This window comes from Mauremys reevesii, linkage group 6, assembly GCF_016161935.1.
Source record: "Mauremys reevesii isolate NIE-2019 linkage group 6, ASM1616193v1, whole genome shotgun sequence".
In the NCBI taxonomy this organism is placed as follows: domain Eukaryota; kingdom Metazoa; phylum Chordata; order Testudines; family Geoemydidae; genus Mauremys; species Mauremys reevesii.
This window is the reverse complement of record NC_052628.1, coordinates 32,348,122-32,420,210: the sequence shown is the minus strand read 5'-3', so window position 1 is coordinate 32,420,210 and position 72,089 is coordinate 32,348,122. Positions and strand designations below refer to the sequence as shown.

General features: G+C 42.5%; 1 protein-coding gene and 1 long non-coding RNA gene across 2 annotated transcripts; one reads left to right on the top strand and one right to left on the bottom strand.

Moving 5' to 3' along the window:
- The first annotated feature begins 34,850 nt into the window (after positions 1-34,850).
- Positions 34,851-49,091, top strand: LOC120407669. The gene is made up of 4 exons (XR_005600172.1): positions 34,851-34,963; positions 35,387-35,564; positions 47,792-47,847; positions 48,966-49,091. It is a non-coding gene; the product is annotated as an uncharacterized LOC120407669 (long non-coding RNA).
- SNX18 (sorting nexin 18) lies at positions 47,277-66,663 on the bottom strand. Its single transcript, XM_039543477.1, has 2 exons — positions 65,000-66,663; positions 47,277-49,362 (listed from the first exon to the last, which is right to left on the bottom strand). The coding sequence occupies exons 1-2, from the start codon at positions 66,561-66,563 to the stop codon at positions 49,109-49,111; spliced, it is 1,818 nt and encodes a 605-aa protein (XP_039399411.1). The 5' UTR covers positions 66,564-66,663; the 3' UTR covers positions 47,277-49,108.
- Between the last annotated feature and the right edge of the window lie 5,426 nt (positions 66,664-72,089).

Sequence of the window (72,089 nt, the reverse complement as noted above, 5' to 3'; positions counted from 1 at the left end):
CCCACCACACACACACACCACCATCACCACCATTCCTCAGCTTCCAGCAGCTACCTGTGGCCAACGTCTAGATGGACAATCCCAGAATACCAGATAAAAGTACTGCAGTTTTTACCTACTGTAAGGAATGAGTCAAGGTTCCCTCCCATGCAACAGAAAGTTCTTTCTCTGCAGACAAACAACTGAAAAAAGCAGCTAACTGTGTTCAACAAACTGGAGGGGATTCAGAGAGGAGCAATAAAACATTAAGGCTCTGAAAAGATTGCTATATGGGGAAAGAATAAAAGAGCTGAATACTTAGCTTTGGCATTGAACAACTCAGAGAGATACTACCGTCTGTCTCCATGTATCTGAATGGCATAAATTGGAGACTTGGTTAGGGTGAAATACAGTTAGAAGTAATGGGTTAAAATTAATAATAGGAAGATGTCAGATCTAGAAAGAAGTTCTGAAATAAACAATGACGTTCAAGAAAGCAATAAACATTGTAAAAGTTAGGGCAGATAAAAGAGGACTAAAGACAGCAGATAAAAGGGAAAGAGTAGGGATAGAAAACCTTAAGGTCAATAACGTGTTTTTGCTGAGTTTTCCCAAGAGTTGTGAAGGGGAGTATTTGTATAAATCTATGACTGATTTTTGAATCCTACTGGGGACTTCAATCCAACTCTACAATTAGCCACACTTTTTTGCATTTCTTATAATGGTACTGTATATATGCTCTCAGCAAAGCCCACCACACACTCATGCCTGGCTGCTTTTTCACAGTCTGTTGCTCATGAAAGGTTAATAAATCTGGTGGGGGTGGGGGAGGAAAGGTAATATTTCTTGTCTGAATGAAAATGATCATATACCTGTTATGATGAATCAAAGGCCACACTGGCTCCAAGAGAGAAATGTATGTTCTTACAAGCAAAATTTATATCTTTAAATCTTACAGACACAGTTTTGTTTCCATATAAATTCTGCCTTATGTCAAGGGTGGTGGAACAGTTTGTATATTGGGGGGTGCTGAGAGCCATTGAACCAAATGACAAACCTGTATATGATGAAAACCACTTCAAGCCAGGAAGTGCAGCAGCACCCCTTTAGTTCCGGCATCTATGCCTCATGTAGGCGAGGAAATAGCTTTTATTTCTATGAAGCTGAGGCTTTTCTTTGTGTAATTAACTTGTAAAGATAGCAGTGAGTCTGATACTAAATGGGAGCTATCCAGCTCACTGGTACCTCAATTTGACTGAGTTTGAATGTATTTTAAATGCTATTAATATTTTTCCTAATAATTATTCTAGCAATAAATTAGCAGTATGACTGACTTTAATTAAGTTTGATCTGATTTTAAATTCGGTATTTTAACCTTTTGCTATGCTATTTTGTAAAAGCCTGGAATTGTTATATTTACTGTTATGAATGTGTCCTTCTTCTGGTTTTCAGATCTCTGACATCTTTAGATTGTCTTCATTTTAATGCCACAGTTTCTTTTGAAGCCTTTCAAATGTATTCAAGGTTTTGAGCATATCTTTTTTCCAAGTTGAATCTTAACTGAAATGTGAGTCTTGATTTTAGTTATTGAATGATGTATCTTAAAATGGTAAATCAACTTTTTAAAAACAAATGAAAATTTAGCTTGATTAAGGGGGAAACCTTTAATAAAAATGAGACAGACACTTTAGGCTGCAGAATAGTCTTTCTGGGTAATCAGTGGAATCTCCACTGCTGAGACATTTAAAATCATTATTGGACAAAGCAATAAAACTATACTATCGGGATCATTCATCTGGGGATTGGTCCTGCTTTGAGCAGGGGGTTGGACTAGATGATCTCCTGAGGTCCCTTCCAACCCTGATATTCTATGATTCTATGATTCTTTCATGCACAAGAAGATGAAAGAGATGACCTAATAGGTTTAAGCTAGCTCTAAACTCAGTAATTTCAAGGCCCTTGGGTCCCTACTCACACTTCTTTTTGGAAATACAGCCCTAGCCACCATTAGGCAGAAAGGGCTGTTACAAGAATGGTCTGTTCCCAAATCAAAGTCTTCTGAGCCACCAATCTGTTTTCTTTTATAAAAAACATTTTGCTTGAATATATGTAGAATTTGGGTTTCAAACCCACAGTATTTCTCTAATTCATATTCATGTACATCCCTTCTATGGTCCAGTAAATGTCTTGCTAAAACTCTTAGTGTGGCGGTTATATTCAGAAATGCCACCAGAGAAGTAGAGCACATCATGGAATTGGCCACCTTACTTCCCTGAGAGAACCTGCTTCAATATATGGAAAAAACCCTGATGGATCACATATCCCCAGTTGTCACCTACCACCCCATACAGGATATCATCAAGCAATTACAGCCCATACTTGACGGGGCTGTGATGGGTTGGATCACAGAAACCCTCTTGGAAGCTGCCACCTAATGTGCCAAGACTACTTCTACCCCTGCCTTCCCTGCCAGCTCAGGACCCCAGCACCCTGTCTTGCTGAGCCAGACACTCCTGTCTGCAGACAATTGTCCTGGTTAATGGGAGTCATCGAGATTCCAAACCACCATTAATGGCCCACACTTTGCATAATTACAATAGGCCCTCAGAGTTATATTTCATATTTCTAGTTTCAGATACAAGAGTGGTACATTTATACAGATAGGATGATCACACTCAGTAGATTATAAGCTTTATAATGATACCTTACCAGAGACCTTTTGCATGAAGCATATTCCAGTTACATTGTATTCACTCATTAGCATATTTTTATAAAATTATATAGACTGCAACGTCACAGGGACCACATCCTGAAATAAATCTTTCCCCAACCTCTTCTTTGGGCCAAGCTCATCATCAAAAGCAAGCTCCACACAGACCAGGACAAACCAACTCAAAGCAGCACCAGACTCTGCCATAACAACAGATGCATAACCTGTAGCCATATCTCCATTGTTACAATGATCAATACCCCCACATGGCTATCACATCATGTGGTATACCTCATCCAGAGCATCAGATGCCCCCACAACAACCATGTAGGTGAAAGCAGACACTCTCAAATGAACTCACACAGGAAAATGAGAAAAGACAAAAACATCATGTCACTTGTGGGCAAACACTCACAAAATGATCATTCCATATCTGACCTCTCAGTCCTCAGCCTCAAAGAAACCTGAACAACACCTTCAAAAAATGATCCTGGAAGCTTAAATTCATTTACTCCTTTACACACGAAAAATCTTGGACTCAGTAGAGAGACTGGTTTATATCTCATTACAACAATCTCTAACCCACTGATTCTCCTTTGTCCTGATTGCAGACATCTCAATTGCCCACTTTACTTTGAATGGTTTCTTGCAACACGTGTTAACTCCTTATGCTTAACAATCTGTTCCACCTCATAGCACCTTGCCCAGACCTGAAGAAGAGCTTTGTGTAGCTTGAAAGCTTGTCTCTTTCACTAACAGAGTTGGTCCAATATAAGATATTACCTCATCCACCTTGACCTCCATTGGCTATTTAATTTGTTCATGTTGCACAAGAAAATGCCTGTGTATGGGTTTCTCTGTGTGTGCATGCAACAGATATTTGCACTCACATTGCACATGCAGAGTAAATTACCAGGTTTGAAAATTTGGGCCACACATTCAAACCCATCAGACTGGAACAAGTCCTCTGAGCTAAATTCAAACTATCACACCTCCATACATACAACATAAACAAGAGGAGGCAATGAGATTTGAACTGAAGACTTTTGACTCTCCAACATAGAAAACATTTTATATGAAGGAAAAGTGCCCATGGGTTGGTTGGCAGAGGGAACTGCCCCATATAACAAGTCCATTATACAGGAGGTGCTGGTACATTGTATAGGTGCAAATAAAATACAATAGAAGTCTCACATTAGAAAAGTTTTGGTTTTCACTATGTTTCCAAACCAAGACAGCTGTTTTGTTCACACAATCACACCGAACCTCTATTTATTTATTCATGGTAGTGCCCAGAGGCACCAGCTCCATTGTGCTAGGCACTGTGCAAACTTAACAAAAATGTGATCCATGTCCCATAATACTTACAGTCCAAGCCATCTCTGGGCATGTCTTCACAGTGTTCTCAAATGAGCAGGGGTGAGCCTCCCAGCCTGGATCAACAGACTTGGGACAGCAGGGTTCATGTTAGGGCACTAAAAATAACTGTATAGATAGCGCTTTGAAGTTGTGCCTCAGGCTGGCACTCAGGATCTGAAGCTTAGCGAGGGGGGTGAGCTTCAGAGCCCAAGCTGCAATTTCAAAGTGCTATGTCTATACAGCCATTTTTAAGAGCGCTGGTGTGAGCCTCACTAGCCCAAGTCTGTTGATTTCGGTTGGGAGACTTGCTCCCACTCACTCCAAAATGCTGTCATGCTCTATGAGACCACATACAACAGGTAAATAAAATAAACATATGGTGAAGGCACAAGGAAACAATGAAACTATACTCATTGGTATGAAAAGCAGTGGACTCAGCTCACCAGCTGCCTTACAATTGTCAAGGTTTTCATTGGCATCACTGCAGAAAAGAGGAAATTGAAGGAGGACATACGATGGTGTCATAATTATAAAGGGAAGGGAACAGTCCTCCTGTGTACAATACTGTAAAATCCCTCCTGGCCAGAGACACCAAAATCCTTTTACCTGTAAAGGGTTAAGAAGCTCAGGTAACCTGGCTGACACCTGACCCAAAGGACCAATAAGGGGACAAGATACTTTCAAATCTTGGTGGGGGGAAGGCTTTTGTTTGTGCTCTTTGTTTTGGGGGTGGTTCACTCTTGGGACTAAGAGGGACAGGACATCAACCCAAGCTCTCCAAATCTTTCTGAACCAGTCTCTCATATTTCAAACCTGTAAGTAACAGCCAGGCAAGGCGTGTTAGGTTTAACTTTGTTTTCTCAACTTGTAAATGTTCCTTTTTGCTGAGAGGATTTTACCTCTGTTTGCTGTAACTTTGAACCTAAGGCTAGAGGGGGTTCCTCTGGGCTCTATGAATCTGATTACCCTGTAAAGTTATTTTCCATCCTGATTTTACAGAGATGATTTTTACCTTTCTTTTTTTAATTAAAAGCCTTCTTTTTAAGAACCGGATTGATTTTTCCTTGTTTTAAGATCCAAGGGGATTGGATCTGGACTCACCAGGAATTGGTGGGGGAAAAGAAGGGGGATGGTTAAATTCTCCTTGTATTAAGATCCAAGGGGTTGGATCGGTGTTCACCAGGAACTTGGTGAAGAAGTCTCTCAAGACTATCCAGAGAAGGGAGTTAGTATTTGGGAGTGGTGGCAGCAAAACCAGATCTAAGCTGGTAGATAAGCTTAGAGATGTTCATGCAGGTTCCCACATATGTACCCTAAAGTTCAGAGTGGGGAAGGAACCTTGACAGATGGCCTTAAAGATTTCTCTAACTGAAACTTCCCTTCAGAGAGTGCAGCTTGTTGTACTCCTTGAATTCCTTTAAGAAAAGGGAATCAGTTTATTTCTCTGTGTTTCCCTGGGGTAGTTCCTCAATCATTGTAAACTTGTGAGCTACACCAATTTACACTAACTGAGGTTGTGGCCTTCTAAGTTTTATCTGTAAAATATCTAATAGAGTTAATTCTTATGTGGTTAAACACAAACTTTGTCTTAGAACGGGTGTTTCCTACCACTGAAAAATAACAGGAAGTTTCTGTAAATCATTAAAATAGCTAAAGAAACTAGACTAATGGTTTTGGCAGAGAGTGGACAGAAAGAGGGAGAGAAAGAGATTCTCTGGATTAAAATAGTGCATTTATATAAACGTTATTTTAAAAGCTAGCATCTTATTTTTAAAAAGTCCCATGTTTTATTGGATGTTTAATTCAAAGAAGGTCAGTCTAAAGGTGAAAATGTGACCTCATTTATACCGAATCCAACCCACTGAAATCAACTGGGTTGCATGAGATACTCATCAAAGCATAATTTGGCCTTAAGCCTTTTCATTTTACAGCAAACATTTTCCTGTCATGGGTTTTTGTGTGGATTCTGTGGAGATAACATGAATGTAAAGTTGATAAAAACTAACCATGAAACTTAATTTTCATTGCACCTTTAAAAAAGAAACGAAGATTATGGATCAAATCCATAATAACAAGACTATACATTGACAGATCATTATAAAAATCACATTGTGCTTGAAGACTCTTAGGTCTGGTCTACACTACGGGGGGGGGGGGTCGAACTAAGGTACGCGACTTCAGCTACGCGAATAGCGTAGCTGAAGTTGAACTACCTTAGTTTGACTGACTTACCTGTCCAGACGCGGCGGGGTTGAACTCTGCGGCTCCAAGGTCGACTCCGCCACCACTGTTCGCGGTGGTGGAGTTCCGGAGTCGACCGGAGCGCGTGGGGAGTTCGAACTATCGCGTCTTGATTAGACGCGATAGTTCGAACTCCGAAAAGTCGAACTCACCGCGTCGACCCACGCGGTAAGTATGGACCTACTCTTAGTTGTGTGATTGGTAAATCAGATACAAGCCCTACTCTCTTCAGAGTCAAATTGGCTTGTTATAGAACTTTCCAGCATCTCAGCTGGCCAAGCTGATCAATACCTCCCCCCTGCCCTTAACTGCAACAATTTGGAATGGAGACTTGACGGCATGACCTTCAAAATATCCACATGGGTTACAAAAAATTACTTCCATTTACATGGAGGTCCCGAAGGCCAAATCCTGAAATTCTTACCTCAAGGACTTTACACACCCCTTCATTCCTTACACACACAGGCGGATTAAGGTTTCATGGGGCCCTTGGCCAGAGCAAGTGGGAAGGGGAGGCTTCCCCACCTCTTCTATTTGCAGTCCCACCCCTGTTCACCCCTTCTGCCTGCGGCCCCATCCTCAGACTCACCCTGTTCTGCCCCTTCCCTCACAGTCCCATCCCTATTCCACCCACAGCCCCACCCCATTCTGCCACTTCCCTCGCTGCCCTGTCCCAGTTTCACCCACAGTCCTGCCCCATTCTCCACCCCACACACACCCACTATGGCCCTGCAACCCATTTGCTGCTTTCTGTCTCCCTCGCCAGGGCCCTGGGGCTGCAGCGGGGAATGAGAGCTCCCCCAGCCCTGAGGTCGCGGCAGAGAGCCAGAGCTCCACCAGTCCCGGGGCTGCAGCTGGGGTTGGGTGCTGGGGCTTCCCCCGGTGCTTGGTGCTTCTGCCGGGAAGTGGGATCAGGGTGGGGACTTCCCCTGCCCTGTCCCACCTGCTGCTTGTTTGTCAGGGGCAGGGTGCCAATTTTTCTAGGGCCTCCCAGTTGGCTGGGGCTCCATGGACCCAATGGCTAATCCGCCATTGCTTACACACCCAAAATTTCCACTGACTTCAGTGACCATGTTGGGTGTGCTAGGAATAAAGAATCAGCACCCTCCTCCCCTCTCAACTCAAGGAAAATGTTGCCTGAGTAAGGATTGCAGGGCCTGACCCCAGATGTGTATCATTATGCTTATGGCACAGTTATGGTTGTTATGACTTAGGGATTGTCCCAGTCAAACTGTGACAACTAGCCCAAATGTTCATAATTGGGTTGTAATACTGGGGAATGGTTTAGTTTATAATTAAATATTTAAATAACTTTTTTTAAAATAACCAATTAAATATATTAGCCGGATGTATACATTATTCCACATCTGATATAATATATATACACACGGTTACATTTGTATATAATAAACATCCTTTGTCTTGTAAATTTAGATTGTAAGCTCTTTGGGGGCAGGGACTGTCTCACAGTAAGTCTTTGTACCATGAGCCCTAATTTCAGTTGGGGTCTCTAAGTGCTACTGTAATACAAAAAAATAATAATCAGTGATAAACTGAAAATCTGAATAATGGAAAAGCAGCAGCATTGTCCATCAGTTGGAAAGAATGGTCAAGGATATTACTCCAGAATATTTAACTTGAATTGAGATGTCCAATGTTTAGCAGGACTTCTGTTTTCATAAAACACCACAATACAGTAAAAAAGTTAGCCTCACCATTAAGCCTGAAATCCTGTCTGGTCCTTCTGCCACAAGTGGACAAAATACAGAGGAAATGCCAAGTTTCTGCTGTTCCAGAAGGCTAGGCCATGAAGAGCAGCACAAAGAGATTATGCTACCTACTGTGCACCACCAAGCAGTGGTCCACAGTGACTCTCCATGCCAGTGTGCAGTGGGGCATTGTGGGTCGGGTGGAGAATGACAAGGACATGGTTTGTGGGTCTACACATGGCACTACAAACAAATACAGAGGGGAAGGTTACAATGGCTGTGGGGGCTGTTGTAGCCAGCACAGGGTGCCTAAGTGGGTAACCCATGCACTATCTCTGGGCTAGGCATGATTCTGTTCCCAGAACCTCTGTGTTGTGTCTCCACATAATCAATATTTTTTCAACCTTAAGTATAATTTAGTTTGGCTTAACACTCAAATTGAATACATATATAAGTAAGTTGTCTTTAGATATATATTAATGCTTAATTCCTACCTCATGCAAATGCAAGGTAAATAGAAGTGGGAGCTGCTTCTTCTAAATGGTGATTAGTCATTCTGCCTATGTAACCACACAGTATTTATACTAGGAGTTACTACACTAGCCCATCCTCAGGCTTGTGAAATATGTTTTACTGGTATATCCATATACATCTTGCTCACCTACTGGAATTTTTGCCACAGGCTTGTGCACAATTGTCATTGTACAACACTCAGCACAAAGCTGTTGCTTTCTCACCAAGGCTAGTGCCACAAAGCCATTGTTGCTTTTTCTTCTTCACAGCAAATTTATCAATACATTTTAAACAGGAGATGACAATAAAAATAGACAGATCTTTAACTGCAATAAAATGAGGGCAATTGTTCAGGATTTTTTTAAAGTGTTAGTCAGTATTTTTCATAATTGAGTGGATGGAAGTGATCAGAAGACTATTTGCCTTCAACAGCAGCAACATGTCCTAACTAAACACAGAAAGAAAACTAGTCCTTAACTAGGTTCAGAAGTCAGTAGATCTCTGCACTGAAGTTCAGACCCTTGCTTTATATTTTGCAAGCCTAACATGGTTCTTATTACAGGACAACAAATAATTAATGAAGAGGAATCATTCATCATTTGAAAAATACGGTGGAATTTGCCAAGGAAATTATTCAAGACCAAACTGTAGTCCAGCAGTGCAAAAGGCAAAAGTAGATTTAGCAGAGCTAGTGAGTAGGAGGGAGTGCAATGGGGTGTGAACTGGATGGAGCCATGGCTTGCCCCATCCCACAATGTGTCAGTCAATGAAGCTGAGCCGGTGCACTGGGGAACATACACTGCACTGACTATAGGCTTGATTCTGTTTACTTCCTCCCTGGGGTGGGGAAATAGGGAGAAACACTGTGACACAGGCACAATCACTCTCTCCTGGGCTGCTCTTGTGGCAAGGGTAAAATGCATTGTCCCTTAGTCTGGGCACATGGCAAAACCATGATTGAGCCCTCAAGTCAATATATTCACTAACAATTTGATTAGTTCTATAAGGAGGGCAAGTGATGAAAACAAAATGTATCAAATACATTCAAAACATGTTGTGAAATTAATCAAATGAATTATTTAACAAATAGTATTTAAACAACTGTAGTTTTGCTAATAATTTCTCTTACCTTTTCTAGCATTATCTGCACCTTGCCTTGTCCATTTTCCATGGTAATAGAGGTTTAAATTCAGATTTAGTTGAGATGGTTAGAAGAGCAGAGTCTGAGCCAGTCTGGATTCCATTCAGATTGGCTTACTTCACTGATACATGCAGTCCATCAGACTGACTAAAGTCAACATTTGTTGGGGCCTGGGCCTGGTACAACTCAACCCATTTAAATGATATAAGATCATTGAACCCTCTAAATAAAATACGTGCTTACCCTGGTAATATATGGAAATGTTTTAGCAAAAACAAAGGTTAACATTCAGCAGCTGGCAGTATTTGCCTCAATCAGCAGTTATGCTGGAAGTGGGCAGAAAGCCTATTCCTAGCATTTGGATAGAAAACAAAATACTGTATGGTATAAGCATTTAAAATACTCCAAATCTAAACACAATGCACACTTTAAATAGGGGTGTTCCTATTTTTATGTTATTGGCATATATTTTATTATATTGAAATACTTAAAGGGATCATTCCATTTCCTCTTCTCCCACCTACACAAAGAAACTCCCAAAGGATACCCCCTCTTACTGTATGTGGTGGAGTATCTGTGAATTCAACACTGGTGCTACATGGGACACAACCACACCCCTACAGATAGAATTGTCAACACTTACTTGTTAGTAAACAAAACTATGATCATAGGACTTATCATCCTTCCGACACCTACACACTCATTTATCTCTGCTCAAGTCAGTAATCCCACCAAAGTCAATGGAACTACTCACCAGGTCTTATTTTGCATTGCGTGCTTCTAATCCTAAACTCCAACCTCCACTCCCTTGGGATGACAGCCATCTCATTGCAACCCTGCTGCACTAAAGACTGACAATGAAGTTGTGATTCATTAATTTGCTAAATTGTCCATAGATAAGTCATATCTATGTACATTGCTAAACACACATGAGTATCTGTAGAGCTACTGTATATTGTCATGTGAATAAGGCTTGAAATCCACTGAACATATCATACATTAGTGCAGTGCTTTTCTAGCCCAAAGAAGGGAGTTGTTGCATTGTTTCCAGCTAAGTAAAAAAGATACTGAAATTGAACTGGGAAAATTAGCTGCAGCCATGAGTCTGATTTTCCTGCCTCTGCTGCTTCCAAGATTACATTTTTTCAAATGGCAGCAATATTGTTTGAGTATTATGTTTTTCAAAATATCAAAAATAAGGGTGGGAAAAGGGCTAATTTGGATTTTTTTTCCATATTGATATATAGTGAGAAAGGTTATTTGTATTATACATCCAAATCATGGGGAGAGCTGGCACTCATTTCATTTTCTCCTGTTGTAGAAAGCTAACAGTTTTTTGGAATAAGTAGCAATGAAAGGGAGAGAGAGAAATGTGAAGTTATATTTAGAGCTGGTCAAAGAACCATAATGTGTCAGAATATGTGGTTCAGTTGAAATGGAAATGCTTTGACAAATCAAATTGATTTTACCAGATTTTTTTTGGGGGGGGAGGGAGTGCAGGGGAGTCAAAACATCTTATTTCTATTGTCTAGGCATAAGCAAGAAATACCCAGTGCTTAGCCCTAAAGATCATACAGAACTTGTTTATTATAGAAGTGTCTATTACTTTTGAAAGTTGATTGTAACTTGTTTATGTATATGTGCCTTAACCTTGTAAATAACCCTTTTGTTTTCTTTTCCTATTTAATGTAGTTTATAATTTAGTTTATTATAGGATTGGCTACAAGCCTTGTCTTTGGTGTGAGATCTAAGGTGCACTTGATCTGGGGTAAGTGACTGGTCTTTTGGGGCTGAGAGTAACCTGAATATTGCTGTGATCTTTGGTGTAAAGGACCATCTATCACAAAGGTGGTGAGACAGATCAGAGTACCCAGGGGGATTGATCTGTGATGCCATGTTTAGGTTGTTGTAGAGCCCGAGGAGTTTATACTTGATAATTGGTTGGTGAAATCTAAGGAACTCACAACCAATTTGGAGTTTGTGCCCTGGTTCTTAGCAGCCTGCCCTGAGGTTAGTACTCATGCTCTTGAGTCATAGAATCATAGAATATTAGGGTTGGAAGAGACCTCAGGAGGCCATCTAGTCCAAACCCCTGCTCAAAGCAGGACCAACACTAACCTAATCATCCCAAACCTCTTAGAAACCAGCCGTAGAGGTTTCTAAGGCTGGGTCTTAGAAACTTCTAAGGATAGAGATTCCACCACCTCCCTAGGTAACCCATTTCAGTGTTTCACCACCCTCCTAGTGAAATAGTGTTTCCTATATCCAACCTAGACCTCTCCCACTGCTACTTGAGACCATTGCTCCTTGTTCTGTCATCTGCCAACACTGAGAACAGCTGAGTGCCATCCTCTTTGGAACCCCGTGCTGGTAGTTGAAGGCTGCTATCAAATCCCCCCTCACTCTTCTCTTCCGCAGACTAAATAAACACAGTTCCCTCAGCCTCTCCTCATAAGACATGTGCCCCAACCCCCTGATCATTTCCGTTGCCCTCCTGTCTCCAATTTGTCCACATCCTTTCTGTAGTGGGGGGCCTAAAACTGGATGCAGTACTGCAGATGTGGCTTCACCAGTGCCAAATAGAGGGGAATAATCACTTCCCTTGATCTGCTGGCAATGCTCCTACTAATGCAGCCCAATATGCCATTAGCCTTCTTGGCAACAAGGGCACACTGCTGACTCATATCCAGCTTTTCATTCACTGTAATCCCCAGGCCCTTTTCTGCAGAACTACTGTTTAGCCAGTTGGTCCCCAGTCTGTAGCAGTGCATGGGATTCTTTTGTCCTAAGTGCAGGACTCTGCACTTGTCCTTGTTGAACCTCATCAGATTTCTTTTGGCCCAATCCTCTAATTTGTCTAGGTCACTCTGGACCCTATCTCTACCCTCCAACGTATCTACCTCTCCCCTCAGCTTAGTGTCATCTGCGAACTTGCTGAGGGTGCAATCCATCCCATCATCCAGATCATTAATAAAGATGTTGAACAAAACTGGCCCGAGGACTGACCCCTGGGGTACTTCACTTGATACTGGCGGCAAACTAGACATTGAGCTGTTGATCACTATCCATTGAGTCCGACAATCTAGCCAGCTTTCTATCCACCTTATAGTCCATTCATCCAATCAATACTTTTTTAACTTGCTGGCAAGAATACTGTGGGAGGCCGTATCAAAAGCTTTGCTAAAGTCAAAATATATCATGTCCACTGCTTTCCCCATATCCACAGAGACAGTTATCTCAGCATAGAAGGCAGTCAGGTTGGTCAGGTATGACTTACCCTTGGTGAATCCATGTTGACTGTTCCTGATCACCTTCCTCTCCTCCAAGTGCTTCAAAATGGTTTACTTGAGGACCCGCTCCATGAATTTTCCAGGGACTGAAGTGAGGCTGACGGGTCTGTAGTTCCCCGGATTCTCCTTCTCCCCTTTTTTAAAAATGGGCACTATATGTGCCTTTTATCAACCGTCTGGGACCTCCTCCAATCACCGTGAGTTTTCCAAGATAATGGCCAATGGCTCTGCAATCACATCAGCCAATTCCCTCAGCACCCGTGGATGCATTACATCTGGACCCATGGACTTGTGCATGTCCAGCTTTTCTAAATTGTCCTTAACTCGTTCTTTCTCCACTGAGGGCTGTTCACCTCCTCCCCATACTGTGTTGCCCAGGACAGCAGTGTGGGAGCTGACCTTGTCTGTGAAGACTGAGGCAAAAAAAAAAAAAAAAGCATTGAGTACTTCAGCTTTTTCCACATCCTCTGTCACTAGGTTGCCTCCCCCTCTAGGGTCCTACACTTTCCCTGACATTTTTCTTGTTGTTAACATACCTGTAGAAACCCTTCTTTGTTACCCTTCACATCCCTTGCTAGCAGCAACTCCAGTTGTATTTTGGCCTTCCTGATTACACCCCTGCATGCTTGAGCAATATTTTTATACTCCTCCCTAGTCATCTGTCTAAGTTTCCACTTCTTGTAAGCTTCCTTTTTGTGTTTAAGCTCACCAAAGATTTCACCGTTCATTTGAGCAGATCACCTGTCATATTTGCTATTCTTTCTGCACATCAGGATGGTTTGTTACTACGCCCTCAATAAGGCTTCTTTAAAATACAGCCAGCTCTCCTGGACTCCTTTCCCCCTCATATTAGCCTCCCGGGGATCCTGCCCATCAGTTCCCTATGGGAGTTAATGTCTGCTTTTCTGAAATCCATGGTCCGTATATTGCTACTCTCCTTTCTTCTTTTTGTCAGGATCCTGAACTCAACCATCTCATGGTCACAGCTCCTCAGGTTGCCACCTATTTCTACTTCCCCTACCAATTCTTCCCTGTTTGTAAACAGCAGGTCAAGAGCAGGACCCGCCGCCGAAGTGCCCCGAAGACCCGCGGCGGGAGCCCCCCGCCGCTGAATTACAGCCAAAGCGGGACCCGCCGCCGAAGTGCAGCCCGGTCTTCGGCGGTACTTCTGCGGTGGGGGGCTCCCGCCGCGGGTCTGCGGGGCACTTCGGCGGCGGGTCCCGGAACGGAAGGGCCCCCCTGCCGCCGAATTACTGCCGAAGACCGAGCTGAAATTCGGCGGCGGGTCCCGCTCCGTCTTCGGCGGTAATTCACCAGCGGGGGGGTCCTTCTGCCCCGGAGAGGAAGGATCCCCCGCCGGCGAAGACCGGGAGCGAAGAAGCTCCTGCGCCCGGTCCCGCAAGAGTTTTCCGGGCCCCCCCGGAGGGAGTGAAGGACCCCACTCCAGGGGCCCCGAAAAACTCTGGTTGGGGCCCCTGTGGGGCTCGGGGCCGGGGCAAATTGCCCCTCTTGCCCACCCCTCTGGGCGGCCCTGGTCAAGAGGAGAACAGCCCCTGGTTGGTTCCTCCAGCACTTGTACCAGGAAGTTGTCCCGAACACTCTCCAAAAACTTCCTGGATTGTCTGTGCATTGCTGTATTGCTCTCCCAGCAGATATCAGGGTGATTGAAGTTCCCCATTAGAACCAGGGCCTGTGTTCTGGAAACTTCAGTTAATTGTCCGAAGAAAGCCTCATCTACCTCATCCTCCTGGTCCAGAGTCACTGCAAGACAGCTTGACACAAATGACCCCACCATGTTATTTATTTATTTACTTTTCTTTCACAGGGAATTTCAAATTTTCCAGTGTTCACTCCAATTTGGAATGTAGCCACCACATTTTTAAATCTTGAAATCTTCATGAATGGGAACTTCCATCCTTCACACAGTTTTAGTTATATTGCCCATGTTCACTGCTTGAGATGGAAATAGGAAGCAATCATAGACGAGATGAAATGCTCTCTGGTGCCACAGTCAGATCCCAAATGAATTTATTTTTCTATCTTTGCAAATGTTCTGAAGCCCTCTTTTTTAAAATCAGCTGCTGAGGAATTTTCTACATTTGTCTTGTTGGCAGGGAAATTCCTCTTTAAAATGCTGGAAAGAGAAAAGCAATATTGGAAACCCAATGTCTGAGTGAGAAAGATCATTGATGTGCTGCCAGCCCCATGGATTGTGGAGAAGATGTAGAATTCTTATAAAAAGCAGCCTGGCGAGACACCATGTCTCAAGCTTTTCCTTTAGGATTACACATATTCATAATGGTTATTCCTCTATGATTGGCCTGGGATGGCGAACTGCAGCCAGTGGGCGCCACGATTGGCCGAACCTGTGGATGCAGCAGGTAAACAAATTGGCCCAGCTCACTAGGGTGCTTACCCTGGTGAGCCACGTGCCAAAGGTTGCTGATCCCTGCTATAGTTAAAGAGTTATAAACCATTAAATCACAAATGGTCAACAACACATGTCAAAATATACAAAATAAATATCCTTAAATCAAACCTGTTTTTACCATTCATTCGCTAGTCCATTTGTAACAGGACTAATTTAAAAGGCAAAAACACTAGATTTTGACTCTAATAGATTCTCAAGCAACATTTTTCTTACTTTGCCTATCTGTAAATTTTGATTATTATTGATGGAAATATTTTTTCATCGGTTTCTTTGTGTATGGTGAAATCAATTTTTACCGACATTTACTGATAAAAATCTCACCCTTCCATGCCTAAATTTACAACAGCCTTGAGGATGCAAATTATGTAGAACTAAACCTTCTCACTGATTATCTATAAATAATATATTGTAAACTAGATAACTTCTGATGATTATGCATTGACTATCTGGAGTATTTAGGACCACGTTACTTTCTGAAATTTATATCCTGCATATTGGAGAACGACCATGCCATTGTTAATATTATTTCCTGTGAATTACATAACCTCCCATAATAACTACTGTATATTTCCATTTTTTTTCAGACTTTATGGACCAGGCAAAATTGGTGTACATTAATATAGGACCAACTTAGGATCTGGCCCCAGATTTTCAAATTTCAGTGTTTGCCATCATGCATATATGAGTGAGGGTGCCTAATTTATAAGTATTAATATAGGTGCATTGATGCTAATCAGGTTGTTATGAATACATATGGCCAGATGGGTGTCCAACTGGCCCATTTGAATGCTATATCCAAGTTGTTTACAGACATTTGGTATTTGCTTGTGTATATTAGTGTGTGCAGCTGCAGGCATGTAATTGTTCTTGTCTATGTTTAAAAATATGGCCATAAATGCCTTTCAAGTTACACACAATATCATTTTCCAGGTATTAAATTCCATACCCCATGTTCCAAAAAGCAAATGAGATGGATGCAAATATGTTCAAATTTTTATAACTTTTAGAGACAAATAAAGCATGACTAAAACAGATGCACCACAGCTATTAATTCATAGCTACAGAACTGTCTTTCCCTGATGAGTTTCAATCAATGAAAGCTTTCCTGTGTTATTGTGAATTAGTTTATTGCAGTTGTGATGCACTGAAAGATAATAACATTAGCTCCTAACATTTCAGGAAAATAAAGAATGAACTATTACTTTTATTTCCTTGGGGTATATAACAGAATACATAATGAGAATTTGTACTCTGTAGCTCTATCGACACTGAAAGTGAAAGGCTTCTATTACTTAAAGGTTGATTGATTCTGAGTTGGAAAACCTTGACCTAACTTATGCAGAGGTTCTATTTCCTATGTAGATCTTTATGTCACTGTCACAGAAATTCTTAGATAAAGAATTTGCACGTGCACTTCACTTTAATTACAAACCTACCCTGGAGAAATAGTCTCAACAGTTGGCTTTTTTTGTGTTTGTGACCCTAAGAGGACCCCAATGCCAGATGGCTGGGGGGTCCCTCATGTGCAACAGTAAAACTCAGCCGGCCTGACCAGCTCAATATACTTCACACACTGTTGTCATTATTTTTATTTAAAAGGTGTCTTGTAATGTATCATTTGAAAACATGTAATGTATCATTTGAAAACTGCTGGTCATTAATATCACTGTGAAATGTATGTAACGAGGCTGTATGAAAATTATGGATACTCTCTGATATTAGGTTTTGGAGTCTGTAAACAAACCAAGGAGGCAAAACAGGTTGTTACCAGGCAAAGGAGAATAGTGGACACCCCTTTGGCTCAATGGCAAATCATACCAGGTGTGGCCAAGAACAATGGGCTATTCATTTGCATCGGTGATCACAGGAAGATCATTTGCATGGTAAAATCACAGGAGACTGCAAAAGTTAATATTGCATCAGCTCCCTGTGGACACAGAGACCTGAGCACCAGGACTTTGAAAACAAAGATAAACGCTGAGGCTATAAGGAATTGCTGAAAGACTTATGGGTATCCATCACCCAGGGGTAGGGTGACCAGATGTGGCAATTTTATAGCGATTGTCCTGATATTTGGGGCTTTGTCTTATAGGCACCTATTACCCACACCTCCAGCACTCCCATCCCAATTTTTCACACTTGCTATCTGGCTACCCTACCTAAGCGGCATAGGTGAGCAGCACCCTTTGAGTTCATGAAAAGTGGATCCTCTTGGCCCAAGAGGCAAGAGTAGCTGGAAACTGACCATAGGTGAGAAAACCTGCTTAGATGAAGATTGTAACTAGTTGAAATTCAGTTTGAGTCACTAGAAAGTGTGATTTGTTTTGTTTTCCTTGCAACCATATCTGTCTCTTCTACTGTTATTTATTATCACTTACATCACTCTTCTTTGTTAATAAACTTGCTCTTGTTTGGTTACAAAACCATCTCACTGCTGTGTATGAAACCAAAGAGCAAAATCCTCTGTTGAGCGAGTATGTTGGTGTGTGCTCTGTCTCTTTGGAGGCAGTGAACTTGATAACTTCTGTGAGGGGTGAGTGAGATTGATTGGGCACTGCAGGGGAGATGGTTCTGAGGAGTCTTTGGACTGAAAGGGCTGTTAGTGTCACTCTGCAAGGAGTAACCAGGCTGGTGGAAGCCAGGGGGTTGGGGAGGCCATTGTGCTGTGAGCAGGCTGCTGGTGTCAGGATTCTGAGACAAAGCTGCAGAGCACAGTCACCCAGGCTTACAGAGCAGTTGGTGATGCAGCCCCTTACTGGTCTTGGTGAACCCCCAAAGTGTCATAGTGTTGTAGGTAAATTCTCAGGTTTTCTCTCTTAAAAATACTATAGGGACAGATTCCATAAATAGCATAGGGCCATGAGTAAGGGGCACGCAGAATAATACCCTCAGAGGGAATCTGGGAAGAACTGTGTCTCAGTAAGGCAGAGTTCCACCTCCAGACTCCCAGCATGCAGGGGGTACATGCATGCTTCTCACACACACCATGGTGCACTGTGTACCCCATTTAGCAGCCTCTGTGGGCTCATATTCTTGTGGGGTACAAGGAAAAAGCAGTGCCAGTGCTCATCTGAACATAGAGACTGCTATTGTCCCTGGCAGTTGCATATAGTAAACAAAGGGAGAAAGCCTTGCCCATATCACTGGTGCAGTGCATCTACATTAAATGTCTGCAGCGGTGCAGCTCCATCAGTGTAGCTGTCTTGGTGCTAAAAGCCCAGCTAAGAGCCTTGCTATCTAGGGTGTTTTAGTCTAGCTGGGTTTATTTTCTCTTTAATGTTTGTTTTGTATGGACATTTTTCTTTATTTTCAAATAAATGTCACTTTTATTTAAGCTCACTGGAAGTGACAGGATAGAAGACTGACTTGGGGCAACCACTGTATTGAAGGAACCTGAGTTCTAAAGGACGCAGAACGAAGTCCAAGGCATGGAGTTGGTCGTTATCCTATTGTCCTCCACCCACAAATGGTGCTGTGAAGAAGCTGGCTGAAATCAGTATGGGCACAAGAAGAACTAAAGGACCTAAGGGGTCTGGTTACACATGACTGGATAAATGAAATATGCACTTTTGGGCAGCAGATCTTGCGATATCGCAGGCTGAGCTGCCCAGCAGAGAGGTGGTCAATGCAGCCTTTGTTCCTCCATATCTGGTTATATGCCCTTAATAATGGTTTATCGTTTTCTGTTCTGCACCTGACACCTCTGCTGCTATTGTTCCCATATCTGACCTTCATGTTCTGGAAAAATGTCTGAGGATGAACCTGGCATTACAAGATTAATCTAATACCAAACAATAAAACAGGGTGCTCCAGAGAGAGATGTAGGTCTCTGTCTAGAATAATATATAAAGGAGTTCAATCTAATTATGCAACAAGAAAATTCAGCTAACCAGTAGTGAAAAAAAGACATTTTCCCTTTTAACACTGGGAGCTATGTTAGGCCAAATATAGGACCGAAACACGGGGCGAAATTATTACTGTATATAAGCCACTGTCTAGGAGCTATACCTGGCTGAAAGAGAGAACTCAAAGATCAAGGAAGATTCTCCTGTAAATCTTTCCTCCTTTACATTTCCTCTCCTTTTCTACATTTGTATCTTCCTTCCCTCTCTGCTCCTTCCTTTTCTGTATCCTTGTCTGTGGTAGGTGTGATGGTTTTATGTTTGTGTGTATTGTATCTTTCAATTTCTGGGAAAATTCCACATCTGCAGAACTCATCACCTGTTTTGTTCCCAGAGTTGCTCAGTGCACATAAACCAGGGGGCATACACAGACACTGTTCTCTCATGAAAAAAACCAGGAGTACTTGTGGCACCTTAAAGACTAACAAATTTATTTAAGCATGAGCTTTCGTGAGCTATAGCTCACTTCTTCGGATGCATAGAATGGAACACACAGACAGGGGATATTTATACATACAGAGAACATGAAAAGGTGGAAGTATGCATACCAACAGGCGGAGTCTAATCAATTGAGATGAGCTATCGTTAGCAGGAGGAAAAAAACTTTTTGAAGTGATAATTAAGATGGCCCATAGAAGGTGTGAGGAGAACTTAACATAGGGAAATAGATTCAATTGGTGTAATGACCCAACCATTCCCAGTCTTTGTTTAACCCACAGTTAATAGTATCTAGTTTGCATATTAATTCAAGTTCAGCAGTTTCTCTTTGGAGTCTGTTTTGAAGATTTTTGTTGCAAAATTGCCACCTTCAAGTCTGTCACTGAGTGGTTAGAGAGGTTGAAGTGTTCTCCCACTGGTTTTTGAATGTTATGATTCCTGATGTCAGATTTGTGTCCATTTATTCTTTTGCGTAGAGACTGTCCGGTTTGGCCAATGTACATGGCAGAGGGGCATTGCTGGCACATGATGGCATATATCACGTTGGTAGATGTGCAGGTGTATGAGCCCCTGATGGTGTGTCTGATGTGATTAGGTCCTATGATGGTGTCACTTGAATGGATATGTGGACAGAGCTGGCATCGGGCTTTGTTGCAAGGATAGGTTCCTGGGTTAGTGTTTATGTTGTATGGTGTACGGTTGCTGGTGAGTATTTGCTTCAGGTTGGGAGGCTGTCTATAAGCGAGGACTGGCTTGTCTCCCAAGATCTGTGAGAGTGAGGGATCATCTCTAAGGATAGGTTGTAAATCTTTGATGATGCGCTGGAGAGGTTTTAGTTGGGGGCTGTAGGTAATGGCTAGTGGTGTTCTGTTATTTTCTTTTTTAGGCCTGTCCTGTAGTAGGTGGCTTCTGGGTACTCTTCTGGCTCTGTCAATCTGTTTTTTCACTTCAGCAGGTGGGTATTGTAGGTTTAAGAATGCTTGATAGAGATCTTGTAGGTGTTTATCTCTGTCTGAGGGATTGGAGCAAATACGGTTGTATCTTAGAGCTTGGCTGTAGACAATGGATCGTGTGGTGTGTCCGGGATGGAAGCTGGAGGCATGTAAGTAAGTATAGCGGTCAGTGGGTTTCTGGTATAGGGTGGCATTTATGTGACCATCGTTTATTAGCACAGTAGTGTCTAGGAAATGGACCGCTTGTGTGGATTGGTCTAGGCTGAGGTTGATGGTGGGATGGAAATTGGAGATTTTATTTTTGTTTGTCAAAAATAAAACTCATTTGAGGTTGAAAAATGTATGCTTTGTTCTTTGTATATGGAAGCATAAGATCCCCTTTTATTATAGTGGAAATAAAGTGAGATTTGAACAAAGATCCAACAGATGAAAAATCAGTTGCATTTTGTAGCTTGCCTCAGGGTGTTTGAGCATCTATTCTGGGTTTCATATTAAAGCAGGTTTCCATCCAGAGATCAGATACAATAATTGCTACAGCCTCCAAAATCACACTGCTACTATTTCTTGACTTTAAATCTATGCCAGGGGTTGCTCTAGCCCCACATATTGTTTATAGGGCAGCAATGTATAAACATTCAGTAAGCAGAGAAAAATGGCCCATCTGGCACTTTGTGGACTGTTCCTCTAAACTGTGCCAGTTACGAGCACACTTGGAAATCCATTTGACTTCAGCTTGGTGTTTTTTGGAATCTTTCAAACATATTTTTAGTTGCAGTTAATGGGACCAGGATAGTCCATTAAAAAGTGCATAATCTTCATAGAAGTAAACAGGCATATTTATGGTACAAACTTAAGAAACTGTAGGTTGCACGCTCTTTTTCAGATCAGCTTCTTGTGTGCATATCAAAGGCTTTGGTGTCCCGTGTCAGAGCCTTCACTGTCCCACACTCAGAGCACCATATCCCACCCCTCAACACAATAACTCATCCTTGATAAGCCTGTGGGCTCAAAGAAATGCTGTTAAATGACATGAGGCATTTCCTTTAGAGCAGGGGTAGGCAACCTATGGCACAGGTGCCGAAGGCGGCACATGAGCTGATTTTCAGTGGCACTCACACTGCCTGGGTCCTGGCCACTGGTCCGGGAGGCTCTGCATTTTATTTAATTTTAAATGAAGCTTCTTAAACATTTTAAAAACCTTATTTACTTTACATACAACAGTAGTTTAGTATCAGAGGGGTAGCCGTGTTAGTCTGGATCTGTAAAAGCAGCAAAGAATCCTGTGGCACCTTATAGACTAACAGACGTTTTAGAGCATGAGCTTTCGTGGGTGAATACCCACTTCCTCGGATGCAAGTAGTGGAAATTTCCAGGGGCAGGTATATATATGCAAGCAAGAAGCAAGCTAGAGATAACGAGGTTAGTTCAATCAGGGAGGATGAGGCCCTATTCTAGCAGTTGAGGTGTGAAAACCAAAGGAGGAAACCTTGGTTTTCACACCTCAACTGCTAGAACAGGGCCTCATCCTCCCTGATTGAACTAACCTCGTTATCTCTAGCTTGCTTCTTGCTTGCATATATATACCTGCCCCTGGAAATTTCCACTACTTGCATCCGAGGAAGTGGGTATTCACCCACGAAAGCTCATGCTCTAAAACGTCTGTTAGTCTATAAGGTGCCACAGGATTCTTTGCTGCTTTTAACAGTAGTTTAGTTATATATTATAGACTTATAGAAAGAGTCCTTCTAAAAACGTTAAAATGCATTACTGGCATGCAAAACCGTAAATCAGAGTGAATAAATGAAGACTCGGCACACCACTTTAGAGTATGTTTCTCCAAAGCTTAGTTGCCATCAGTCTGCAAAGTGAGAGCTGAGAATGACAATCAAACCTGGATCTCCACATGACAGGGCAAAGATGTTGCATTTATCACAATGTTTTTATTTCCATATGAAATGGTCACAAATATTTCCACACACACACCAGCAAATGGTTCCATCTAATGCAGTCCATAAGCTCTGTTGAAACTGTTTTGACTTAATAATAATAAAATACTCAAAAAATGCGGGAAAAAAATTAGTGAAAACAGAAAAACAATTTTTGTCAAAACTTTGCACAGGAAAGAACACAATTTGCAAACCAGTTCTGTGTAGGAATAAATGTATTCCTCATAATGTTAGGATTTGGCCACACAGTGTTGTTGCTAAGTCCCTGAATGAAATGTTGAACATTTACCCCTAAATCTCATTATTTTCCCATCTGAAAGATGCAGCATTTCCCAGTACAGTCTCAAGATGCAGGGTCAAATCGATAGGTACATGTTAGTGCAAGTCTTTAGCGTTTTCTCTTTATTTTGGTCCAGGAATGAGGGTATTGAAGTGGTCCAAAGTAACCACAGAAATTTCCATGCGCTTACTTTAACAATCAGTGTGATGTCTAGCATTATCATTCTGTAATGCAGCATTAACACTGCACAGCATTGAAACTGTATTTCTTGATTTGATTGCTTGCTACATTGCTAACCACTGAGCAGTGTGCTAAAAAAAGCGGCCATATTTTTCACAGGGAAGGTTCAGTTTGGACAGTAGCCAACCCAGGAAACCAGTCAGAATGTTGCAAATAAGATTTGCTAGTCACTTCAAGATTCAGGCTTCCCTAAAATGTTCTTTAGTGCATTAATTTCAATACAAGAAAAACCCTTATGTGTTTCTTTTTGCTTACTCATGAAAAGGACACATTTCAGTTGTCAGCATGGTTTGCACTAAAAGCATCACCTACGTTAAGCACTAGTATGTTGTATCTAGTTATCCTAGAGTTCTAATACATTTGTTCCTTTACTTACAACAATTGCATAGGTTTCTAAAAGACTTTCAATACTGAATGAAGAATAAAGAAATATAAACAACCTTTTTTGTCAGCCAAAAATTTTACATAGTAAAATATAACTGAATTTATCTTGTGTCTTTCTTGCAGTTATCTCAATATGCTTTACAGAGGTGGGTGATAGCATAGTTTCATTGTGCAAATGGGGAAAGTAAGTCATGGGCAGGCGAACTGCCTTGCTTGAAGTCATATAGAGAGTCAGTCCCCTGCTCTAACCACCAGCTTACACTTCATGTAATAACAGTGGCATATAAAGAGGTTAGTTATTACAAGAATTTAATGTACTTCAGAGATAGAAGGTGTGATGCATGGCCAGAAAGGGTTAAACATCCTGCAGGATGAATGACTCAAATTCAACCCTTAAAGACATATGGGAAGATAATGTTTGTGTTTTTGTGTATTTACATATATATGGGTAGTGGTCAACAATGTAATCAACAGTCCCTGTCTATGCTGTATTCTGATAATTCAGAGATCAAAAGAATGTCCTAGCATTTAAATTAATTGTAAACATGGGATATCCTCTCTTTGAAATGTATAGCAAATCATCTGTGAATGATGGCAACACAGGCCAGTGCCTTATGCTAATCTGTGTGAATAATTAACAACCATGCTTAGGAAATGAGGGCCTATTGTTCCCTGAGGGACTCCAGCTTGTCAAAGAAGGCCTGAAATTGTATAAAAGATCCTTGGTCCCAATCCTTGCTACCTCAGATCTGCTTAAGCTTCATCAGAGGAAGTTTGAGTCACAAGACTGAGGTCCCAGTTCAGCTGGAAACACCCTGAATATGATATAGGACATTGGATTATAATTTATGGACTAAATTCTAAAAGAACTCTTTGCAACTACAAAACTCACCATCTCTGCTACGTATCTGAACCTCAATAATTGAACTCATGTCTGTATGTATATTGATCTTTTAACCATACCCTCTCTCTTTTGTTTTTTAATAAATTTTAGTTTAGTTAATAAGAATTGGCTCTGTGTGTGTATTTGGGTAAGACCTGGAATATTCATTAGCCTGGGAGATAATGTGTCTGATCCTCTGGGGTTAGTAGAACCTTTTCTTTTATATTATGAAATAAGATTTTCAGAAATCTTCATCATATTTGACTTGGGTAGCTGGATGGAGGCATGAGGCTGAGTTACTTTAAGGGACTCTGTTGTTGGCTTCTGGGCAACTAGTAAGATAATAAAGAAGCTGTTTTGTTCTGGCTTGGTAAATCAGTTCACTCTAACTGAGTAACCTCAGCTGGCCCCCACTGGGATCAGGTCACAGAAGGTTAAGTAGTTATATCCTTAGCTGTACTGTCAGAATATGCAATAAGGTAGGTGCTATGTAAAGCAGGTGGAATCATTCATTGCAAATTACTGTTTGTATTTTTCCATCAGCTCTAATGCTATGCTGCATCCACAACTACTTCAGCAGAGCTAAACTGCCTCCTTAGAATAATGAGTCTGATCTCACATGAGTTTTACACTAATTTGACTCCTTTGGCCTTGTAATTATTCCTGATTTACTCTGAGTGAAAGTGAGAGCAGGCTCATGAAGTGGGAGTCAAACTTTTCCTGCTCTGTAGCAGAAAAAGTATCCAAAATGTTTTGGCCTCTGCACAACCAAAAACATCCTCTGTAACTGCTGACCCAGGAGTATTGCCATCCTTAGAGAAACATCTGAACCTATGAGATTTGTTACTGTCAGAAACTTCTTTCCTAAATGCCCAGTCATATATATTTGTTCAATATATATCTTACTGAATTTAATTGATGTCCACTGTTGGCACAAAGTGATGCAAACGCCCTCACCAATCTCCAACTGAAAACAAGGGGACACACTTTGGCTGTAATTAAAATACTTGTCTGTTTGTTCCACCTAGTGTGGCCCAACAGTTCCAATCCTAACAGACTTGCTTTGGTAATTGCCTCCAGGGAGATGCACCAGATGTGAACTCCTTTCAAATACAATGCATTCAGAGTCTGATGCAGAGCCCATTGAAGCCAATGGAAAGATTACAATTAATTTCAGTGGACTTTGAAAGAGGTAGTCAAAGAGCAAATAAGATGAGTTATTGATCTCAGTTTCAACATTCCTCGGTTAAAATATAGTTTTCAACTCAATAGCAGCCTTATCCTCCTATCTATATTAGGAAATCACTAATGGACTGTAGTGAGGCAGAGTAGCCTCCCTCCGCACTCATGTGCAAGGGACCACTACTGCTGAAAGTACCAGGGCAGGACAGGAAATATAAAAGGAGAGCCCTGGAACTCAACTGGTGCTGAACCATTGGAGGGACCAGACATCTCTTCCAGGAAGCTGAGCGCTCTGCAGGAATCAGGATCCCAGACCAGCCCCCGAGCGGAGCAGTGCTCTGCTGACCAAGGAGACCAGAGGCTCTGAGGAGGACACTGCCCCACTATGAATCAGCCCCGCTGAGCCCAGTGTCAGTGGAGCCATGCTGCCTGAGTAGGGTAGAAAGTAGCACAGGGGAACCAAACATTGATCTGGTTGTGCTGCCGGAAAGCGAGGCACCATGGTTCATTGGTTTTCCCCCCAACCCAGTGGCAGGACCACCTGCACTTTGAGAGCCTTAGGCCAGGACCCAGTGGAGTAGGGTGGGCCCAGATCCCCCTCCCTCTGCTGCCAGCTCCACCCCTGAGGTTGGCATCCTACGCACCCGAGGCCAAAGAGCCTCATCATAGACTATTTATTGTTGTCTGCCCCAGCCCAGGAGGCTCTGGGCTAAAGACTGTTTGCGTTCTGCTCCGAACAGAGGGCTAGAGCATCCTGTAGATTGTTAATTGCTGTTTGCCCCCTCCAGGAGGCTGTGGGTCATAGACTACTTGTTGCTCTGCCCTCGGCAGTGGCCCAGTTTGACTACTGTTGCCTACTACAATGAGGCGGAGTGGCCTCCCTCCTCACTCAAAACAGAGGGACCACAACATGGATCAACCAGAAAGACAGTGGGATTTGGATGACTGTTTTGATAAGAGATTAAATAAGTGTGTGTCCAAGTTGGACCCAATCCAAGAGATTTGTTATAAAAGGAATAGTGAAGAAAAATGCCTATAGATTAATCTGCTCATTTAAATACGTGACATACATAACATGGCATTTAATATTGTATTTCTTAATCCTGGTGCACTTATCAGACATTTTACAACATTATATTGCTTAGCCATTTATTTATTTATTTACTATTTATTTATGCATTTATTCTTAGTTATTTATGGACAGTGATGGATTGACTTCAGATGTTCAAATCTCCTTTGCATTAAAGGAAAAATAGCATAACTATCTATTTTTAAAGTTGCAATGAATAATGACTATGCAAACTTTCCTAATTTCATATGCATAGACAAAATATTATCTAAATAAAGATTTATGGTGCTTTCTCAAAATGATGTATTCTGTATTCCATATATGCAAATAGAATACTGTGACTAAAACTCAGAATCAAAGAGACACCAAATCAGCACAGAGTTTAAGCTGCACACACATTTGGGACAGGTATTCAAAAGCTTCAGTTGTGCAAAATCAACATGCAGTAACTGCCCCTAATTTTCAGGGGCAGTTAACACCAATCAGTGCACAATCTGGTAAATTGCACAGGTAAATATCCAGAAGTGACAATTTGTGTGCACAAGTACTCACCATGCATGTACAGCTGTGTAAAATGAACAGAAAACATGTATGTTATTGTGCATTAATTTAGAGCCAGTAATTGTGGACCTGAAGTTTTAGAAAATTTGGCCCTTGGTACTTTATTAGAGTCTAAGAGCCAGAAAGTGTTTTGTGGATGTTATCAGCGGTGGAATTTGTGGAACAGGCAAGTTTTCAATAGAGATATGAAGGAGAAGAAGGACGGTACTTGGAATACGGTTAATCAACAGTGAATTCCAAGAGTAAGGAGCAGCACAAAGTCAGGAGTAAGAGGAGACAATGGGACCAGGAAGGAGAGAAACTTGGGCAGACATTCAATGACATTTTGCTGATGGAGGCTGGTGACATCTGAAATTGGCCAGGCAGAACTAAAAGGCAAAGCTGTGTTCTATGGCAAGTTAAGATCATATTAGATCTGAGTCTAACTAGCATAGCAAATCCCACCCTGAGGAGCTTTCCATACATTATGTATGTTTGTTGCCAAATGTTTTGCTTCAAGACATAATCACTCTGATTATGGATCCTGTAGTGTGTTTGCAGAGCCAGGGTTATACTGTAGCTGCCAAAAGCACAAGTAGTTTAATAACTAGCAACATAGTTTGGGCCCTATAGATATCTGCATTTCAGAAAACAATGGAGTATTGAGAAGTAAATGGCAACAATTAAGGAAAACAAATACTTGTGGTTTCTATATTTCTTAACCATGCAAGAACAGAGGCTGTGAGTCAATTTGCACAATCCACACAAAGAAAAGGAAATAGTTATAAAAGAGGCAAAAACAAAAGTGCTGTGTCTTAATCTCTAAACGGCAGAGATCTCTCTCTCTCTCATGGATCTTTCCTCTTTTATTGCCTCCTTGTTTCTTCTACTCATCTAACACTGCGCTTCTCTTGGTTGTCCCATACCATCTCACCGCATTTCTGCTAAGTCGTCTGCTTTTCAGTCATCCGCCACAACTGCTCTGTATCTCTTCCCCCTCATTGAGTATCCATTCCCGTTCAAATATTAGCTGAAACCTTGTTTTCTCCCTCACATATGCCTCTTCCTTATTTCATTCTGCATTGGTAGAGTCAGAATTGTATCAAAGACACGATACAAAAGAAAGCTGTATTGTAATTTATTGTGATAACTTTCTGTATACTCCGTATAAGAGTGTCTACAGACAAAATTGCACCTGTGTGGGGTTGACCTCACCTAGTGTACCACATGGTAAAACTAAAATGCCTTGTCTTCACTCTGTTTTTATCTGAGGATAGCTCACACACATTAGTTAGCCCAAAATAATAATAATAATAATAAAATACACCTTTTTTTGACAATGATGACAAGGCTTTTGTCTCCCTTAGCTGAGGATTTTTCAAAATGCGAATTAAACTTCCACTGTCCTGATTAAAGTGCCAAAACAGAAAAACGATGTCATTGTGATCATTTTAAAGAAACCATAATTCCGTAACAATTATAATATAGCATCTGATATCAGATATGATTTTTCAGTGAGTGGTATTTCTAAGATATAGGAAAGGTCATAGTGGGTCAGACCAATAGCCTATCTTCCAATAGGGCCAGATGCTTCAAAGGGAATGACCAGAACAGGGCAATTTATTGAAAGATCCATCCCCTGTTGTACAGTCCCGGATTCTGGCAGTCAGAGACACCCAGAGCATGAGGTTGCCTTCCTGACCATCTGGTTAATAGCCATGGACCTATTCTACATGAATTTACCTAATTCTTTTTTGAAGCCAGTTATACTTTTGGCCTTCACAACATCCCCTGGCAACAAGTTCCACAGGTTGACTGTGCGTTATGTGAAGAAATACTTCTTTATGCTTATTTTAAACCTGCTGTCTATTAATTTCATTGGGTGAGCCCTGGTTCTTGTATCATGTGAAGGGTAAATAACACTTCCTTATTCACTTTCTCCACACCAGTCATGATTTTATAGACCTTTATCATATCCCCCCTTATTTGTCTTTTTTTCTAATCTGAACAGTCCCAGTCTTTTTAAAGTCTCATTATATGGAAGCTGTTCCATACCCCTCCTCATTTTGGTTGCCCTTTTCTACTTCTAATATATCTTTTTTGAGATGGGATGACCACAACTGCATGTAGTACTCAAGGGTGGGCGAACTGTGGATTTATATAGTGACTTTCCTAATGGTCCTTAACATTCTGTTAGCTGTTTTGACTGCCGCTGCACAGGGAGCAGTTGTTTCAGGGAACTTATCCACAATGACTCCAAGATCTCTTTCTTGAGTGGTAACAGCTAATTTAGATCCCATTATTTTGTACGTATAGTTATCATTATGTTTTCCAATCTACATTACTTTGCACTTATCAACATTGAATTTTATTTGCCATTTTCCTATCCAGTCACCCAATTTAGTGAGATCCTTTTGTAACTCTTTGCAGTCAGCTTTGGATTTAACTATCTTCAGTAAATTTGTATTGTCAGTAAACTTTCCCACCTCCCTGTTTACCTCCTTTTCCAGCTTGTGTATGTTTCATTATATTGCTGTTGGAAAATTCAGACCAGAAATGGACCAAATCCTGAAGCTGGGATCCTCTTGATCCTGGTATCAGGGACTGTGGGTCTTAAACCCTGATCCACAGGGCTCTTTGTAGCGAGCAGATTTCAACCTGCCACCCAGGGACCTGCTCTACTTTTAGCAGAATAGCAGATAGAGGACCCCATTCTGGGAGCTGATTGGCAGAACATGGGTTCCTGACTGGTCCACAACCCCTATTTAAGCCCAGCACAGGAACAGGAAGTCATCCATACAACAGGGATCCACTTTGCTCTGGACTGTGTGCCTTCCAACCCCGCCTTGACTTCCTGGTATCCCAACCTGGCCTGACTCTGGTTATCGATCCATGGTTCTGCTGCTTCTGTTCCTGGTAACCTGACCCTGCCTGCCTCCTGACACTTGACACTCAGTTTATCCTCTGGCCTGTCTTGGACTCTGGCCTCCTGAAATCTGACCTGACCAGACTCCTGCTCTGATAACTAGATCAGACTGCCTACATCTTTGTTGTGACACCTGGGCTGCTCTGGGAACTGGAGAAGCCCCCCGGGGTAACTTAAGCCTGGTCTACACTGAAAAGTTATATTAGCAAAAAACCATCCCTGACTGATGTAGTTATGCTGACATAATCCCCAGTTCAGATGCATCTATGTTGATATAAGAGGGCATCCATTGACATAGCTAATTTTGGTCAGGGAGATGGTGTTCCTGCACTGACATAAAAACACTTCTGTAGGTGTAGGCTGTCTACACTACAGGGGTATGCTGACATAGCTATGCTAGTAAAGCCTCCCTAGGATAGATAGACCTATAGACAGCCTCTGCCTAGAATCTTCACCCATGTGGCCCCACCGCTGATATGTTCCCCACTTCCCTTAGCCACACCACTGGCTTGCCCCCTATGCCAGTTCTGGGGCTTGTTAGTAGCCCCTTTATATTGCTCTAGCTCTCTTATCCAGAGAAAATGGGGGGCCCAAATCTCACCCCTGGGGGACAGATATAGGGTCTTCAGGATTGTACTATTCCTAGAGACTCTTATGGTGCCTTCTGATGTCAGATAACTGTGGCTTTAATAATCTAGGTTGTCTAACAAGATTGGACCCTTTGAAGTATGGATGTTTTGCCATTAACTTCAATAGGAGTAAGATAGGATCCTTCTCATTTCAAATCTCCTCATGCCTCTGATAATTTGTATTGCTCTTTTCTAGTCTTGTTTTGTCTTTTTTGAGACAAGATGACATTTAGTACTGAAGAAGGGTGTACCACTGATTGCTACATTTTCCATACTACTCTTCATCCTCTTCTTAATCGAGCCTAACATGTTGTTCCCTTCTTTGACAACCATAGTATATTGAGTCTTCAGTGAGCTATCTACAAAGTTGCCTCGATCTTTTTTCAGAGACGTGACAACAAATTCAGAACCCACCTGTGCATGGAGATAACTTAAATTGTTCTTTCATACCAAATGCATTGCTCAGAGCCTGTATTGTTTTACACAGCACTGACATTTCAAGTTGGCTCAACTTGTTCTGATATTATTCTATAATTTGGGCTATATTATATACATGTTTCAGACAGGTAAAATTCTGCTCTTCCTAGATGAAATGACCCATATAATCAGCAATAGGAGGAAAAAATCCCATACAAAAATATTTTAAAGGATTTTTTTAAATTGATATATTATTTGAAAGAAACACTGTCAGAAACTGAGGTTTTATTAACGTGAATTGAAAAATAATAAATCTTATGATATTCTTTTAATTCAACTCACTTATGCTTTTAAAAGGTTACAGGGATGTTATAGTTACCATATAACTATTTCCCCCCTATTCAGGGGAGCAAATATAGTTTATTACCCAAGAGTAATATGCGATGTGATGATTCATTTCATCTACTGCTTTCTTTGTCATCTTGGAAAGCAGTATTCATTTTTCTGGCATGAGCGCAATTTACAAATTCATCCCATCTCCCCTGAGATTCAGATATCCTCATTAGCATATACTTTGAGATAGAAGATAATGAGCTGCAGGTACAAATGGCTGATTAACTCTTCAGGCACTCTTCCAGCCTCTGTGATAGGAGACAAGATTGACACTATAAGGTCTGTCAGTCACAAACTGATTAACAGAAAAGAATAATAAAATAGCTTTGATGTGGGGTTCTGCACACATTCAGGGACATGAGTACCTAGGCAGGCAGCAGCCTATAGGTAGAATTCTAGCTAGAACAAATCTTTGCCACCTGAATCATGAGATCTATCTTCCTTTGCATTGCACCTTTTATGTTTTGTTTTGTTGCAGTGAGTTGCCAGTATCACAAATGTACTGTACATCTGTTGCCTGCTGGCAACTTGGGTAATAAATATTCAGCAAGCCATAGCTGTCAGATCATGCTGTCAACATGAATTGGGTGTTTTCACTCTATCTAGTGGGTATCACTCTCCTAACATATGTTGCTATATAAATGGGCAAAGGTATCAGTCAAGCCTGTCCTGGCTTTCTTGTTTAATCCAGTGTTAGAATGTATAGACTGTCTGTTACTGTAAGTGTCAAAGCTTTTTCATAAACTGGGCTGAAGCAAGTAGCACTGAAAGCAGAAGGAGAATAAACACATAGAAAAGAGTGGAACAATACAATCCGAAAGTTTGTTGGGAATTAAAGCTGTAGCATCCCAAAAGGAAAGACTCACACCCTGAAAGCGGAGGAAAGCTGTTTTTACACAGGTGACGTTTTAATTTTTAGCCTAGTCTTATTTTTTTTAATGGTTGTGTCCTGCTGGCCAATGAGACACATAACCCCTCTAAGGATTTGCTTTCCTTGTGAATTTCCATTTCTGCTGCTAATGATTAGTAGCATCAGAAGTAAAAGCTCATGAAGAACAGAATATTGACATTTTGTCTGATGTCTGTTGTTTGTCTTTCATAACAGCGACAGCCAAGCAGTGACACAGTTTAACTGTTTGGTCCAAACCATTTGGAACATATATGATAATCACAGTGTGCTCAGGAGATGACCTTTAAGTTCTGCATTTAAAAAAAAAAATCTTTTGCAGAGGAGACTCCCTATTGTACATACACAAGACTGTGACCATTGAAGTTCTTAGACATGCAGATGGTGCTGTTCTCCAAGGACGTGAGTAGTAAATTCTGTAAATGGATTAATGGATTTTAAGGCTAGAAAGGGCCATTATAATTATCTAGTCTGGCCTCCTTCTTAACAGAGGCCATAGCATTTCACCTAGCAATTCCTGTATCTGGATTTAAAAACTTCAAGTGATGAAAAAGCCTCCACTTCCCTTAGTTTTCCTCACTGTTAAAAGATTTGCTCCTTATTTCCAGCCCATATTTGTCTAGTGTCCACTTCCAGATGTTGTATCTTGTTTATGCTACATTAAAAAAATAAACCTTTATTGGAAATCTCTTTCCAGTGAGCTACTCAGGCCATGATCAAGTCATTTTGTTTAACTTTCTCTTTGATAAACTAAACAGATTGAGCTTTAAGTCTCTTACTCTGAGAGGTTTCCCAGATCTCAAATCATTCCTAGGGCTTCTACCAGAAATAACCCTTTTCATTATCTCAACATCCTTTTGAAAGTGTGGACACTAAATTAGACACAGTTTGCTAGGAATGGTGTCACCATTGCCACTTACAGTGGTGAAGCTAACAGCAGGGCAGAAAGGGTGAATGTTCGCACTCATGGCCTTTAGGTGTATGTGTGGCACCTTTTTAAGCATTTGACATACAGAGGCCACTCTACACATATGCAAGCTACGCTGTTGGCTGCCTGTGGCAAGCTGGGGTGTGTGCTAACCACCCTGCCTTAGTCTTCCTGTCCCCCATGTCCTAGCCCATCTGCCAGCTGGGGTCTTGCCTTTCCATGTAACTCCCATACCATCTGACCCCTGAGGCCCCAGGGTCTTCCCTCTTCTCCAGTCCTCCTACTGCACAGGGTCTTGCCCCCCGACCCTATCTGCCCCAAAGTCCTGCCCCCCAATGCCAATAGCCTCCTTCTCTTGTGTCCTGCCTCATCTGCACATGTCCTATCCCCCACCCAATCTACCTCATGGGCTGCCCCTGTTTTCCTAGCCCCCCATCCATCTGCCCCCTTATCCTAGTCCCCCCCAATGCTATTTCTCCACCACAGCTTCATGAACCCCACCACGTCTGTGCCCTTGTCTCCCTCACTCCAGGACCTGGCCCCCACCCCAATTCTCTGTCCAGACTCCAATCCCACATATTCCACCCAGGTATTACATGTCCCCAATTCCCCAGCCTCATGTCAGAGACCTCCCCGCACCCTGCAAGCTGGCCCACTGCAGCTCCTCCTTGCACCCTATAGTGCCCTTCAGACTGACACCCAGAGGAGTTCACTTGGGATGAGAGGGGTGAGAGCCCAACTGAAGGGAATGCAGATGGAACCCCACATTCTGAATTTCAGCACATGGCACTGTTGGGGATCCCTAATGTGGGGCTGGGCAGGGGGCTGCGGGCTCCTCAGGGTGGATGACCCTAGTGGAGGTTTTTCCAGGGAAGCTTGTGTATGGAGAATGCAGCTATATTTCCCGCTCTGTCACCTCAAAAGGGGATCAGCATGAAGGAGGGAAGTCAGATAAGCTGAGTGCATTCAAACAACATGTGATTTAATACTGCCAGTTCCAAGGTCATACATCTAGGAACAAAGAATGCAGGCAGGATGGCGGACTTTATCCTGGAAAATAGTGACTATGAAAAGGATTTATGGGTCATGGTGGATTAACCAACTAAACCTGAGCTCCCAGTATGTTGCTGTGACTAAGTGGGTGTACACGAGTCTTGGGTGCATAAACTGGAATATCCAGTCGAAGTACAGAGGGGATATAACGGCTGTATGTCGCCAGAGGCAGAGCCAGGTTTTGCAGCCAGTGTAGATAATGGGTCATTGGTGGTGCTACCCTCAATCATAATGATGGGCTTGCTAATTTCACATCTTTTCCTTCCTGTAGCAGGGTGGCTTGCCAATTTTTAAGAGCCACAGGGCTGGGCCCAGCGAACCCTAGTTACTAAAGAGGCACACCTGAGCAGAGATCAGCTGAGTCTCTATAAAGAGTAGCAGGAAGCAGAAGGGGGTAGGGCAAGTGCTAGAAAATGGTATGATCTGTCTAGAAAGGAAGGAACTACAGATGTTGCAAGAGACGGGAGGCCTGGAGTAGCCTTGGATGAAAAACCCTAAGGTGGAGACTGAGGCCAGCAGGGTAATTGCCTAATGTTCTTATTAGCATTTTGCTTTGTTCTTTGAAACCCTTCTGGAAGGGCTGGCAAAACTGATCTGTGTGGAATTTAGTTAGGGAGCTAAGTGGGGAGAGATTGATGGTGGGGGTCTACAGAGTGACCTCTGGGCATGGGGGGATGTGCTGGAGGAGGCCACGCTCACCACTGTTGTCTGCAGTAGGTTAATTTCTTAGTGTAGGCAAAGGTTTCAAAGAACAAGCAGGCAAGAGTTACATGCCCCCAATATTTTAAACTACATGTTTCTCAGAGCAGCGACCCAACTTGCCAAGTTTCTGATTTGGAGCTGTTGATAATGTGCCTTGCTGCTATAACAGTGTGCATGATAGTTCTAATGATTAAATCTGTATCACTTTGACACATGCATATTTTAATTGTATATTTTTTAGCATTAAAAACAGATGACTTGGGAAAATACTTCACTAAGGACTGTCTTTGGGTGGTGAGCTGAGGAAGAAAATACATAATGGTATGTATTTGCCAGCTTAGAATTGAAAAAGTGGAAGTCATCTGAGAATATTGCACTAGATGAAGCCTCATACTCTACAAAGCTCAAGTGCACAAAAGGTAAGTCAGGAAAATCTCACTTTCCAAATGAATCCAAATCTTCAAGCATGTGTGAATTTAATACACTATAGTAGTTGCTTATAGGACCATTTGTGGATCTCTACAGTGCAAGCGTCCCCATGCTAATGTGCCTTTACATTGTCCTAAATAACCTGTGAGGATCAGTTTCTCTCCAGCCCCAGTCAGACCTTTGTAGCTATGATGAGTACCTGTCCTGTAGAAACTGAATTGAGACCACTAAACTCAAAACAGCCATCACAGAGAAACACTTTTTGGTTATTTGTGACCCACAATAGATTCAAACCAATGACCTAGGAGTAATAGGGACTTTCTTCTATTAGAAAACCTCTTAGTCACCTAGTCCCTGTCAAATTTGCTTTTTGTGGAAACTGATGAAATCAGAATCTCTCATTATGCTTTACTCAGGTCTAGGAAACCTTGCCAGTTTTGGTCATAAAGATAAAGTTTATTGAATCACATGAATGACAATATGGGCAGTGCTGATCTCAGAAGTTAGAGCTAAACCTATGGTTGGCATTTAAAATAATAAAAGAACATGGGAAATATTTGAATAATCTTCTCTATTTTCTCATGGTACCGTGGTGTTTGACAGAAAGCTCAACTTTACCTGGGAGTGGGTGGAATGATCAAGTGGCCTGGATCTACAGCACTTTATTCTAGCACCTGGGATATAGACATGCTGTGCGCACACTACATGGTAACTTCGACCCTGTGTGTGTGTGTGTGTGTGATTGTTATTAATTCATTGGAAATGTCAGTCTACAGGGGTAGTGGAGGAGTTAATTTGATCCAAATACTAGAACTATGAGACAGGCAAAACTATGAGATTTAGCAACTCTGTTATCTTCTTGCATATTGTTGCAGGCTAGTTTCAGTTAATATGCAAACTGCTATCAGTTACTAGTATCCACTGAGATTTGACTAAGCCTGAACAATAATTAAAAATGTATAATGAGGGAGTCCAGAAGGACATGCATTTGCAGCTACGAGGCATTGAAACAACACTTCACCTATTAATATTCACACTACAATTGGAGGGGAGGAAGGGGCGGCACAGGGAATCAAAGGCAAACCTGAAAAATCCCTTGAATATTTATTCCAATATAAAAATGTAGCCTAATGAAGTAAAGAGAGAATCAGAAAAGTGTAAAAATACCATCTTATCCAACAGATCTTCTCCTTGTATTTCTCCCACACCATATCTGCTTAATGACCAAAAATGTGTTGCTACTCCCCCCCAACCCCCGCGTTTAACATAAAACTATGTGGATAGGTTGGATTCTTCTGGCTCTGGCACCTTTAGCAGAATTTTAACTAAGTTTCAGTTGAAAAAATCTTTAGCTTGATGTGTTTTCCTGAAGAGCATCATAACTAGCCCTGTGTTGGGCGAGAGTTCTTAGTGACACACGAGCCAGGAGGAGGACAGCTTTATTTTCAGATTGTTTGCAGTATTCACAGTGGGAAACCCATTTTTCTGCTGATCACGGGCCAGATTCTGCCACTAGTACGCAAACTGAGCAATACTTTATCCCGTGATAAATCCCACTGAAGTCAATGGGAGGGGATCCTTAAGGCATTCCGAAGTATAACTCATACAGTGCATATTCTCTATTTTGTTTATATTTTCATGTCTACAAAGCTATGGTTAACATTACTGATGTGAATGAGACTTCTGCAGCATAAGGTGCTATGCAATGTAAGGGTGACAGAATCTGACTGGGTGATCTAATGCTTTCCTTTAGATTGCTGTCTCCTTTCAAGATGTGATCTGATATCTCAGTGGTCCTCAAACTTTTGTGTTGGTGACCCCTTTCACACAGCAAGCCTCTGAGTGCGACCCCCCCCCCCACCTTCAAGCTTTTTTTTTTATGTTTAACACTATTATAAATGATGGAGGGTGAAGAGGGGGGTGGAGGCTGACTGTTTGTGACTCCCCATGTAATAACCTTGTGACCCCTTAGGGTCACGACCCCCAGTTAGAACTCCTGTGATATCTCACTCCCAATACTAGCCTGGTTGTCTCATCTAGTGCTTAGGTATCATGATAGATTAGACAGGTGTGCTGAAGGTTTATGACCATATATTCTCCACTTCTGCATACACTGTACCATTACCATAACTGCTGCACACCACAGACTGTGTGCTACAACCTTACCTCTGCCTCCCTTTTGCCTTCTGCGTGCACACACATTCATCAGATTATTCTGTCCCCACTGTCCATGTACAGTGTAGTAGTTGGTTATGTTGAGAGATGGTAATTTGGTAAAGGGTTGCATGCAGAAGGATGACCTCCTTAGAGGGAGGACAGAGCTATTGTTGTAGTGCAGAGCTGGGCAAACTGGCCCGCGGGTTCGTCCTGCCCGGCCTTGCAGCTCCCAGCCGGGGAGGCTAGATGGTGGCCCCTCCCCTGCTGTGTCCCCCACCCCCGTCCGCCGCAGCCTCAGCTCAGCGTGCCTCCAGCACTCTGGGCGGTGGGGCTGTGAGCTCCTGCTGGGCAGCGTGGTGCTGTGGCTGCTGCTCTAAGCGGCATGGTAAGGGGGCAGGGAGCAGGGGGTTGGATAAGGGGCAGGGCGTCCTGAGGGGCAGTCAGGGGACAGGAAGCAGTTGGATGGGCTGGAGGTTGGTGGGGGCAGTCAGGGGACAGGGAATGGGGGGGTTGGATAGGCATGGGAGTCCCGGGGTGGGGCCTGTCAGGGGGCAGGGGTGTGGATAGGCATTAGGGCAGTCAGGGGACAGGAAGCGGGGGGGTTGGATAGGGGGTGAGGTTCCAGGGGGCGGTTAGGAGCAGGGGTCCCGGGAGGGGGAGGTCAGGGGACAAGGAGCAGGGGGGGTTGGATGGGTCAGGGGTTCTGAGCGGGGCAGTCAGGGGGCAGGAAGTGGGAAGGGGTAGATAGGGGTCAGGGGCCAGACTGTTTGGGGAGGCACAACCTTCCCAACCCACCCCTCCATACAGTTTTGGAACCCCACTTTGGCACTTAGGCCACAAAGTTTGCTCATCCCTGTTGCCGTGAGTGGTAGTTGCTGTGTGTGGTAATGGTAAAGAATGTGCCTGTGGTATGTATTGGTAGGTAGCTTAACTTTTCTTTGCTTTTGCAGATTTGTGGCAGGTATAGTGTGTGAGCAACACTAACTGCTTCATAATGAAGTACTTCTAGTGAATTAATAGGTTTTTTTTTTAAATGTTAATGAGGGGCAAAGACGTGGACCTGCGAGAGAGAGAGGTGCAGCAAATTGTACTCTCAAAATAATGAGTAAATACACTGATGCATAAGACTCCTCTGTGTACTTGCCATCACAGCCAGTGTGTTTTCTGTTGAAGATGGGACTTGGACTGCCATAGGGGCAATAGAAAATGCCACCACTAACTGTAACAGATACTCAAAGTTAAGGCTAAAAAATCCACCAGAACGTGTGGGGAAACTAGTATTTAACACCACAAGTCCCATTTTAATGAGATACACACCTGCATGAAGGTGGCCAGGGACTGCAGCAACATGCACACTAGGCCATATTTTTGCTATCTGGAGGGAGCTTCTTCACTCAGGAGCACATTTAATGAGAGTGAAGACCAAGGGCTTTCCTCAGCCTGTTCCCAAGGGAGAGGCAACTGGTAAACAAAGGCCAACTTGCTTTACTGCAGGAGTGAAGAATTACAGTGAAATAACAGATTTAACCGAAGTGCCAAGTAAGGACTCCGGTCCTCCTGAGTACAATAGTCTGCTTCATTGGCCCTTGATCAGAGAACTGCTAGCCTGTTGCTTCCTTAGCATGAGGGGGGAAGAGAGAGAGAGAGAAAACACTTTCTCCTACCTTCAGAGCCCCCTTTTTGCTATATTCCTGCTCTAATGTGCCCTACCTGGGAACATTTTCCAGCTGGCAGGTTAAGCAGTTTTTCTGGGGTAGAGCAGGCCCTCTGCCTGGTAGCCTTATTGGGCAGTTAAACTTCTTCCTCATTAGCAGGGGATATGTATTCCTCACCATTCTGTGCAAATGTGCTCCTTAGGGTGTGGTTTCAGCAGAGTGTGAGTAATCTCCTCTTAATCAATGGCATCTGTTCTTCTATCACTGTGTATGTATGTGTGCGTAGGGGAGCTAATCAGCTAACCATGGAAAATTACACATTTCCCTCAATATATCAACATGAGAAAAGAGCTGAGTATTTGAGTTGCTTGTGTCCATCTGGAAAGATAAAGAATTCTTTTGAAGATAGTTAAGACTGGGCTATCGACTGCAAACAAAAGAACTGCTGCAAGCCAATGAATAAGCCTCATTTCTTCCATGGGTTTAATTTCTGCCATTTCACCCACTTCTTCAGTCTCACTCTCATACCACCCAAAATTCACTTCAAAAGTCCAATGACACATTGTTTATCTAAATGGAGGTATTTAGCTAGCCACATTTTTGGCAAACAATTTGTGTATATGTAACCTATGGAACAGTTTAAACTACTTGCACAACGTATTTGCTTATGCCTTTATCATAAGGCTAGCTGAAGTGGGAGAGCTGAATGGACTGAGCATTTGACAAAACTAAAAGCAGCCAAAAGGAGAAATCATTTAACATTAGATAGTGAGATTAAAGACTCTGTCATACAAGGTAGTTAACCAACAATGGGTATCCCTTTTCCGGTCTCTTGGAAATATTCCAGTAAGTTTTATTCATCCAACCCCCCACACCGTTTCTGTGTTTTAACTATCTACAGATACATGGACACAGCGTAGAAATAGTACATAGGTTGAAAATGAAGGGAATGGAATATATATGCATTCTCCTTTAATACTACTACTTCCACAGGCACCCAACAGGATGCTTGACAAAAGTAATGCACACAAAAAACTAAGTACTTTTTATAATAATTGTATATAGTGATCTCTACTAACCATGGATAATAATTGGGAGGAACTGAAACTGCAGTAAGGAATCTTGTCCCTCTCATTTAGTAATTGTCTCGTAGATTTCTTCAGTCTGTAATAATGTAGCTTACTGGCCAAGCCAAGGTGAGAAATGAACCCAACGTATTCAGTCTCTGTCACCGCTTTTTAGAAGTCTAACCTTATTTCTTTTGTAGAAGAGTATATACGAAAGTTGAAGTTCAAAACATAGCTACTGTGGCCCATCAGAATGTACCTTTAAAAAACAAAACAGGCATTTATAGCATCAGTGAATAAACTGGTGTGGAAGAAAAGTTACAATCGAAGAGCAGTAAATTTCTTGGCATCTTTTACTCGTATCTGTTAAATGTCTTCCCAGAGAACAGACTGTTGGAGTAGTCATGTGACATCACATCAGTATCCAGATTGTTTCCTTGGCGCCCTCTATGAATGGATATCTTGTCCACGGGCCTCCCAGCCCAAGTAGACAGTTCAAGCCCCACTAGGGAGAGTCTATCATGCTAAATATAGCAGTAGGGATGTAGTGGCTCAGGTTCTCAAGCTTCCAGCTGCAGCAGACATACCCACAGGGCCCCCATGCAGATGGCCCTGTAGCCCAGGCCCTATTGTAGGAACTGGTAACTGAAGCCCCTACTGGTTCTTGAGGTAGATGCAGGTACAGCTGCCGCTGTCTCCCTGTGAACAGAATGATTGGGGTAAACTCCATGACAGGAACCGTCACCCACTCTGAGCAATGCAGCTATTTTGACTCATGCCAGTCACCACTTATACCACCCCACACTCACATGTTGTCCATATTATTCATACCCAGTCTTCCCCCCACTTCCTTCCCCCATGTGTGCAGATCAATTGTCGGGGGCGGGGCGGAGAAACAAGCTTTAGACTCTGTGTCAACTGTGCAAGTAAAAAAAAAAGTAGTTGTTCCTCCTTTTATCTATCTTTGACCACACAGTGCTTTTGTGTTCCTTAAAAATCAGGATATATTCTTGGAAAATATTTAAAACTTAAAAAAAAAAAGATAAAAATGTGTTTTTCTGGAATCTTACTTCAAACAGTAACTTTATATTTCCTAAGAACGGCAGAAGTAGATTAATTCTCAATACAGTTACAGAAGGAAGTGGGGGAGAGATTTAATACTGTTACTAATTAGGAGAGGAAGAGGATGCTATGGAGCAAGTCTGTCCTGACCGATATGGTGATGTAAGTTAGACAATTGTGGCTTGATCATCTTCCCATTGGAGACGGAGGGAAAATTGCCATTTACTTCACATAGGAAAAAGATTTTGTAATGTTCAGAAAATGGGTACAAGTGGCAAAATGCTGTAAATTGTTTTAAAATGATATTTTGCAGTAGTGCAAAAGAATCACTCTACTTACACTTCTCCACCTACCCATCACAGCATTTGACCGAATGTAACCGAAGAAAGGGCCTGGCTGAAAATCTCTCCTGGGGTGGTGTGTGCTCCCAAAAACCAGCTCACGGGATCTGTAAAATAAAGCAGCCCCCATGTGCCCCGACATATTTTCTGCAGGCCAGTGGCCATCCCCAACATTCCAGGAATCTCATATAAAGATAGGGTGACCCTAGTTCCCAAAGGGAAAACGGGACACTGCACAGGGCTGGCCCAAGCCCTTCCCTCTACCCCATGTTGCCTCACTGAGCCCTGCCTCCCCTCTGCATGGGACTGGTCAGAGCAATGTCTGCATCCTCCAGGGGGCTGGCATCACCGTTTGCCCCCGGCACATTCCTCTGCACTGCAGCCCACTTTTTTGACAAAAGTGGGCATTTGTCCTGTTTGCTCTTGCCAACTGCTCAAGTCAGCAACAGTGAATGGGGACAAATGCCCACTTTTGCCAAAAAAGTCAGGACGGCCGGGACAGGTCTTAAAAAAGGGACTGTCCCAGCTAAAATGGGACATGTGGTCACCATACATAAAGGTCTCACTGAGGTCCTTAAATGTTGTAGGAAAGTCTAAGACTTTTAATATGAGAACTTTTTCCTCATACCTAAATATGGTATATAGTGAAAATAAATGATTCACATGAGTTTTGTCACTAACTACAATGGGAGTCAAGTATATTTATAACAAATATACCTGATGTGTTTATTCTCTTCACTTGATTTTATTAAGTTAATAAATTGATTAATTACATTATCTGTATTAGATATTTTATATCAGGTTTCTATCAGTATACTATTTTACCCTACTATATTGTATTAATACAAAAACAAATTTAAAAGAATAAGATTGCAAAGCCACACACGCAAAAGTCAGGAAATGTCCTAATTAAGGTTCCCTGTGAATTTTCAATTCAGCACCAATATGATTATGCATCATGATGTAGTCTTTAATGACATGATCACATACTATTCTTTTCACAGGACCCCTACCTCATTCTGTGCACAGACTGTAAGGTGTTCAATTAATGAGCGGCTATGTAATATTTTGGTTTTTTTGTCACCAAAGTGTGGCCCTGTGATTTATTTACTACACATCATTCAAACCCCGGTCTGAAGACAAAATTATTGATTTCCTTCGAGGCTTCTAGCTGGTGCTCATCACTAATATCTGAGGTCTTCACAAATACCACTTTATCTTCACAACCAACACCCCTGAGAGATGAGAGGGTATTACCCGTTTTACAGATGGATAGCTGAGGCGCAAAAGCACTAAAGGTCAAGTGTCCACTAATTTTGGTGGCACAATTTGAGGCTCCTAAGTCCTGAGTTTTCAGAGAACTTTGCATTATACAGAAGTTTCTTTTGAAAGTAGAGCTCCCATTGACGTCAGTTGCAACTGTGACTGCTCAGCACTTCTGCAAATCAGACCCCGAATCTCAGCTTATGCCCATAAAAAATGAGGAACACATAGCTAGTGGTCAACTGTAAAAAGTCTGGTTTAAGTGATTTTTTTTAGCATCACGTAGGCTTTCTTTGGAAGAGATAGGGATAAAATCCAGTTGCTCAGTGATATTACTCTGCCTGAACAATGAGACCATCTTTTCTTTTCTGTTAATCTCCTGCCTCATTTACTATAAACCTTCCAACTTCTGCAAAAAATTATGCAGAAGTTCTACTGGCAGAAGTCTAACTACACAACCCTAATTAATTCAGAGCACGATCCATCCTGTGCATTGAATGAGGGAGGGGCTCTTTGGAAAAAATAGTATGTGATCATGTAATTAAAGACTGTATCATAGTGTGTGTACAAGGGGGAAGGGAGGAATTAAAATTGAAACCTTTATTCTGGCATTCCTAACTTTGAGTGCCTGATTTGATTTTAACATTATTTTAATGTAAGGTTTTTTGGTATGTAATATCCTAGGTTTTTAAGAAAAGCAAACTGCAAAAGCAGAAATTCCATGATGTGGAACTATACTGACTCCTACCTAGTTAAATTCTAAGCCTCTGCTACGCAGGTCCAACTAGATGAGCATAATAGTTCTTTCTTGCCTTAAAATCTATGTGTCATCAGCAGAGTTAGAAACTTTAGGTCCACATCACAGCTCTCTTGAGCTAACAGAGTAACTGATAGCAGTAGTAGGCTGTCCTCCTTACTACTAAAGGGAGATGAAGTGCGTACTTTGCCAGTAGTTTCATACTATGCGGGCAGCTGAAGAATGTTGAGACTCCTGAATGCTAATTCAGACTCTGAGGGAAGTGTGTTCTAATGGTTACAGCCTTTCTGCCCCTTGTCCCTCTCTCCTGTCCTCTTTCCCATCTTCTGCCCCATCAGCTCCCCATCGCAGTCCTCCACACCCCCAAGCTCCTAATTCCAGGATCATACCTTGCTGCCACCCCCAAGGTATGGCGCTCATCAGTGTTCCCTCTACATTTTCCCACACGTGTGGAATGAATTTTGTTATGTGCACCAATATGGAGGTGTTGTGTGACACACCACCTTCATACTGGTGCACATAACGAAATTAATGTGGTGGGGGTGGGGCCAAGCACCTGTGCGGTGCTAAAAAGGCTGCTGCACAGGGAACTTAGGTGCTCACCCCTCAATATTCCACACTACTTACTCTTTCTCACTTCCTGGGCACCAGTGTGTGTGTGGGGGAGGGGGGACACTGAGGGCACAGGAGAGTCAGTGCTGTGGTGTGGCACCAGGCACAGCCTGGCCACTGGGAGGAGCAATTAATAATAATTGGAGATATACCTATCTCCTAGAGCTGGAAGGGACCTTGACAAGTCATTGAGTCCAGCCCCCTGCCTTCACTAGCAGGACCAAGTACTGATTTTTGCCCCAGATCCCTAAGTGGTCCCCTCAAGGATTGAACTCACAACCCTGGGTTTAACAGGTCAATACTCAACCCACTGAGCTATCCTTCCCCCCCCAGGGAGTCTTGCTCAGCCCAGGCCATCCTCGATTGGAAAATGCCCAGTGCAGCTGGAATCTTCAGGGAAATTTAGCTGCCAAACTCGTAACAAGTCTGTACTGAGCAAGTGCAAGCTGGGATTTACAGAGGCTCATAAATTGACCAAATGTGGGAGGATTTTTGCTGGAACAGCAAGAGGCACATCCGACTCCAGGGTGACATCCCTGCCAAATTTCAAGTTCTTGCTTCAAAGAGTTGAGGCACTGGAGCTTGTCAACAAAACTGTTTACAGAATTTTTTTAACATGGGCAAAACCACATATTTTCCCCTAACCTCATTGTGATAAACAGCTAAACCAATTATCTTGAAGTTTTCCAAAAGAATTCAGGCTGAGGGAGAACTTGGAAACTTTCAGAGTGAACAGTTAAAGCTTGGTAAAGTTAGAAGCTATTGCAAACATGGTCTTAGAATAGAAAGTCAGACTATGTCAGCATCGCCTATAAAAAAGGATTTATATATTTTCACCGTATTTAAGTCTAAAAATAATCCAATTTTATACATAATACTTTCAGTTTTGACAATGTTTTCTGAAATGCTTCTGCTTTACCAGAAATCCAGGAATAGCTACGGACTGAATCCCTCCTGAGTATTTCTTATTTAGTGGCATGAGAAGCTGCAAAGGTTACTCGTTCCTCTTTCATGCTTCATTCCTCTAGGTCAGTGGTTCCCAAACTGGGGTTTGCGAAAAGTTACAAGGGGTTCTTGGAGGGGGAGGGATCCCTAATAGTGGACAGAGCTGTTGCTAAGGACCCCGGGCAGCACGGACTTCCAAGAGCTAAGCAGATCAAAGCAAGCATATCTATCACACTGAGGAGATCTAAACTTCAAGACTCCTTATAAGAAATGGAAAGGGAGGTGGATATTCTTTGCTGTTTTTAAAATTAAATAGGCAGCTGGTATTGGTTTTAAATTATTATGAAGAACAAGTTCAAGCTTTGTTGTAACATGCATTGTTTGCCTGGACTGCTGAAGACCTGAATGCTTGTATAGGAGGGACTCTTTGAGTTGGCTTCTTAAATACCGTTATGCTGTTTCACATCTGATACTCCTTGATGAAACATAGGAGCACCTTGTCTTGTAACAGGCTTAGTCAAAGTGATACAAGCTACGAAAGTGAGATTTTGGAATAGTGTTGCCGTTTTCATAATGTAATAAAAATACTGTAATGATAAATAATAAATAGTGTGTAATAAGCATGTCATAAAAACAATTATTTCCAAGATCACTGCTTTTATAATTTATACTCAGGTAAAGGAGAAAATCCCTGGAAATATTCATTTTTATGAGGGAGTTCGCGAGACTTGACATTTTAGTGAAAGAGGTTCACAGATTGTTAAAAGTCTGGGAACCACTGCTCTAGGTTTAAATGCTTATCTGAAGTATTGTCATTGAGTGCTTTCCTATGGGTCTCTGCAGGCTGGATTGTGCAACACTCCTAAGTCTGTTAAACATATTGCCCTATATGACCCTAAAGGTTGTAAAGAAATCTAAAAATGTGCAGAGAATATAAACTGAAGAGGTTGTCTTGAATTTGCAAGCATCCCTGAGGTCCCTACTTGTTTTAACAGGTTGTTAACTCCTAAAGATGACAATTAAAATGGCAACAGTGTTCAACATTTCACTGCTGGTAATTTTTGAACCAATACATAGCACTCACACTTATCCACAAACCTACACTGCTCCCAACACCTTCATAGAAGCCAAAAGCCCGATTTTTCCCCTATCCAGCTGCCAACCCCCCACCATAAAATTCTACAATAGTTATGTGCTGTTGATAAAAATACCTATGACACATTAAAAACTGAAAATGCAGAGACATTATAAAATAACTGGAATTTAACATTAAATAGAGGGTCCTGTCCTGGTTTATTCTATTCCATATTTAATTCAATTATTTTTAATTTAAAAAAACTGCTGTAAGCTTTTCAGTTTGCTGCATCAGAGTGCACAGAATCCAGGGACCCTACCAAAGAATATAGATCCATCTTGAGTACATTTGGGCCTTGGAACTCATCCTTCAGTGTTCAGAGATTCATTGATGGTTATTCAGTATGATACTTCTTCACCAAGAGGATATTTTAAATTAAACAGAGTTTGGATTCCTCATGATAAGAAGTAAAATTAAGTGTATTCTCATTTCCCTTTTTCTAATGTAAGGACACTTAACAAAAAAAAAGGCATCTCACTGAGTTTAGTTAACCAAGATATTCAAGCGACTTTTTTCTCACCTAAGACCAACTAACATAGAAGTTACAAAAGGTTTACCACAAAAATGGGCCAAAATCGCAAAGTTTGGACCTGGATTTGAATCGTTCCAAAGTCTGAAGAGATTCAGATCCAGGGTTCAGTTCAGACTTATTTATAGTGTCAAATTTAAAAATGTCCCCCTCCCAAAAAAACGAAACAAAACTGAGAATGAGAGGAAGGGCATGACAGTTTATTTGTGGAAACTGTACCATTCTGATAATGTTGTACTGTATATAATATAACAGCTTCATTTTCTCTTGGATATGAACATTTCAGTACTGTTAAGTTCCTAAAATCTTTAATTGGACCAAGGTAATTTTCTGAAAAGTCTTTTAACTGCTGAAGCTGAATGAATTTGATTACAGCCTCATATAATTACCACATAAATATTTATTAAAACAGTATCTGGCTTAACCAAGCATAGGCTGAAACTCCGAACCTAACCCACCACTCTCTTAAGTACACCTCTACCCCGATATAACGCGGTCCTCGGGAGACAAAAAATCTCACCACGTTATATCAAACTTGCTTTGCCCCCCCCATTCCTTGTTCCCTGACCGCCCCTTCCAGAGACCCCCATCCGAATGATACCCTAACTGCCTAGTTTCCTGGCTTTTGTTTGTTTTAAGCTAGCTCTTTACATGTGTGTAAATTAAATTCAGTTTCGTTGGTTTTTGTTTACAGGAAGGAGACAAGATAAAGGAAAAATGTTCTCGTAGTGACCTTCAGAAAGTGAACTGGTAGGTTAAGGATAAAGTTTAGACTGATTTCCTTGGTTTAGCTCAGACAACTGTTATTTTGAGACAGTGTTTGTGTGTGTGTGTATACACACAATCAACTTCGCAAAAATCCTTATACAAAAAAGTAAGACAATAGTTTAGTTAATTTCTAACTGGGTGTTATAAATATAAGAAATGCTTCCTGTTTCCTAGTCAGTTCAGCCAAGACTGCTTTCAAACCATTTATACCACTGAACATCTCTGAAAATTTGTGACTTAGTAAACCAGTGAATCACAGTGGAGTCTCAATTGACCATGTAGGTCTGTATTTGAATTTACACTGAACCAACAGCCAAACAATGAGAAATCATCTCCAGCTATCAAGTACACAAACAAGTGCTAGTCACTTTGCCTGTATACACGGTCCCTTGACACATTTCATTCCTCTGCTTCCATTAGATTAGGTCTCCAAGTCTCTACTCACAATAATGTATTCTAACATAAAACCCCTCACTATGTAATCATGGTAAGAAAGGGAATACAGTGGTGCTGTACTCTTCGCTTGTATGTTTAAGGTTCTGGCAAATGTAATAAATAGTCTTCATTTTCAGTTCTAAGAAAGTGTGAACTCATTTTAAATCCTGCTTTTTGAGCCAACATTTATCACAGGACAATACTTGCTGTGCCAATTAGATGGTGGCAGCTGATTATTTCAGTCAATATGAGATTTCATAATCCGTTCCTGTCACAGGCACCAACCCTTCATGCAGTTATAAAAATGTGGCTTACTAGAAAAGGAAAAATCAAAAGTCTAAAGGCACAAAGTCGCATAGCTGCTCTAGTAGGAGTTTGTAAACAGAGAATTGGTTGAATTTAGGAAATCCAAATCTAGGAGAATAAAAAGGCATCTGAAGCAGGCTTTTATCTAGCCAGCTTTCTTAAAGACCCAAAAGGTTTTGAGGTCTACAAAGTATGCACTAAAATATCATACTTCAAAAAAGCAATAAGGCAAATAGTATAATCATTATTTCAAAAAAGTTACAATGGTAGTGTAGGCATAAACAGCATAACTTAGTTACAATGTGTGGTACTGTTTCTATTACATAGCCATATTAACCATTTTCTTCTTACTTAATTAGAGATTCAGCTGGGACTCCAGATGAACACAAAACCATTCTTGTACCACCAACAGTTGGCAACAGTTCCTCCATAACAGCGATTTTTACTCTGCTACTTAAATCACTCTCATACTCGGAACAGTCCACAATTCAAAGTTAGGAGATTAAACACTGTCATACTTGTGAAGAGCTTCTTCTAACTTTTGCGTCACTTTTTGGAAAAAAAGTATTTGCTGTTTTAAGAAATGTTGCATTTGTGACTTAAAGTCCCTCACTCGAATTTGGTGGAAATGATGAATTTCTGCCAAGGTGGCAAAAGAAATAATGTTACAGCGATCTTGAATACCATCAGCCTTCTGGACCTCCATCTTCCCTTCTTCCACATGCCGCTTACTCTCCTTTACTTTGGTAAGGGCTCCTGTATAAAGAACAAAAAGGGAATATTGAACTAAATAGATTTAGTTTAAACTAAATAGACTGAACTAGAGATTTAGCTACTGTACTTTATCAAAACATCTCCACTTGATATAACGCTGTCCTTCGGAGCCAAAAAATCTTACCACGTTATAGGTGAAACCATGTTATATTGAACTTTCTTTAATCCACCGGAGTGCGCAGCGCCCCCCTCCTCCCGCCCCGAGCACTGCTTTACCGCGTTATAATCAAATTAGTGTTATATCAAGGTAGTGGTGTATATTCAAATACTCTGGCATACTAAAAGTCCTTTCTCTCTCTCGCTTTCTCTGTTACACAGCTGCAGATGTGTACTTAAATCTGCAATGCGGTTATTACCTACCTCTCAGGCATTTCACACTTCTAGAAACTTGTATTTAGGATAATTTAAAACTCATTAGCTGTAAAGATACACAGCTGTAAACACAGTAATATCTGTGCCATATACTCTAGCTCTCAAAAATATGTAGACAATAAAACTGTTATCAGTGCTTTCTTACAAAAGTTTAACTGAAATAAAAGAGGAACTCATGTCAGTGACAAAGGTTTAATAAATTTAAACAAACTCATGAAAGAGATCACTGAAACTGAACTACTATGCTATAGAACAGTGGTTTTCAAACTGTGGGTCATGACCCAGTACTGGGTCACGGAATGTAAGGCACTGGGTCACGGTGGCTCTGATCAGAACTGCCAATGAGGCGATTAAAAGTCCCATCGGTGATGCTGCCCAGCTAAGACAGGCTAGTCCCTACCTGTTCTGACACCGCGCTGCGCCCCAGAAGCGTCCAGCAGCAGATCCGGCTCCTAGGCAGGGGAATGGGGGGCACTGGGCTCCGTGCACAGCCCCTTCCCCGACCACTAACTCCACACTCCCATTGGTCAGTTTGGGTGGTGCCTGCGGGCGAGAACCGCCTAGGAGCCTCTTGCACGCCTCCGCCTAGGAGCTGGACCTGCTGCTGGATGCTTCCGGGGCACAGTGCAGTCCACGGAGCCAGGACAGGCAGGAAGCCTGCCTTAACACCCACACTAGGCCGCTGACTGGGAGCCACCTGAGGTGTAGACATACCATAAGTAGCTGTAGTCATAGGGTTTTACCAATACAGAGTTGCTCTAAATACCTCAAAAATTAACTACGGGAAGCATTACACAAGCAACTTTTTCTGATTGGATTGACAGATAATGAAGAAAATAGCTAAAAATAAGCTAAGATTTTATTTTGCTGAAGTTGGGTTGTATGCCCTATCAAAACCAGGGCGGCTATAAATACTATATTTATATTTCAGTATCTTAAATCAGTCAGTATGCTTTTCAGAGAAAGATAGAGAACACTACATTAACAGTGGGGAAAACAAAATATTGCAAGACACTGACTAGACAGATGAATCTTAAGCCCACATGAATGCCATTAGAATAGTCTTGAACACACAGAAGTCAGACTACATACAAAAGAAGATGTCATTAACAGACTTATCTTTTCAAATTTCAGTGAGTGTTCAAATATACCATTCAGCCCTTATGTTCTGTATAGTGGGGTTAAATACTTAATACACAAAGAACCTAAAAAGTTTATTGCAATATATTCCTTTAAGAGCTAAGAAATAAAGAGGTAGATATTAATATTTCTCCCTCACCCAGGTGAATACAGGACAAAGTACATTGAAGCAGTTCAGACTAACTATCAATAAAAACAGATTAAAATACTGTTCCTGGAACTGGAAAACTTCCACTAGACATACTTGGATCTGGTCCACACTGCAGACCTATATCAGTATAATTACGTCGCTCAGGAGTGTGAAAAGTCCACACCGTACACAACGTAGTTATGCCGGAAGTTGTACTAGAGCTGCTCTGCACCAACTCCTACAACTTCAGAGCTGCCATAGCTCACATAGATAATACATTCCAATGAAGAGGTGGGTATTGCACAAATCAGCTACTAAAACAATCCATTGGTCTCATATCCACTCTACCCTGGGCCATCTAAAAAACTAAACCAAACCCCCTGTATGTGAGGAACAGCGAGCTATGGAGCACATGCCTATGCCTATGCCTATAGACTGTCCCCTTCCAAGAGTCAGGTAGAATATACTTCTAAATCTCCATTGATTTCATTGTTCTTTGCAAGCAATGACACTTCTTTCAGTGCAAAGAAAAAATGTAATTTGGGGCTTGTGCAGAAAGAAGCTCGATGGAATTGTTTAATTTGATCATACTATAGTTGCAATGTGGGAAATATTGTTATGTGAGATACAGAATATTCAAATAATTATCTTCCAATTTGATTTTAAAAACCTTACACACCAAGAGTCATTAGTATTGCTAGTTTTTTAATACTCACTTTATAGCACATGCTCTCCTCAAACAATTCCACAGTAATACAACTTCTCTATAATCTATAGCTCACACATAAACCAGACAATATTATAAGTGTAAAGAGTTTTAAAGTTATATTGATCATTAAAAACAAAATATAATTAGAAAAAGGATCCTAAGTAGAAATTTTAGCATAATTGATATTGTTGACCTAATGCAGCAGGATTCATGCAGGTACTATAACAGAATTCTCCATTAACATCTAGAATAGATTATAGCCGAGGGTCAGCAATATATGTAATGAGTGCATATCCTTACACACGAACTTGCTTGCTTTTTAAAAATTCATGGATTTAGAATAATATAATAAGAAAGCAATTAACCTTCAACTAACCTAAAAAGAATAAAAGGGAAAAAAAAGTCACTTTGATCTCTATTTGATTACCAAAAACAAAGGTTCTATTTATTTTTAAACAGCATTAAGCATAAAGCAAACTGACATTCACTCTATAACATAATTTAGGCTTTGGCTACACTTGCACTTCAAAGCGCTGCCGCGGCAGCGCTTTGAAGCGCTAAGTGTAGTCAAAGTGCCAGCGCTGGGAGAGAGCTCTCCCAGCGCTGTCTGTATTCCACCTCCCTGTGGGGAATAACGTACAGCGCTGGGAGCCGCGCTCCCAGCGCTGGGGCTTTGACCACACTGGCGCTTTGCAGCGCCGCAATTTGCAGTGCTGGAGAGGGTGTGTTTTCACACCCTGCTGCAGCGCTGCAAATTTGCAAGTGTAGCCAAGGCCTTAGTAATGAGTTAAAACTGAGTCTAGTGAAATTAGTCCTAACAAAAACTGATTTGCTTTTGCATTCTCAGTAATAACATCTTGCAATTATGTAGCACATTTCGGCCCAAAGGGTCTCAAAACACTTCACTATAGCTCCATTTGGATCCACACAGATGGACCCAGCCTAATTGATTACAATGAGGCTCTGCTCAAGGGATGTTAAGGTCCACTCATGCAGATGCAACTGCAGAACTGATTGGGGGCTATAACACTGATATATAGTCACATTTGGGGCTGATCACAGCATGGTATACTGCTTGATAACAACTAGGGAGGGGGAAAAGGCAGAGAAAGTTTGGCCAGGACACCAGGACAAACCTTTACTCTTTATAATTTTCTTTAATCTAAAATGCTGAGGCAAAGCAAAGATCATCATCAGGCACATTTAGTAATCAGGCAGGGCTGCAACACACTTTAAAAAAAAAAAAGGTCTGGAAGAAGTCATTGAGCTAAGGTGCATCAGGACATGAAGATTTCTGCTTAGTGTATGGGGGGAGGAGAAAAACCAAGATGTTAGGATCCTTAAGGTATGGCATAGAGAATAACATGAAATGTATTCACAGCAGTACAATATAATAGCAGTATTAGTATATTAGCAGGAGGGACATTACAATGGGGCTGATCTAAAATTGTGCACACTGATGCCTGTGCAGATATTAATTTTGGCATTTCCTAACTTTTTGAGTGCCTATTTTGCAACCATAACATTCTTTTAATGTATTTTTGTGTGTAATAGAATATTCAATCCATTTCATTTCTACATATAGTACCATTGATCCAAAGTATAGGATTACTAGCAGGAGAGATGGACTAGATGACCAAAATATTTCTTTTCTACTTCCAGCTATTACAAATCTAGAAAAACTTGCTCATGCCTCTAAAGCTTCTAGTTCTGTGAACTGAGCTTTTGTTATCCAGCTTTCAATTCAAGTTCTAGGTGATTAGGATCAGCCCTCAAATAGCAAAGAGGGCATGGATCAAAAGCACTAGAAAAAACTGCATCACCAAACTGAAAAAAGGAGGGGAAAAATGATGGAAAGATGGAAATGCTATTTTTTGTAATCCTCAATCCAAGGTCCAATGCTAAACAGTTGGATGTTCAACGGATACCCCTTAGAGGCTTAAGGACCACAGGTTCCAGTAACAAAACCTCATGCCCTGATAGGGGGAGGGATAGCTCAGTGGTTTGAGCATTGGCCTGCTAAACCCAGGGTTGTGCATTCAATCCTTGAGGGGGCCATTTAGGGATCTGGGGCAAAAATCTGTCTGAGGATTAGCCCTGCTTTGAGCAGGGGATTGACTAGATGAGGTCCCTTCCAATCCTGATATTCTATGATGTTTTATTGTAATGAAAGAGGAGACTAGAGAATGCAATGATGTAACAGGATTTAATAAGGAAGATTTATAATTATGTTACTAGCAGCCAAGAAGACTGACAATTTAAAATTCTTTCCAGAAATAAATGCTTCCAGTTGTGAAACATATAACAAAAAGTTGCAACATCTGGTCCATATAGAAGCTCTGAGACAGCAAAACAAAAAGTAGAATGAGACAGTAAAAGGGCTTGCAGTGCAAATGTCTGTGGCTTTGAGCAGAGGGGAAGAGACAATATAATTCTGAAAACAAAGCAAAGAAAACCATAGTGAACATTGTTCACATCAGAACAAAAATAAGTATTTTCCCCCCTTTTACATGGAGGGTCCTTATCACATTAGAAATGCCACTGGGTGCACAAGCTATACAGAGAATGTATCATTCACTACTGAAACAGTCACCTGTAAGGTAAAACAATAATGCATTAATAGCATACAGCAACAATACAAACTGTTCAGGATCATGGGAACAACCACAAGTGAGTGGTGTGATAGACTTGGGCCAGTTGGGAACAGCAGAGTAATCGAAGAGAGATATACTGGTCACTGGATAAGCAGTTTTTTGTTCCCTGAGTGACCAGAGATGGGGCTGCTCCAGGCTAATGAGAACACCTGACTCCAATTAACCTGCTAAGAGTCAGGTGAAGCAGTTAAGCACCTGACTCTAATTAAGGCCCCTCTGATGCTATAAAAGGGCTCACTCCAGTCAGGCCAAGTGAGAGGAAGTGTGTGTGAGGAACTAGGAGCAAGATGCTGAGAGGGTGTAGGCATGCTGCTGGAGGACTGAGAAGTATAAGCATTATCAGACATCAGGAGGAAGGTCTGGTGGTGAGAATAAAGAAGGTGTTTGGAGGAAGCCATGGGGAAGTAGCCTAGGGAGTTGCAGCTGTTGTGCAACTGTACCAGGAGGGACTCTAGACAGCAGCAGTCCACAGGGCCCTGGACTGGAACCTGGAGTAGCAGGTGGGCCCGGGTTCCCCCAAACCTCTCAACTCCTGATCAAACACAGGAGGAATTGGCCTGGACTGTGGCCTGTACCAGAGGGGAAGGTCTCTGGGCTGTTTCCCGACCCACAGGGTAAATCTGCGAGGTGAGCAAATCTGCCAATAAGCGCAGGACCCACCAAGGTAGAGGAGGAACTTTGTCACAGTGGGTATACATCTCCTCTGAAAGATGGCACTTGAAGCAGCAGTGAATATTTTCTGACAGCATGGTGAGTCTTTGGTTCATTACCAACTTACAGGAAAGTGTACCTACTATCAAATCACCAATACCTGGTATTCCTAAACTTTCCCACCAAACTCTGGTTGTAAGAACTGACAAGGTAACACACTAAGGTCCTCTGACCATAATATTTCTGTCTTATATTGGCAACTGAACTGTGATTCTGCTAATATAGTTCAAGATGGACAATTTGAACAAGATCTATTTCAACATGAGCCAGAGATAAGTGACAAACTAAAACTAGTCAGCTTGTTTATTATAACCCTGTCTGTTTTCAGCAAATATCAGATCTTTATCAGTCAAGTGAAGTCCTTACTTTACTCTTCAAATTAGAGATTTCTTTCAAAACAACTGTACAAAAAGTATGTAACATGAGAAGCAGGGGCAGAGTTCCAACAAGAAAAGGGCTACAGGAATATCCTCCTCCACATTATGGTACCAATACTGCTATTTTATGCAATACCATTTTTTTTTTAAACTGGAACTGGAGAAAAAAGTGAGGAAAAGAAACAACAGTTGAGTGTTGCATGTTTTGCCTCTCATACAAGACCATAACCAGGCTTATAGAGCTTAGCTGTTCCTAAAGAAACTATCAGCGTGGCATCCAAGCCAGGCAACTTGGGAAGAGGACCAAACAATCACTCACTCAGTGCTCTTTTCTGAACAAGATAATACATCAACTTCAAACAACCAATGGAGACATTTTGAGTGAGTAGTAAAAAGGCAGTAGCCACAGAATGACAGAGCTGGGAAAAATCAGGGGAGCTTGCATATTCTGGCCTTTGTATCAGTGAAAAGTATGGCAAAAACAAGGAATGCCACATTCTTGAATGCCTCCTTTTGAGAAGTCCACCAGCCAATGAGCTTCAGTAGGAAATCCTCCCTGATGAGTCTGTGCAGAAGTACAAAGGTTCTTCAGAAATACTGCCCTCTCAAAAGCAAACTAAATTAGTCAGAAAACATGATGGTCTTTGAAGAAATTCTAAATTTAACAAAGAATATCTTTCAGTGGTTACAACTGTGAAATCTTGTGAAAATAAGAAGGTCTGTGTAATGATCCCTTATCCAATCAGTAAACTATGCAATACAACTTGGTGGATTATTAGAGTAAAATAATATATAACTTTTTGCTGCCATCAAACTGACCCTTATTTTAAATCTGCAGGACTACTAGTAGGCTTCCCGGATTCCTCTTTGAATACTGAATAGTGTGCTTTCAAAGTGGTAACCTTGAATTCTAACCTCTCCTTTCCCTTGCCTGCCTTACATTAAAACAAGCCATTTAAAATAAGGCCATTTCTACCACATAAGGAGAATATAGATATCCATTCACTTACCATATCACTTTTATGGTATTGTATACAAAGTTGCAAAAATGAAAAATGCAATTTGAAACAGGCTCACTTTTTTCTTATCTAGGATCCAAGCCCTCAGACTATTTTACTGCAATGTCTGGCCTAGAGTTCTGAAAAGACAAACACGTGGTAGCCCATGAATGCATACATGAAGCTTGATTTACCTTTCACTCTCAGAGGACAACTGAGTTTTTATGTGAGGTATTCATCCCACTCACTAGAAGATTCTGAAAGCAGAAGCAACCTCTCAGCAAAGGCTGAGAGCAAATTAACCTTAAACTGCCTACTCATTCTTCACAGAAGAGCTACCTGAATCTGCATATTAAGTTTCCTCAGTAATAGCAGCCATGATAAAAAGGGACAGAGTCCTGTGGCACCTTATAGACTAACAGACATATTGGAGCATAAGCTTTCGTGGGTGAATACCCACTTTGTCAAATGCATGTAGTGGAAATTTCCAGAGGCAGGTATAAATATGCAAGCAAGAATCAATCTAGAGATAATGAGGTTAGCTCAGTCAGGGAGGATGAGGCCCTCTTCTAGTAGTTGAGGTGTTGTTCACACCTTGGGAGGAGAAATTGCTTTTGTAGTTGGCTAGCCATTCACAGTCTTTGTTTAAGCCTGAGCTGATGGTGTCAAAATAGCAGCCATCATATCCACCCCAAATTCACAGTCCATTGTTTATCATAAAGGATTTAAAATCCCTTCTCCACTGGCAAGTGAACAGCTTCCTTGGTGAGCATAAGGTCCGAAGCAAGCAATTACTGCAAAAGTGAAGACATTATACAAATATAATAATTATTAGTACTTACAGTTGCAAAGAGAGCCCACAGAAACAGACCAATACATCCAAGCATTGTTGTCTTCCTGAGTCTACAGAGAGCTCCAGTTCCTCTGCTACACAGGTTTGCCAACCAAAAGAGCCCCAAACTAATCCAATTCTAGACAATGTTCGCAGTGCTGTTGTACCTGTGTTAGTCCCAGGATATTAGAGTACTTCACCCACTCTGTCTATCTCTTACTGGACCAACTTCCGTTAGAGAAACAGACAAACTTCTGAGTTACACAGAGCTTTTGTGATCTGAAGAAGGGCTCTGTGTAGTTTGAAACCTTGTCTTTCACCAATCCAATGACGTTACCTCACCCACCTTGTCTCTCTAATTCTAGACAGTCTCATTACACCTGTGCAGTGAGGTGAACCATCAAGAATTATGTCAATTTCATGTTGCCCCTCACACTGCTCAGGGATACTATACAGGGGTTTACAATAATAAAGTTTTAGCCTCCACTCTAATCAGCTTCCTCATATTAAAAGAGGAATATTAGCCATTCACATGGATATTGTGAGGATTCACATTCATTAACATTTGTACAGTACTTTGAGATCCCACAGACAATGCAGCTGAAGCTAAATATCGTCAGAGGGCCTTTTACAATTCCCATTTACTTTCTTAAAATGGAATTTAAAAAAAGGAATACTCTCCTCTTGCGCTTCAAAATGAAGGTATGAAGTGGTACAAGGGATTTCACTACTGACGGACTATTTGCTTAATGTCATCAGTACAGATTAGAGAAATTTGCTCATAGTAAATGAACATCTTGCATATTCTGTACATTAAGCAGGTTATATGACAAAAAATAGCTTAATAGGGTTTTTTGCCTTAAGTTGAAAACAGAAAACCTCTCTCAGCCTTAAGTGTTGAATAGACAGCAAAGCTGTCATAATGAAAAACTGAGAGCACAGTAATGAAGAAGGAACCAATTACTACCCTACCTAGAATCATGTTTGGAGTCAAAAGGGTTGTATACATAGCAGTAAAGACACCCAGGGCTGGCCCGTGCCAGCTGACTTGGGCTCGTGGGGCTTAGCCTAAGTGGCTGTTTAACTGCAGTGTAAACAGTCAGGGTTGGGGTGCAGCCTGGGATCTAAGACCCTGCAACTGTACAGACATCTATGCCACAATTAAACAGCCCGAGTTGGCTGGCACAGGCTAGCCACAGGCATCTAGCTGCACTGTACACATACCAACAGAGAAGGAAGCAACTTGTCTTCAACACCACAGGTTGAAAATAGTGACTTACCTCTTCAGAGCTAGCCAACAAAATATATACACCCAGACTTTTTAAACTGAAGATGATGCTTTTCTCCATGAAGGTGGAAAATATAAGAGGAGTTCTATCTTTCAGAAAAGGAAAGTAGCCTGCACTTCAAAAGGCAGTTGTACAAAGGTTACAAGTGCTTGCAAACTATCTGGCAGACACTGGTTTAAAAAAAATAAATAAATAACTATCCACCTCAAAAACTTGGTCCTGCATGAGGATACTTATTTGTTTTTTTTCTTTAAACTCCCATGTCCCCTTGCTGGAAAAATAACTCTTACAATGTTAAGCCCAGGATCCTGCAAAGGCTTTTGTGGGAAAAGTCACTAACATATGTAAATGTCTGCAAGACTGGGGCCCAATTCAGCATACTAACATTACAGAGTCTGCAGTGACATAATAGTTAAGTGTGACTTCTTTCTTTTTGATGCCTGCTTGTTCATCAACTGCTCACAATGATATTAGAAGAAAATAGTTACATTCAAAAGCTGAAAGGACTAATGTTGTACTAACCATTTAAATTTGCACTATGATTCACTACTCAATGATCAGATCAGGTAGGGGATTGCTTACACTGGGTGCACTTCCAGTCACAGCAGGTGTGATGTTCATAGGAAACTGCTACACATATTTCAGTGCAAAAGGTTAGTAAAATCAGCTTCACACCTAGATCCAATTCAGATACCATGCAAATAATAAAAGGTGATTGATGGAGGGGTTTAAAAGTTCTATGGTTTCCAATTTTTTTCTAGACTTAATGGTTACATTAATTCAGTTTATATGTAGCCAATTAATGATGTAGAGAGCAGATGGTGTTAAATGAGTGTCTATTTTTAAAATGCCTAATGTAAATAAAAATTGTACATATGTGATTGTAATCCTGTCCTTCCCACACTCCCACTCTTCAAATGTCATTTGTCTTCTTAGGAAGTAAGCTCTCTGGGGCAAGGGCAGTGTCTTGATAGCCCCTAATACAATGGACTCTGAATCACAACTGTGGTCCTTTGGTGCTACAGTCATATAAATATTAAACACAGATTTAAGAGACCTCTGCAGATATATTTAGTATCACTGATTACCTTGTGATGACTGATCTCCATTCTGCCACTATGCCTCATCTTTATTAAAAGTACACTTGACAATGTACATTATCAATGGAAACAGCTAATTCGAGATGAAATATTTCAAAGTCCATAAAGGTAAATATACCACTTTTGACAAGTACCATCACCAATAAGAATGCTTAATTAGTCTAAGCTGCAGTATAAGGCTAAACAAGTATCTCAAATCAGCTATAATGACTGCAAGTGAGAGCAAGATAATGAAAGGAACTCTAGAGAAATATCAGCCTATTGAACATTTTACCTCCAGCTACAAAACGGAAAAAAAATAAACTGCTGTGCAACAACAGTGTGTAACAAGCTAGATTGGTTTGCTTTTCAGTTTCATTCAAAATTCAACTTCAGCCATTTTAAAATAAATGTATATACTATCCTAAGCTGTGCTAGACCTATGTGTCATTTTCAGCAAAGGGTCTTGTCCTGCAAACATTTAAGCACATGCTTACATTTTACTCACAAGTAGTACTATTGACTTTATATGCAATATGCCTTGACAGGCATCTATCAGACAATAACCTATTCTTATATAGCACTTCTCAGCAGATCTAAAAACACTTTACAAAGGAGAGCAGTATCATCACCCCATTTTACAGATGGGGAAACTGAGGCATAAAGAGGCGACGTGATTTGCCCAAGGGTCAAATACGCAGCAGGCCAATAGCAGAGCCAGAAATAGAATCCAGGTCTCCTGAGTTCTAGTCCAGTGCTATATCCACTAAGCCACATTTTAGATGGCAGTGTGCTAATGGTACAACAAAAGTTCCAGCTAGTTGCTGCTGTTTCTATTTTCCTTTCTTACTCATGTTCCCTGTATTGAATCTCTCTTGAAGTGTGTACCACACCCCACCAGGTTGGTATTGCTTAAGTGTCCAGTTCTAAGATTGGCTGCCTTTTCAAGGGCCTGTATACAGTCTGAGATTTTATCTTTGACACCATTTCAGACAATGACCTACATTTTCAGAAGTGACTAAGGACTTTGGGTGCCCCAGTTTGAGTAAACAACTTGAGACACTTTAAATGGGCCTGAATTTCAGCAATGTTCAGCACCCACCCTCTGATAATCAGACTACTATAAGTGGTCTCAAATTAGGCAACCAAACCCACTATTCACTCTTGAAAATATAAGCCACTATGTCTTGCAGAAATTGTACAGTTTATGCATAATCTGGCATATGGTATCTATATATGAATTCATAATCCTAAAGCAGCACATGAACAGACTGATGGTCTCAAATTCCAGTATATAGTTCTTAGCTTCTCATGTCTCTTGTGACATGAGGACTTTGTGTTTGACAGTGTCTATGAAACCACAGTACATGACTGATTATACTGGCATGGACTGGCTTTTTTCATGATCAGTTGTCTATGATGAGGGCCCTACCAAATTCATAGCCATGAAAAATGTGTCATGGATCAGGAAATAAGCCCTCCCCTGTGAAATCTAGCTATTGGAGATGAGGCAGAAGTGCAGGGCTGGAGGCACCCCAGCCAAGGGCTCTTGGGCTCCAGCTGCTAGTCTCTGGGCTGGGGAGGTCTTCCCCTGCACAGCCACTCTCTTGGGGAGGTCAGACCCACTTCCAGGTACCTCCCCCTGCTGCAAGAAGCTGGGCAGCAGCCCTGGAGCTTTCTGCAGCCGCAGGAGATTTATGGAGGTATGTCTGACCTCCCCCATATTTCTGGAAGCACCCCAACTGGGGATTCCTAGCTGCTACTCCTATCCCTCCCCATCCCGGGTGGGACTAGCAGCTAGGAGTCCCCAGCTGGAGCACTCCCAGCAGCACAGGGGAGATCAGACACCTCTCCATCTCAGGGAACCTCCTGCAGTTGCAGGAAGTTCTGAATGCCACCCTCACTTTTGTGCTGCCATCCCACTACAACAGCTTTGCGACCCCACCTCCCAAACTCCCTTTTGGGTCAGGACCCCCATGGTTACAACACCATGAAATTTCAGGTGTAAACATCTGAAAACATAAAACTAATTTTCAAATCCTATAGCTGTGAAATTGACCAGAATAGACCGTGAATTTGGTAGGGCCCTACCTATGACAAATCTTTGTTCTTCCAGGATCTGAAATGGCAAGTGTCTGTTACTGTTTTTTTCCTCTGAAGAGAGCTGATCACTACTTAGATCAGGGGTCTCAAACATGCAGGCTGCATGAGGCCCACCACCTCTCCCCGTGCCCCCCCGTTATTTCCTGCAGCCACCAAGCTCCCCGCCCACCCCAGCGCGCCGCATCCCTGCTCCTCTGCTGACCTCCAGGCTCTTCCCTTAGTGCTTTCCATGAGGGACAGCGGAGGAGCGGGGAGCCACACGCTCAGGGGAGGAGGCAGAGAAGAGGCGGGCAGGGGCAGAGATTTGGGAAAGGGCTTGGAATAGGGACAGGGCAGGGCCTCATGGAAGGGGTGGAGTGGGGGCGGGGCCGGGGGCAGTTTGGAGGTGGGTCAGTGATGTGGCCCTCGGGCCAATGTACTAGTCCTCATGTGGCCCTCGTGGTGATTGGAGTTTGAGATCCCTGACTTAGACTCAGGGCTCCCCAGAGGATTCAGGGGGCTTGGGGCAAAGCGGGGGAGCTGCGGCGCTTGTACTCACCTGGCGGCGGTCCAGGTCTTCGGTGGCAATTCAGTGGTGGGGGGGGGACACCTTCAGTCGCTCCGCGTCTTCGGCAGCACTGAAGGGCCTCCCGTCGCCGAAATGCCGCCGCCACTGGGCCAGGACCGCCACTGGGCCAGGGCTCGCGGGCCTCGGGCAAATTGCCCCACTTACGCCCCTCCCCCGGCAGCCCTGCTTAGACTGTAAAGGATTGAGGGCAGAGACTGTCTTTTTGTTCTGTTTTGTACAATGGGGTGCCAGTCTATGATTGTATCCTCATAGCATTTAGGAGTTCCAAACAGCCAGGTCCTACAAGAAGGGACAGACATAGCTTCCTTCCTGTCAGAGTGATGCCACTAAGTCTACCAGCACTTTTGTAAATGCTCTGACTAACTCCAAAGACAACTACCTCTATTGAAAGTGCTTCACCTATGGATGGCAGCAAAGGAATGTTCTGTGAGATAGAATAATAGAGATGTGCAGATATGCCCCCTTCAAATCTATGGAAGATCTATAGTAAATGCTGCTTTTATTGATGGCTACAATGGTGAGTGTCTCTGTCTTGAATGCTGATTTCCTCAGGAATTTATTGAAGGTCATCAGATCAGGTTGGATGGGTGAAGGCAGCAGAAGGAGGTAGTAGGGGCATGCTACAGTCAATAGCAGTGACTTGATACAGGGTAATGCCAATGAGGGGAATTTTCCAAAATAAAAAGATTAGCATAAATTTCCCCCTCTCTTTCTTGAAATAATGTTGTCACTCTCGAAAATTTTAGTGAAACAAATCTGATTTAGATGAGTGAAAGACTCATAAAAGACACACAACAAAAACTGCCCTTGCACCAAATCTGTAAGTGTATTACAGTGATACCTGTAAACTCTGGTTCCTCAGATTTTACCAGAAATCTGTGATTCCAACATGGACTTTATAAATACCTATCTCTTTCAAATCAAACTGTTTTGCCTTTGTTCTGAGGTGGTGTTCTAGAAAGCAAAAACTTGGAGGCATGTCATTTAGGAAAAAACAAAAGATGAATTTTTCTACCATTGTGGGTGGCAATTCATGCCCTGCATCTTACTGTACAGAATGCATTAGTGATTAGATTACATTAGGAACTGACCTATCAGGGTCAGGAGTCTAGTATGGATAGCATCTGTACTGTAAAGTTCAGGTTATCTAAATAAGATTTAACATAAAAGTTTTATGTATGTGAAAAATGTTACTAGTTACACAGTTCTTTTACAGTATATGACAGGGGTGACCAAACTTACTGACCGTCCGAGCCGCATACGATAATTTTCAGAAGTTTGAGAGCCATAGCACATGCCTACCAGGGTTGAGGCTTCTGCCTCATGAGGTGCCCCTGCCCCAGCTCCCTGCTCCTGATGAAGCCCCTACCCCCACCACAGGACAGAAGCTCCCCACATCTGGTAGGACGAGAATGGTGAAGGGTGGGAGGGCTCCACAAGCTACAATTCAACTGCAACAGAATTGTGGGTTGGCCACGCCTTCTATTGAAGGGTAGTTTCTTTCCCACCAATGAATCCCAGTGTCTTACAAACAACATTCAGAAACTCTGAAACACAGTTACATCTCAGGGCGAAGGTGGTAGCTAGGAGGACAACAGTGAACAGAAGAAGAGGAAGAATACAAAATTTTAACTAAGAACACTACAGCAAACTATTACACTCACTGAAGTAGATCCTTAGGCTATGTCTACACTACAAGTGCTACAGCCCCATAGCTACAGCAACATCGTAGTTTAGACATCTACTACAGCCATCAAAGGGGTTTTTCCATCACTGTAGTAAATTCACCCCCTCAAGCGGTGGTAGCTAGATTGACAGTGCGGTCTATACAGCTGAGGGGGGGGGGGAGAATAGGGGAGGTGTGTTAATTTTTTACACCTCTGAGTGATTGACAGTGCTGTCTATACAGCGGGGGGGGGGGGGGTAATGGGGGAGATGTATGAATTTTTCATACCTCCGAGTGATGTAACTAAATTGACCTAGAGTTTTAGGTGTAGACCAGCCTTAAGTGTCCAGCCATAACAGACAAGACACCAGCTGCTTTCAATATCTAATTCAAAATCTTGCACCATAAAGTGCACATAATACAAGGTTATGCTGTGACACCTCAAGCAAGTCATTCTTGCTGTGTGGCTCAGTTTGCTCATTTGTAAACGAGAATATTTCTAAATGGATTCTTGTAAATACTGTTTGTAAAGTGCTTTGACAGGTTGGGATGAAGGAATTATAACTGTATTATGTTCTCAGGTAACTTCAGATTAAATCTTTAAAAATCAGTTAAACTGTTTTAAGATATTAATTATACTAATAGATGCTTTTACAGCACTTAATTTGCAGAGTGTTTTATAAACAAACTCAATGATCTTCAACATATCTGTACCATAGGCAGGTATTAATTCCCATTTTATAGATGAAGACGACTGTCTTAGGGCCCAGACCTGTGGCTTTTAGCCAGTCAGAATTCCCACTAAAGTGGTATGGAATGAAACTTTTGTATTATTGCATTTAAGCTCAGTGGCAGTTCTGCATGAGTAAATGCAGCAGGCTTTAATTGAAAACTATTGACACTGACTGAGCTAAGAGTTCCTGGTTCCTACATCTGACCACAGAGAGATAGAGATTGAATGGCATGTTCAAGATAGACACTGGGATGTTACCTTTCTGGACATGGATGATGTCTGGGAAGTTGGCCAGATGCCCCTGATATAGTGCTAACAAATCCATCACAGGGTCAAGGTCCTGTCGGGGCTGCTCTGCAAAGAATTCCCCAATGGCATCGTAAGCTTCCCCCGTGAAGGCAAGGGCTTGGTTGAGGTTGGCAGAAAAGGCCTGCTGGTCCAGCTCGAAGGCCTGGCTGAGGCCCCTGAAGGAGTGCCCCACCTTCTGGTACTCCTTCTTGAAACCAGTCACCTGCTTACGGGCAAACTCATTGGCGGTGTGGGTGAGCTGCATGGTGCTCTCATCCATCTTCTTGGTGAAGCTCTTGAAGCCATCCACCCGGCTCTCCACCTCCTGTAGATCCAGGGCAGCGGCAGGGCCGGTGGGGACGCTGATGGTCAGGAAGAAGTTGGCGCCCACCATCTCGTCCTTCTCGGCTTTGCGCTTGCCCTGCTTCCAGGCCTTCTCGTCGGTGCTGGGGCAGGTGAGGAAGTGTCGGAAGGCATCGCACTGAGCCAGCACCGGGTGGCTGCACATGTGGTCCATCCACCAAGCCAGGCCCTTGCGACGCTTGGAGATAAAGTCCTCCTCGAAACGGCCCGTGGCCTGCTTCTCAGGCAGGTGGGGCACGGAGATGACAGGGAACTTCTCTGCCAAGCGCCCGTAGAGCCAGTCAAAGTGCTTGTAGCGGCGGTGCACCTGCTGCCCGGTGTGGCTGGGTACCAGCTTGTAGGCGATGTAGCTCTTCATGCCCTTGAACTTGGTCTGCTTGGTGGGGTCCTCGATGGAGCACTGGAAGGGGTAGGGGTTCTCCTGCCACTCGGGCCCCCAGGGGCCCAGCACCACGCACAACTTGTCCCCGTCCTTCACGAAGCCAGAGGCCTCGCCCAGCACGAAGGCCTCCCCGCCCGACTTCACGAAGGTGGAGAAGCGGTTGAGGTTGCGGCTCACCGTGGCTGAGCTCTTGGCCCCGCCGCCCGGGTGGTGGTGGGGGTGGCCGGGCTGCTGGCTGTTGCGGGAGCCCAGCGAGAGGTCCGAGCGCGTGGAGAGGCGGTACCGGGCCGAGGCGGGGCCGCCGCCCCCCGCCGCATCGTAGTCCGGGTAGGAGCTGCCCAGGACGCCCGGCTCGTCCGCCACCGTGGAGGTGTCGTCCCAGTCATCGTCCCAGTCGTCGTCGCTGCCCTGGCTGGGCTGGTAGGAGCCGCTGTAGGGCGCGGGCGGGAAGGCGGGCGGCAGCGGGAAGGGCTCGGCCGCCGCCGGAGGGGGGAGCTGCTGGACCGGGGGGTTGAAGGCAGCCGAAGGCACCAGGGGCTCGAAGCCGCCGGGGGGCAGGTTGGCGTAGCGGGCCCCGGCGGCAGGGGCGGGCGGCTCGGCGGCCGGAGCCCGGATCACCTGCACGTAAGAGGCCGGGAAGAGGCCGCGGTCGCCGTGGCTGTTGACCCCCTCGAGCCAGCCCTCGATGTCCTGCTCGCTGCAGAGACTCAGCACCTCGTGCTCCCGCAGCGAGATCTCCCCCGGGTTCTCCGACCTGAAGTCATAGAGCGCCCGGGCCCGCAGCGCCATGGCCCCGCCGGGCAGGGGCCGGACCCAGCCCTGCCCTCCCGGGCAGCCCGGCCGCTTCCCCGTGCTGCCTGCGGCGGCGGCAGCGCCGCCTGCTGCTCCCGCCCGGAGCCGCCCGCTGCTGCTGCTGCTGCTCGCTGCTCCCCCCGGCGGTGGGGGCGGGCGGGCGGCTGGCTGCGCTGCGCTCACAGCGGCGTCTGCCCCCGGCTCGGTGCCGGACCGCCTGCCTTGCAGCGCGGCTGCGGCTCCCGGCGCTGTGCGCGGCGGCTCCGAGACCCCGCTTCACCCCAGCGGGGGAGCAGGGGGGCCGGGCTGGGGACTGTCCCACGTAACCAGTTTCGCTGGCTAATCCAGAGCCGAGAGGCAGGGCCGAGGAGCCGAACGCAGAGCGGCCGCCCCCATCGATGGGCCGCTTCCCTTCGCCGCCTGCCCCCTGCTGTCCGGCCGGGCGGCGGCGCGGGGACCGCTGCGGGCGGAGGGGACAGGCGTCCTCGGCGCTAGGATGGGGCGGGGATGCCGGGCCGGCCCCGGCTCGCCAAACCCGGCAGCGACACGCGCATTTCCAGCCATTGACAGCGGGACAAGCGTTCGGGTCTTACACGTTTGCGGCGCCTGCGTTTGCCTATTGATTCGTTTGTTTTATCAATACACAAACTAACAAAACAGCTTCCATCCTACGCGCCGGGCCTCTCTTTCTTCAGCTACGCTGCACAAACGAATGTAATACCGCAACCACCGCCTGCTGTCACAGCCATACCCGCCAGACAGTAGAACCCCTATTTTATGAACAAATAATGCAGGATTGAGGAGTTCCTAAAAAGAAAAAGTTCGTGAAACTGATCATCTCAAAATTACTATAGGAATGGGGCATGTATTGCGGTAGGGTGCATTTCATTGCTGTCTTGTCTTTCAAAGTGATGCAATGTGACGTTCAATGCATCAAAATGTGAAGGGATGTCCAGTTGTTCTTCATTGCCATCACCTTATGTTATTTTTCTTTCATTGTGAAAAATGGTTTATGTGATTGATGGCAAGACTGGTGTTCATAAAAAATCAAGATTCTGTTATCCTAGCAACCACCCCCATCTTCAGCCTCCTTCCTCCATAATATCTTACAAAAAAGAAAGAACTAAAGCATTTGTTTTGCAGCACATCTGGAAGATTAACAAATCCAGGCTCTGGTGGACCCAATGAGAAAGTAACACATTTCAGTGAGATTCTAGCTGGAGCCCACCTGCTGATCTCAACTCTCCCACTATGTCTTGTGGAGAGAGAGGCAATCTTTCAGATAATCGAGTCACAAACAATTTAGGCCATCAATGGGACTCTGCTGAACACATGGGTCCGCCAGCTCACAGCTCATCACAGGAGCAGGGCTTTAGGGCATGAGAACCAGAAGTTAAACTGCCTGCTCTAGTTTTAATTTTATGTTGAGCAAATTGCTGAAAATACACAACCAGCATAAATGGCTGAACAGGTATTTTATATTTTTAAAATTCTTCCAAGTGTAACAATCTAGGGTATTATAAATAAAGGAAAAAGGGTATTTAAAAATGTGATTTCTTTTATAACTCTTCCTAATGAATCCTCCTTCTCATCTTTGTGTAAAAAGAGTCTTTTCTGACTTTGGCCAGTATTTCCTTTTCTCCTCAGAGTAATAAGAACCTAAATTGAATGAACAGAACTTCAGTAAAATTGTTTTTAAATGATGAATGAAGTTCGACATGATACAGTTGTAACTTTTGTAACATCTCATTACTGTAAAACAGAGTTGCGGTAGTTTAAATATTTTACATCACTTTTAAATTCTGAAATGTTTAAAAATTCAGCCACTTTAACAGTATCCATTTGTTGCTAGTAGTTCTTTACATGCGTCTACGTGCTACTGTTTCTTTAGGCTTATTTTCCATAGCTAGCAGTAGCACTTGGTTTATATTTTCACTTATGTTTGTTTGCTTTATTGCTTTTTGCCTTTTTTTTTAATTTGCCAGTTGTGTGTGTCTTACTTGCTTTAACAAATATCTTCAGATGGGCAGAACAAAAAAGGCAACTTTATATTACATCTGTTTGGGTTTGTTTTTTTAAAAAAGTTTATATGCTCTTTTTACTTAAAATCAACTGCTGGATCTATCTGACTAGAAACAGTTTGAAATTATTACTTGCTATTTGCACAGTGCCAAAAATTTGCTAGGCTCTTTACAGAACAAAGAATTCTTTGCCCTATAGAATTTACAGTCTCATTTACACATGACACAATGAGAGGTAGTAAACAGTAGGTGGAGGGGACTGGGAGGACATGGGTCACAATAATAAGCACAATAAGGTTACTCATTTATACATATGGATATCATGATTATTCCATAAAAGTGCGGTTTTTAGTTTTCTTTTCTGGGGGGATAAATTAACTTCTTGTAGTCCAATATGCAACAAGTAGGTTTCTAGGAGAGAGATGAGAGGAAGGGAGGTGGTGTCATGAATAGCTGAGATAAATTATCAGTTAGGGTATCTGGAATCAGCATAATTGGCTATATCTAGCAAATACCAGCTGATCTATTTGCCATTTGTGCAAAACAAAACCTAATAATTCATGACCTAAGGTATCTACAGCTGCCTAGATATAATTCACATATAGTAACTCCTTGCTTAACATTGTAGTTATGTTCCTGAAATATGTGACTTTAAGTGAAACAATGTTAAGCAAATCCAATTTCCCCATAAGAATTAATGTAAATGGGGAGGGGGGGGTTTGTTAGGTTCCAGGGAAATTTTTTTCCACAGACAAAAAACTATATATAAAATACAATTATTATTGATGTGTACAGTATTAAATTTTGTTTAAAACTTATATTGTGTGTATATATACACACATACACACACACAGTATAAGTTTTAAACAAACAATTTAATACTGTACACAGCAATGATGATTGTGAAGCTTGGTGAGGTGGTGAAGTTAGAGGATGGATATTTCCCAGGGAATGCCTTACTGCTAAATGATGGACTAGCATTTGGCTGTGCCCTCAAAGGTTAACACGTTGTTAATGTAGCCTTGTACTCTACAAGGCAGCAGGAATACAGGGAGGGGAGACAGCATGGCAGACAGAGAGAGACAGAGAGACACACCCTCACACCTTCTCAGGCATCCTTTTCTTGCTTACAAGCCTGACTCCAGTCAAGTTGAAGATAGTGTTACATTTCAGAGCTCTTTTTCTCAAATGCTTCAGCATAAAATTGTGGTGCTTTATTTTTGCAGCAGTCTAGTGCCTACCTCAGTGCGCCATCACTGGTTTCTGGTGCTTGATACTCTTTTGGTGCTAAGTTTTTGTTTGTTTGTTTTTGTCTTTTTTCCTGAGCATCCTTTTTTCTTTGAATTTTGATGTCTCTGCTATTGGTTCCCCAGTGCTATCACAGTACTTTCCTGTCAGTATTGTTTAAAGGGTCCAATACCAGCATTTTCTTGGTGTATCATTGCTGAGTCATCCCAGGGGCGTCTCCTGTAAATCCAACATGATTTAGCCCAGAGTGCTTTAAATGGTTAACTCTGGAAACTTTTGCTTGAGTTAGCCAATACTAATGAACGCCTAGACTGTGTGTCAGAGTTGCCCACAGTGGCAAAAACCCAACTCCCCAGTAGCTAGCCCAGTGGAACAGCTTCATCCTTGAAGCACCTTTACCATCATCCACCATCCAAGGGCTCCACTTAGAATCTCAATATTTGAAGACAGTGGTACTGAGCACTGGCCTGCACATGAGAGACTAGGGAAAGAGGCACCAAGAGAGAGCCAGTAGCTCCCCAATATTATTCTGTTGAAGTCCCTGACTTGAGACAGCTCTGTATCCAGCCCTCTGGATTTTCCCCTCCAGCTTCCATGTGTTCAAAGTAGATACAAGGATGATAATTCCGGATATCAGTACATGCTTGGTGATCCGGCCCAACCACTATTCTTCCTCTATGAGGCTGTCACAAAGCCCTCCTGTACTGGCTTTGAGACATTCCTTAGCTGTGTGTGTCAGCAGTTGTCAGAGCTCTTAGCACTCTTTGAGCACAGTTCCCACCAAGACCAGTTACCGCAGCCTTTGAGTAAATGCTTTCAGCACAAGAAGCTCTGGCTTCTACACAGACAACACTACTCTTCTGCCAAATGTAGAAACATGGGAACTGCCTAATGGATCAGACCCATGGTCTATATAATCCAGTATCCTGTCTCTGACAGTGGACAGCACCAGATGTTCCAGAGGAAAGTGTAAGAACCCTGCCTCCTTAACTCTCCAGCTTGGGCTGTCTCTCACAATCCTTTGCTAGTGATAAGCAGCAAACACCTCCAGGCACTGCTATAACTCAGCTCAGCAGCATGTGGAGCCCCACACCCATTCATGCATGAATGCTCTGAAAGCCGCTCATGAATCACGCAGAGAAAGGCACCAGCCAATTCCCCCCAGCTTCCCAGCCTTGCACCCTAGTGCTGTACTGTCCTGCCCTGGTCAGAAGCCTTACCAGTGCAAGTTTATTACCCAATCCGGACCTCCCTCAATGTGGAGAGGACATGCACCAGCGTTTGTACCTGAGCTGAGATTTCCCAAGCACTTCAACCAATCCACACTGTTTTAGATAAAATAGATTTATTAACTAAGGAAAGATAGATTTTAAGTGATTATAAGTGGTAGGCATAAGAGGTCAGAGATAGTTACCAAAGAAAATAGAAGATAAGCACAGAGTCTAAATCTTAGACCTTATTACACTAAGCAATATTTAGATCAAGCAATTTTCTCACCCCACTGAATGTTCCTAACCTACCTTCTCTAGACCATTCATTATTTTATCTCCTTTTAAAGTAAACAATCCCATTTTTTCTCCCAGTATGAGTTTTCTGTGATCTTGATTATTCTTATCTCAGTTCTCTGTATCCATTCTACTTCAGCAATGTCCTTTTTGAGATCGGTGACCTATACTGCACACAGTATTCCAGATGAGGCCATCCCATTGATTGATGTAAAATCATTATAACATTATTCATATTATTAATCATCCCATCCCTTAGGCATCCTAAAATCTTGTTAGCTTTTTTGACTGCACAGGTTCTACAGTGATGCCCAGGTTCCTTTCTTGAGCTTATACAGTAAATGTGGACCCTGTAAGGCATATGCATAGTTTACATTTTCCCTTAATGTGTATTTATTTGTATTTGTTGACACTGAGTTTCATTTGCCATTGTGCTGCCCATTCACTTAGCTTTTTTAGGTCTCTCTGAAGTTCCTCACAGTCCTCTCTACTAATGACTAATCTAAATAACTCTGTGTCATCTGCACATTTTGCCGCCTTACTGCTCATCCCACCCTTTCCAGAACATTAATAAATATATTGAACAACACAGGACCTACCAAGGAACCTCGAGGCACCCCACTGTTAATCTTTTGGTATGTCAGTGTTTCCTAAAGCACACTCAGGCCCTCCATCACCTAGAAAAGTTCTGCAGTTTGTATAGGGGTCGCTATGTAGATGTAAACAAGCTGATGTACTCCTCTGATGCT

Excerpts from the sequence above, each read along its gene's own strand:
- SNX18 (XM_039543477.1), bottom strand. The coding sequence starts at position 66,563 with ATGGCGCTGCGGGCCCGGGCGCTCTATGACTTCAGGTCGGAGAACCCG. Across the intron at positions 49,363-64,999 it reads CATCATCCATGTCCAGAAAG|GAGCCCTTACCAAAGTAAAG; the intron begins GTAACATCCCAG and ends TTCTTTATACAG.